This window comes from Lactuca serriola, chromosome 4, assembly GCF_051521515.1.
Source record: "Lactuca serriola cultivar US96UC23 chromosome 4, Lser_US96UC23_V15, whole genome shotgun sequence".
NCBI lineage: Eukaryota > Viridiplantae > Streptophyta > Magnoliopsida > Asterales > Asteraceae > Lactuca > Lactuca serriola.
Genome location: NC_136411.1, coordinates 199548434 through 199620522, shown reverse-complemented (window position 1 = coordinate 199620522; position 72089 = coordinate 199548434). Strand labels below are relative to the sequence as shown.

The 72089-nt window shown below is 34.9% G+C and overlaps 2 protein-coding genes and 1 non-coding gene across 3 annotated transcripts; 1 reads left to right on the top strand and 2 right to left on the bottom strand.

Moving 5' to 3' along the window:
- Nucleotides 1–37112: 37112 nt before the first annotated feature.
- On the bottom strand, nt 37113–37186 carry TRNAI-AAU (transfer RNA isoleucine (anticodon AAU)). The gene has a single exon. It is a non-coding gene; the product is annotated as a tRNA-Ile (tRNA).
- Nucleotides 37187–37287: 101 nt separating this feature from the next.
- Nucleotides 37288–40000, top strand: LOC145103137 (Tetratricopeptide repeat (TPR)-like superfamily protein). The gene has a single exon (XM_079040679.1). The coding sequence runs from the start codon at nt 37434–37436 to the stop codon at nt 39810–39812; it is 2379 nt and encodes a 792-aa protein (XP_078896805.1). The 5' UTR covers nt 37288–37433; the 3' UTR covers nt 39813–40000.
- Nucleotides 40001–48869: 8869 nt separating this feature from the next.
- On the bottom strand, nt 48870–62555 carry LOC145099113 (uncharacterized). The gene is made up of 4 exons (XM_079036699.1): nt 61742–62555; nt 61304–61438; nt 61079–61240; nt 48870–49468 (listed from the first exon to the last, which is right to left on the bottom strand). The coding sequence occupies exons 1-4, from the start codon at nt 62553–62555 to the stop codon at nt 48870–48872; spliced, it is 1710 nt and encodes a 569-aa protein (XP_078892825.1).
- Nucleotides 62556–72089: the final 9534 nt, after the last annotated feature.

Here is a 72089-nt window from a genome sequence, read left to right as displayed (position 1 = left end):
TACTGTTTCACAAGGTCTTTGTGCTGTCAAGTTTTGCTTGTGTGGTATATTGTAGACCTACTCTAAGGTCAAGTTTTCCGAATTTTATGCAACTTCGATACCAACTATTATGACAGACTTCTTGCTTCTTTTAAAGATCATCATTATCAATCCATGCTTTGGACTATGTAAACATTTTGTGTCATAAGCTGTTATAGAAACTCACTACACTGTCCCTATCGATCTAATTTATGGTAGTTTAATGTTATTGAACTCAACAACTCTGGCGAAGTCTTGCCACCATCTCATCTGTAACCCTATAGCTGGGATTGCTTTCTCGCTATTCAAACAGACTCAATCCTTCGATAAATTCAACTTTTCTAACACCTACACCCTTTAGAGAAAGAGACAGTTACCATAGAATAACAAACCTTTACAACTTCAACTAAGGGAAATCAAAACAATGATGGAGACTAAACATGCCTGAGGAAACCACTCGTGAAGCATGCGAGGTGGTAGAGAACCTGATACATCGAACTAATCAGTAATAATTATTATTACCTATTGAGTTGTTAATTATATTACTCACTCTATGAGATAGGTACATCACACCCTTCTTCATAACTCGAGATAGTAAGGAAGATACCCTCTCCCAAAAACCCATGAAACTAGATCGACTTAAGATTTCAACATCCCTACCCTAAATTGCTAGAACTAAGCTTAAATACAATACCTATTTCAACCCTCAATCACAAATACATCATAAGGAATGTAAGTCGAAACATTAGAAACCGAATAACTAAAAAAGGAATTGTCCAAAAGAGAGGAACAACGAAAGCACTTGTGTCCACATAACTCCGACCCGACACATCACTTCCAACACCGATGCTGGTGCAAGCCAAATATGTCATTCATGCGGTGAGGTAGGACATCTCAAGAAGGATTGTCCAATAGCAAAGAACTCTGGCGTAGACGGGAAGATACTAAGGATCACTGCTGCAAGAGAGACTACTCCGGACCCACGTTGAAATGATAGGGCGTGTTGTTATAGTAAACTTATAAACTGTCAAAAACTAGTGCAACTCGAGTTATATCTTTTTGCGAGATCCCGTCAGTCAAGGGACTCTCATGCTGCGTGTACTTGCTTTTTGTAGTATACCTTGTTTGCAACAGTAGTCATGTAGATAAAACTAAAGTACCGAAACCCTATCAAAGTTGCGTCGTTATGTTTTTGTAACACCTTTCTAAACTAGTCTAACGCCTTTTATTCCGAGTAGTCCGACATTATCATTTAACTTGAGTAAATTCGATTCTCACAATGCCAGTTTCGTGCGCAAATTTCTTTTCCTCGTAACCGCCTTCCTAGCGAAGCCGTCATTCCAGAACTCTGAGGTACTCTTGCGTAGAGTATCTTAGGTTTCGGATCCTTCCCGAAGAAACATCGGCAAACCTCCCCGGAATACAACTCGTACAGGACGTCAAGTTCAATCCAAAGACCCATACGGTTAAATCTATCGATGAGGAATGTATACGCAAGGGTGGTGTATAATCAAGGTTCTACAGGCTTAAAATTGATGAGTCCGCTTTAACCTATTTTCCTTGTTTGGATGTGAGCTTAGAGATGAATCATTTATTTGACGCCCTTTTCAATCTTAATTATATACAACTCGTATATGCAAAGCTGTGATTGATGAACCAAATCTGACTTCTAATATGAACTTTAGGACGGAGACTGCTCAAGACTACGAGTGATCACACTACCATGTAAATAAACTTAGGAGCCAAAAAAATTCCTTTCCCACCGATCGGGACAAGAGATACGGATAGAACAGAAGTACCTATCCTTTTTCTTTACTTCATGAGTAGTCATACTTTCTTTTGGATTTTTCCGACATCTTTCCAGAAGAACTTCCAGGATTAGCTCCTCGACGTCAAATTCAAGTTCAGAATCAACTTAATTTCAGGGGCTACCCTAGTAGCCAAATCGCCCTATCATCTAGCACCAGATGATATGCAAGAACTATCTGGTCAACTTAACGAACTGCTCAGCAAGGGCTTTATAAGGCCAATCCTCTCACCATGGGGAGCACCGGTCTTGATCGTCAAGAAGAAAGACGGATCGTTTCGTATGTGCATCGACTACGGGGAGCTCAACAAGCTTACCGTTAAGAATCGTTACACTCTTCCTCGCATAGATGATTTGTTCAACAAACTTCAAGGGGCGTGTTACTTTTCAAAGATAGATCTGAGATCCGGGTATCATCAGTTACGAGTACTAGAAGAGGATGTCCCGAAGGCAGCCTTCCGAAATCGTTACGAACACTACGAATTTGTAGTGATGTCATTCGGATAGACCAATGCGACCGCAGTATTCATGGACTTAACGAATAGGGTATGTCGTCCTTACTAGGATCAGTTCGTCATTGTCTTCATAGATGACATACTTATCTACTCAAATAGTAAGGAAGAACATAGTAATCATCTACGTCAGATCTTGGAACCATTACGATCAGAGAAGCTATACGCGAAGTTCTCTAAATGCGAGTTTTGGATTCGCAGAGTCAAATTCCTGAGTCACTTTGTTAGTGAAGAGGGAATTCATGTGGACCCTTCCAAAATCAAAGCCATTGAGAACTGGTCAGCACCGAAGATGCCTACAGAAATTCGCCAATTTCTAGGCCTTGTTGGCTACTATCGTAGGTTTATTCAGAACTTCTCTTGAATTGCAAAACCTCTTACGACTTTGACCTAGAAAGGCATGGCCCTTGACTGGGAAGAGGAGCAAGAGAAAGTGTTCCAAACACAGAAGCGAGCCTTATGCACCGCACCAATACTATGCCTCCCAGAAGGAATAGAAGACTTTGTGGTCTACTGCGATGTATCCAATCAAGGGCTCGGTTGTATTCTGATGCAACGAGGTCAGGTCATTGCCTATGCCTTCCGTCAACTTAAGACACTCGAAACCAACTATACAACACACGATCTGGAGTTAGGGGCAGTGTAAATAGCTCCAAAGGTCCGGAGATCATTCGGGAAATGACAGAGAAGATCGTTCGGATTCGTGAACGATTGAAAGCCTCTAGAGACCGACAAGAAAAGCCACGATGACAAGAGAAAGAAACCTTTCGAATTCCAGGTGGGAGACCCCGTTCTTTCGAAAGTTTCACCTTGGAAGGGATTGATACGCTTCGGAAAGCGTGGAAAGTTAAATCCAAGGTATATCGGACCATTCGAGATCCTTGCAAGGATCGGCCCGGTAGCATACACACTTCGACTTCCACAGGAACTCAATAACGTACATCCTACCTTTCATATGTCAAACTTGAAGAAATGTTTATCCAATGAGACCCTCGTCGTCCCTCTAGACGAAATCGAAATCAACGAGAGTCTTCACTTTGTAGAGGAACCAATTGAGGTCATGGATAGGGAAATTAAAAGAACAAAACAAAGTCGCATACCCATTGTGAAGGTCCGCTGGAATGCAAAGTGGGGACCTGAATATACTTGGGAGCGCGAAGATCAGATGAAACAAAAGTACCCACATCTCTTTCCCTAATCCACAAATATTTACCTTACATTTAATTACGAGACAAAATTCCCTCTAACAAGGGATGATGTGACAACCCGAAATTTCAAGCCAATGTAACGAATTCCAGTCGAACCTTGTAACCCCTTTTAAGTTAATAAAATATCTTCGAAAATAAAATGTTCAAAAAGTCTCAATTGGGTTGTCTAAATGATAGATATCGTGTCAAGATTTTCAGAGATATCCAGAACACTCGAATCCAAGTTATAACGAAGAAGTTATGACCAACCGAAGATTTGTGTAAAAACTAGTAAAACCCTGCTAAACGTAAAAACACGAAGTTTCAATAAAACACTTTTTAGCCTTAGGTGTCTAAGTGAAAGTTGTAGATAATGTTAGACCATGTACATACATAAAAAGGACGCCCAAATCTGACTTCGTATGAGGAATTTATGATTTTTCTAAGTTCTGAAGTGGCAGCAGACAACTAAAAACTCGAAACAGTGATCTAATGATTTGTAGGCAACACAACCTAAACGAGAATCGAATACCTCGTCAATGGTAGCACAACGGTAAAAAGTCTGACAGAAACGGACATCGGATGAAGAAGTTATGGATTTTAAATGGACTTTTCGTGTCCCGACCTATTAAAAATATATAATTAAAAATAAAGTCAAAATTTGCCGATGAAGTCTAAACGAGAGTTGTATATTATATTCTCACCTATGCATGCGTATAAATAATGTCAAAAACGAAGCTCATATGCGAAAGTTACGGAATTTACAAGTTCGAGGCACACACACCAAGACGATTTACGCCCAACGTACTCGGGTGCTAGACCTCGGTTCGTCCACGTCGCTCCAGGTCCCATCCAATGCTTCGTCCGAGGATGCGGTAAGCCATGACGCATGCGAAGGCCCCGCGTACGCGAGGGTTCCAGCCCCTTAGAAAAGGGATGTGAGGGTTCCAGGCATAATTGCTCATTTTCTCTCCTTCTCTTGCATTTTTACCCCGTTTTGCATGCAAGGAATATCCTGAAGTCTCGGATTTCATACCCAAGTCCCGAAGGAAGTTTTACGCTCCCGAGATTCCCGAGAATCCCGAGAAATCCGCTTTCTCCTGTCAAAGTTCTGCTTGGTTTTCGTCTCACCTTCTTCAATCTATCAAGTGAGTTCATACCCCTATAACTACATTTTCAAATGTTTTGTGAATGATTTTATACACTTTAAAGAGGGGGGAGGGGGAATACAAGTACACACACGGTTATCCTCGTGTGAAAAACATCAATCTTTTGGTATACTTTTGTTATATAAATATTTACCACTTTATTTATATTTTGAGTATAAATGTTTAATAATGTTATTACAAATGTTATACTTTACATACAAAGTCGACACTACACTAGAGTTTCTCATACAAACGAATCACACATTTGGAAAAACGATAATAGGTATAGTTTACTAGATATTCATGAGATTTTACATACTATAAGTACTATATCAAGAAAATACTTTCATATACAAGAATAATTGGACTTTTCATACGTAAATCTATTAAATACTAAGTTTTGTAAGACATTCAACTTCACGTACTTTCAAGTATGTAGTTAAAGTCCTGTATTATATACCATAATCTCTTGTAGGAAGAGCATGATACTTGTGTATAGATCTATACGGGATTGACATTCCCGCACCTAAACTGTTAGCTACAGTTAGACCGGCAGGTCTGGGGTGACAAACGTCATAACATTCCAACGCATGAAGAGCGTTGTTACAAGCAGTCTGGGTCAATAGCATGGTTATAAAACTCACATGGAGTATTAAAAACATGTTAATTTACGGGGTTATCAAATGCCTTAGTGATTTTATACATACATGAATCTACTATTATAGGCATGAAAAACACTATTGCTTTACAGTTTTGAAACTTTTAAACTACCACACACTTATGGAAAAATATTGGATTTCTAGAAGCAAACAATCAAAAACAGACGGGTCTTAGTAGGAGACTACTTTTATATACTAGTAGGAAATATGAGATTTTCTAGGAGTTTTCAAACATCTACAAACAATTTCATTCAAAATTTATACAAACATTGACATTAAATACTTATGAACTCACCAGCTTAAATGTTGATCTACTCTTTGAAATCTACTTGTATTTCTCAAGGATTCAGTAATACAGGTAAACTTCAGCTTTTGGAGAAGTGACGCTAAGGCGTCGGTTTAAACCTCATTTTGTCATCATATTGTAATTTGTTTTGAAACAAGTATCATTCAACAATGTAACTTTTAAATTATATATATATATATATATATATATATATATATATATATATATGATGGTTGTTTTACTTTCTTTACTATGTATTCAACTGTTACGATACTACATGAAGTTATCCGCCCTCGAACGATTTCGTCGTTCTGGTTTGGGGGTGTGACATATATATATATATATATATATATATATATATATATATATATATATATATATATATATATATATATATATATATAGGGTTAGGATTAAATGTGAATGGTATATATTGTGTGAATGTATGACAAGTTTTGGACCATTAGATTAGATTTGTATATGGATAAGATTATATGGTGTACAATAGTTACAATGGAACACAATACATATAAACATTTCCTTTTAATAAAAGAATGTCATAAATAATAATTATAAGGGCATAATTGACATTCTGATTAATTACAGTAATGAAGTTGAGAAAATTATGGAGAACACATATATTTATCTTAATTCAAATCCAAATTAAGAATCACTTGCATCCTATTCTTTGAAAACCACTTCAATTTATGTGTTTCACTCTTCAATACTCAGTTTTAGTTAAACATCTTGTTCTTCAAGAATCAATTTCAATTTTGTATTCCATTGTTATGCATTACATTCAAGAATTAGTTTTCATTATGTTAACGAGTGTTCTGCATAAAAAACAAAAAAGAATCTTTTAAAACAATATTATATCCATCATCAGTAAAAATGTGAAAAATAATATAATAAATTAAACATATTCTACAAGAATGTGATTAAATTCTTTAAGAATAAGATAAAAATACCCAAAAAAAACTTAAATATTAACAGTCAAACATATCGTAACACAAAAAACTAAGGATCAAATAAAATTAAAAAAAAAACATTTATCATCTATGACATTCCTAAATTTTGTCATCCACGTTGAGTTTTTGTCTCTCTTTCTTCTTATTTCTACTTCTTGCATGCGTTTTGTTTTTCTAGTATGGAAAGCTTCCCAAATTCTTGCAATACAATTCTTGAACAATCCCTACACTAAAGAACCTGAAACCATAAGTTCAACAAGTTAGCATACTATAAGAGCGTACAAAAAAGTAAATCAATAAACAACCCAATTCAAATAGAGTATCATGAAGATCAATGAAATGTTATCAAAGTTTAACCAATTTCGGCAAGAATTTAATTAATATTTTACAAAGTTATTAGACTAACAATACATTTCTTCAACAACAGAAACATGCATAACACAATGGCAATAAAATTCTACAAGAAAATGCACAATATATGAACACTGCATGTATTCTTTAATAATTTATAAATAATTGTAACCTAAATCAATGTTATATTAAACAAATTACCCTTATTCTATGATAAATAATCCATGGAAAAATGCCCATAAATTTAACATCTAACAATATTTATAGCATATTCTAATAGGATATAAAAAAAACTTATATAATAAATTTTAGGATTTGAACCTCAAGACAATTGATTTCTTTAAGAAATCAAATTTGGTTTGGGATATACATGGATTTGATGAGCTGTTGCAACTTGTTCATGTTGTTCAAGAATGGTTTCAAAATGAAGGACACAAAAAAAAACATAAAATTGCAATTGTTAAAACAACCCTAAACTAACTTAAGTGAATTTAAAGCTTATGAATTACTAGCATTCTTTCATAATAATTAACAACCGTTAACCAATCTGGTTGCATTTTTGAATACCAAGTAGTAATGTTTTGAAAAACAACAACATTCTTCAAGAATACTTGATATATTATTCAAGATTACTTGCCAAATTTTTAAGAATGTCTCCCGACTTTGAATAGACAGTAGTATTGCTTTGAAAAAAAAAATATTCTTCAAGAATACTTGCGATATTATTCAAGATTACTTGCTAAATTGTTAAGAATGTCTCCTAACTTCAAAACAGACTACACTATTATGAAAGAATATTTGCAATTTTCTTGAAAACTAAAACTAAACTAGAATCAGATTATGTTTTATAAACTAAAATTGAAACTGCACTATGGTGTTCAAGAAAAAAATAGGCAATTCTTAACAAATCTAAATATATAGAAGTCTCATTATTAGCTATCGACTTCAAATATTCACAAAACTTACACACGCTATAAGGAACTCGATTACTAATCTGAAGTGATCAAAATACAAAATAAATAACCACATTCTTCAATTGACTAAGGAATGTAGCATAATCGGTTCAATATAAAGGTCCGAGAAAACCCTAACCTTGTCGTCGTGCAACAAAATCGTCATCGTCATCAAGATTGAGCGAACATTCGATGTGTTCTTCAATTACGGTTTCAAATTTTCTTTCAAGCGGGAGCTTCATCTTCGATTTAGTACAATACACGATCCATAGATGATACACCTTCAATTTGGTACACGAGCCATTAGACATCAAGAATATCTTGATTCTCGATGTCCACGTGTAGAATCAAAAAATGATGATCGATTAGGGTATACGAGGGAATGAAAATTATGAAATCGTAGAGATGATGAAGTCCAAATGGTGAAGGGCAAGTGAGGCGTGATCTTCAAAGTCTTTGGATTTTATGTTTGAATATTCCTTAATTATAGGTTGTTAATTTTGGATAATAATTGCAAAATTCCAAAAGTGCCCTTATAAAATGATTGGACCATATTTGGTCATACAATCACATAATAGTTATGATTTATACATGAACCTAACTCTCTCTCTCTCTCTCTCTCTCTCTCTCTCTCTCTATATATATATATATATATATATATATATATATATATATATATATATATATATATATATATATATATATATAACAATGAACGGGATTTTGACGCACCAATTGAAGTTGCAAAAGAAGTGTCACCAATAGAAGTCGAAACAATAATAATTGAAGATAGTCAAATTCAACAATTTTTTTATTGATATAACGTATTAAATATAAAAAAAACTCATTTTAGCTTATTAAATACATTAGTTGATGAATGATGATAAATTTATTCCAACGTATAAATATGTATTGTTTTTCGTATAAATTCATAATTAATTCAAATTCATTATATACAACCAAATTTTTTTTATAAAATTTTGATATCAAAATTAACAATATTATTGTAATGAGGAGAGTTGGATTATATAGGTTAAAATCTAACTATTTAAATGGCTATATTTGACGGTCCATGTAAGTTATAAAAATTAAATATATTAAAAATATACATGCTTGATGTAAAAATGATAGAATAGTAAAACACTATTTATTCATTTTTGTTTTAGAAAAAGTCATTGGAGATGGTCCAAATTGTTGTTTGATAGCCTTTTGATTTTTCAATTAAGAAACAATCTTTTAATATTTTAGATGTAAAATGATTCAACACATCAAATTCAAAATGTCTAACCAAACAATATCAGAGCCAAATGAAATCAGATCCTGTCAAACATCATTAACTATATTTGGTTTTGTTAAATTTTATCTTTGCTGAGTATGCTATATATGATGCCAAGATGGCGTTTATTAAAAAGTACTATAATTTTATTATTTGTGTTAATTATTTGCACGAAAACAATTTCATGGATATGTCTTTATTTTTTATTAGATTATGACGTAGAGATAGGTGATCTTCGTTTTATTTATAATTACTTACAATTTGATATCCAATAACTATAGTTGTTTGTTACATGTGTATTCAGAGGAAATATACATTTTGTTTATCAACAAAAAATTTGGCATGACATGACTGTGGCATTCATGAATATTTCCTTGTATTATTTAATATAAAGAATTTGGGGGTGATTAAATTATCGAAATGTCCTTTTCATAATAGATTATGTAAAATTTGTAAATGCCTTTGAGTATTTTAATAACCGGATTACATTTAATAACTAGATTACAAAGCAAATTGTAATAAAGTCATTAAATTAACCTAAAATTTTGATATATATATATAATGTGTGAAGTCTACGGACCACCTTTGCAATCCTCTGTAGCAGAAGAGGTGGAACAAACGGCTGCAGCATGTAATAAAAAGTATGTTTGTTTTTTAATGTCTGCATACTGCTGCAGTAAGTTAAACTAAGGCGTGAAGAGGTTTGAAGCAGTTGGTTTAGTGATGCGCCACGCAGCACACGCGCAATAGTTTTTAAGTCAGAAGTCTTCTGAAAAACAAACAGCTATGAAGGGCCAAGTGTTGTGCGTGTGCTGCGCGGCGCAACAATAAGTGGTCTGAAGTGCTTTTTAAAAAAAAACTAACAACACCTTATTTACTATTGTTCGTTTTCGTCATACGCATTCCATGGTTATACGTCACGATGTTCTTCACTCGTGTTCTTGCGTTTTCGTTATCATCTCATTATTCATAATATTCGATTGATATTGTTTGTTAATCTGGAATTGTAAATCGATTTCATAAGAGTTGTTCTATTACAAGTCAATTTTGTTCAAATTGAAGTTGAGAAATCATCAATTGATTTTTTGATTTTGATGAACTTGACCAAGAACAGTTGAAGGAGATGAAGAATAGTGGTATACACACTTTCTGATCTGAAATTTGATGCTTTAATCATCAATTTCATGTTTGTTGACCTTTGATTTCGAAAAGTCAAACTCGATTTTCAAGTGTTGATTCTATGAATTGGAGGTTCAAATTGGTTGGTACAAGTCGTATTTAGGTTATGGATGACGAAATAATGCTTTATTTGGGGTTAATGTCAAAAATTGCTTGAAGTTGGATTCGTGACGTCGAAGGCTATGACCTTGATGTCAAATGAAACTTGGTCAGTTCGATGTTACACAAGTGATTTCTCTTTTGATGCTTTGGTTTAAAGATCGAAGGGTTCGCTATTGGTGATTCACTCGATGTCGAACGAGCCTTCAAATCTGGTTAACTGGATTGGAAATTAAAAACGTTATCATATAAGGTTGCAATTTGGGTATTGGTATTTAACGTAATTGACTGGCTATGGCTTGAGAATGAACGACTTTGTACGTGGTCAACAGAAGTTTTGGAGAATCGAAATCGATTTCAGTTTAGTTGATTGGGTTTGGATTTCGAATGACGTTTGCTATGGGTAAATTGGTTTGACCTTCTCTATGGGTTTATAGATTGCATCTGAGAACGAAGGTTTTGGCTTGAGAACGAAGGTTTGGGTCGACGGTCAAACAAATTTCACTATGGGTTAATAGTTTGGATGTCGAATGACCTTCGCTATGAATAGTTTGAAGACTCCGCTATTGGTGATCCTTTTGGATGTCGAAGGTACCTTCGATATTTGAACAATTTGAATGTGCCTTCGCTATGGGTCGATCGATGTTTGATAGCGAAGGTCTTTGAACATAAGTCGAAGCAAAGTGTTGTGGAGAAGAAACAAAACTTGTCGATTCAAATTCCTAGACTTTCAATGAATTGACATTTTTCACCCACTTTCGACATGGGGTAAAAAACTATGTAGTTTGTATAATTTCATTTTGAATCCCTATAGTTTATGCGAAATGGCATAATTTACCCAGTTTCGAAATTGGGGCAAAAATTCTGAGAAATTGGAATATTTTTGAAACAGGTCCCTGCAGTTAATGCAAATTGACACTTTATGCCAAGTTTCTCAATTGGGGTAAAGTTTCGCATTTGAGGTTGCTTTGGGTGCAACGAGTCACTACAGAATTTCAAAATTGATAGTTTTTACCCAAATTTTTGAAAATTCGTCAAAGGCGGTCTGAGAAGTATCGAATTCGAAAATTGAGATATTTTTGGATTTTCCGGATTTATGAAAAATGTTTATGTCATGTGTTAAGGGAGAGTTTTGTATAGAAAATTCCGAATTGAGCACTTTCTCATTCCTTTTCGTTTTTATAATCATTTTTCGATTATAAAAGAGGGAGAGAATTAAATATGAGAATTCAAAAGTTGAATTTTTCATATTACGTAGACTTGAAGACTGAAGTGACCTTGAGCAATTGAAGTTTATAAAGTGATTCAATTTGAGATTCGGAATTGATTTGGGTTTTTCCGGTTCATGATAGGTTTGGACTTAAAGAAGATTTTCGGGGTGTGCTTTTATGCTCAAATTATTTTTGGGGTGTGCTTTGGTGGAGGTTTGGATACTCCTAATTACCTTTTGATGTTCGGTTTGTACGGTTTCACACTCTAGAACCCATATTGGAAGGTCATTGAAGAATTGAAGATCTAATGTTCATTTATCCATTTGTCACACTTGAGGCTTGGTTCATGAAGTTGCTCATTTTTGGAAGACTGAAGCGGGTCATCCATTCCTAACTTTGAGGGGGAGAATGTTGGGATGCAAAGTTATTCATGAATATTTGTAATGGTTTGACTCTTGTAGACCCACTTGCAGATTGTATTGATGCCTTGTGACATGAGAGATAGAGATAGATAGATAGAGAGAGAGGGGGGACATGTAAGCACCTCTATATATAGTGGGTTGCATACCACTTGTAGATGTGTGCTGGAGAAATGTAGTGCATAGTGACTAGTGAGTGGGATATTTATGGAGAGCTAGTGTAGTTCCTTTTTTGTACTTATTCCTATGATCGAATGCATCTTTTAGCACCCAAATCACCATGTTCTTTGTGTTCTTTTAATTCTGCATGCTAAATCAAATGCTCATAATTCACTTCAGTATGTTTTTAGTATCTCAAAGCTTTATTATGGATATTTACTTATCACTCACTTAACATTATTTTTGTCCCAAATACACTCGTTTACATCTAAAAAATACTACACTTTAACTTAATATCTCTTCGAGCACTGTTGTTTTCCACCCCGGATCTTGGGCACAACCAAGATCTCAGCACATTTCAAGATCTTAAGCACTTTACTTTTACTTACCTTATTTTAAACATAACACCACACTTACTAATTTGGTTACAAAATTAGTTCGTTAATTTTTGACAAAAACATAACCCAAAGTGAATCACATCTTTAAATTGAACTTGTCATAAACCAAAGTTGAGTCGTCATCCATATTTCTCTACATCAAATCGCATGGGATTGTATTTTGACAACATATCTGTATCCCCAAATATATTGTATACAAGAAAAATTCTCCAAGCTTATAAGTATCACACCCAACAAAGGATTCTTAGGAAGGAGAGGCGGTTCATAACGGACACTCTTAAGTACTAAGTCTTTCCTAGCCAGAACGTTCCCCAAATGTTACATATTCTTGACTCGTATATAATTCTATTGTACACAAAACAGTCAACCAAATCCTCATTTTTGATGTGGAAGATCATACCAAGTTGTAACCACGGAGCATAAGAAGAATCTTTAAAGTATCACGATATTTCCAATATAATTAATAGAAATTCCTTATGATTTAGAAGATCAGACCAAGTCGTAACCACAGAGCATACTATGAACTTCTAAAACAGAAACCTCCTCCAAACTCGGAGTTCTGATACCACTTGTTGGGAAAATTGCCTTAATGACCCCTAAAAGTTTTTCCAATAACAATAATAGAGAAAATAACTAGACACAAGAATATATGTGGAAAACTCTAAAACCAGAGAAAAACCATGGGACTTCAGAGAGAAAGATTTACTATATAACAAATTATTACAATCACATATACTAATATCTCAACCCCCCCCCCCCCCCCCCCCCCGCTCCCTCTACAAAGTACACATATTTTTCAAAGTACTGACTAACACTTTCTACACTAAAAATAGGAGGAATACAAAAAAAAAAAGAATAAACACTTCAAGCTTGAAACCAAAGTGTAGTCTTCTTTTATAAGTTGGAACCACCCAAATTCAGTTCCTTGTACCAATATTGTGACAATCCAAGTTGTCCCGTTACATTTCCTCGTTACCGTTAACGAAATATTCCACTGTATAAAAGTTCCGTTAATTAGAGGGCATCAATTTAATAAACATTCCATTTGATTACCTTTAACATGTCGTTAAGTCGTGATAAAAGGAAATAAAAACACAGGACACACATTTTCATTCATTTGGAAAATGTCAAGTTTTATTATTACGACCACTAAATCGGATGCGACCAAAAGCCCCGTTTAATGGCAGTATCGGGTAAAATTCCACTGAGCCCCGACTGTGAAACCTATATATGGGTGAGTGGAGTCAAATGAGAGACTTTTTACACTCTCTCTCTCTATACTCTCTCTAGACCCGTTTTCGCCCCGAATTCGCAACCAAACGCTTCCAAATTGTAAGTCCGCCTACCTTAGCTTATTCTAAACATAGTGATTCATGTTTATAGCCCAAAAATCATCCAAGAAGGCATGGTATAAGGAGTTTACGGCCCAGGAACATTCTAGGGCCGTAAACCCCTAAAAAGGTGCCAAACATGCCTTAAAACTTGTCCATAAGCTTAGAAACTATTAAGGGATTTAGGCTAGGGGTGTTCTAACATAAAAACTCAAGGATTTAGGACACAAGGGAGATTTTACGGCCCAAGCACATGCTTAGGCCGTAAACTCCTCAAAATCATGTCAAAATGTCCCAAATGTGCACCAAACTCATCCTAGGGTTTATTACATAATTTAGGGACTTATTCCTTTGAGTTTAGAACACTTGAACACTCCAAAATGATTTATTAAAGGGATTTTACGGCCCAGACAAGGTTCAAGGCCGTAAACACCCTTAAACATGCCCAAAAGTGTGATTTTTGCCCCCCAAATGGCCTTAGACATTTACCATAATTTACTAGGAAGGATTTAAGGGCTTAAACACAAGAAATGGAAGGATTAAAAGGAGTTTACGGCCCAAGCATTTATCTAGGCCATAAACTCCCCAAAACTCACTCAAATGATAGATTTGATCCTCCAAAATAGCATCACACTTCATTAGAAATCACTAGAAAGGCATTAGGGGCTTGAAACATCACCAAACTCAATGATTTAGAGTTTACGGCCGTAAACTCCTTTAGGAGTTGTTCTTAGGCCGTAAACTCCATTATAAGGCCCTTAGAAACCTCAAACCCACTCATGCCTTTGAGGAAAAGTGCTTAGAATAATTCTATGAACAAGCTAGAAGCATCAAACACCCAAGAAATTGACCTTGGGAGTTTACGGCCGTAAACTCCCTTAGGTTGGGCCGTAAACTCCTTTTTTGGTCCATGTTGGTGTTTTAAATCCATTTACACACTAGATATGTGAGTATAGCAAAGTCCCACAGCTGATAGGAGACCCTTAGCACCCTTAAACGCTACCCGGGACCCCAAACACTCAACCAAAAGTGTTTTCCACTCCTTTGAGTGTGTATAATTGTTTAATTAGTATATTATATGCTAATTGTATGTGAACATATGTTATCATATGTTAAAATAGGTCCTTGTGTGTGTTCAAGTCCTTGCGTGACCCCGAACGCCTAAACGGCACTTCCGTCGGACCTACTTACACCGGGTGAGTTCATACCCCTGAATTAACCTTTTAAAGACTTTTAAATGTTTTATAGGGGGGATTACAAGTTAAACATGCCAGTTATCATATCAATCACATGTGATTGATAACCCGCATACACAAGATTTTACTACTGTACACTGTTTTACCGAGTAGGACACTGTAAATGGTTTTCAAAGGCTTTCATGAATACTTTTAATTGTTAATTACTGCTGCTTCGCTTATACTTATTTTATACTCCTACTCTGTAATGTCACTTATACCTAATGACACTTATACTTATTCACCCTCTTACTTAGTGATACGAGCCTACTTCGCTTATACTTGAGATTGAATTTACTTCACTTATACTTGATACACTCTTACTTCACTTGTGGTCATCTCCACTTCGCGATGCGCTTATACTTATTCGACACTTATACTTCACTTGCGACCGCTCTTACTTCACTTGTTAGACACTCCTACTTCACGAGAATCACTTTTACTTGATACCCACTCAAGCATAGTTAGATGTATGTCTGTGCTTGTGTAAATGCATATAAATAATGGTTGAAGGACTTAGGAAGGTTGTCCGCCCTATTTCCTTTTCTTCGTTGAGATGTGGTCTGGTGGGATCGGATGTCCATCCGAAGGTCATTTGATTCATTAGTTATATACTATGTATACAAGCTTAGGCATACGGGTTACTTCAGTTAGTTCAGTTAAGAGTCTCTACTTCAAGTCTATACTTTCATTAGAAACCCACTATTGGGAAGTCTCTACATCTAGTCCAGCACTTTCATTAGAAACCCACTATTGGGAAGTCTCTACCTCTAGTCCAGCACTTTCATTAGAAACCCACTATTTGGGATGCATCTTCAGGACACGGCCTTCTCCGTCGTCTAGTTGGTAACCAGAGTCTCCTGTAGGGAGAGCGGACATTGTGTGTATAGATCTATACGGGATTGACACCCCCGCACCCTGACTGCTAGCTACAGTCCACGGCTCACCAAGCCAAGGGGTGACAAATGTCATATTATATAGATGCTTGTAGGGTATCTGGAACTCTAGTCAGTATGGTTACAAGTATCCTGGGTTACCTTATAATTCATGGCTTTAAGGTAACGGTATTTCGTTAGCATTTTGCATTGTATGCTGACGTCACTTTTCAGAGTCGTACTGTTTTGACCTCGTTAGCTGTATCTTTCATTTGATACTATCTGGGGTCTCTAGTCCTTGTTTTGACCTTGCTAGCTGTATCTTTCATTTGATACTGTCTGGGGTCTATAGTCTCTGTTTTGACCTTGCCAGTTGTATCTTTCATTTGATATTGTCTGGGGTCTATAGTCTCTGTTTTGACCTCGTTAGCTGTATCTTTCATTTGATACTATCTAGGGTCTGTAGTCCTTGTTTTGACCTTGCTAGCTGTATCTTTCATTTGATACTGTCTGGGGTCTATAGTCTCTGTTTTGACCTTGCTAGCTGTATCTTTCATTTGATACTGTCTGCGGTCTATAGTCTCTGTTTTGACCTTGCTAGCTGTATCTTTCATTTGATACTGTCTGGGGTCTATAGTCTCTGTTTTGACCTCGTTAGCTGTATCTTTCATTTGATACTGTCTGGGGTCTATAGTCTCTGTTTTGACCTCGTTAGCTGTATCTTTCATTTGATACTATCTGGGGTCTGTAGTCCTTGTTTTGACCTTGCTAGCTGTATCTTTCATTTGATACTGTCTGGGGTCTATAGTCTCTGTTTTGACCTTGCTAGCTGTATCTTTCATTTGATACTGTCTGGGGTCTATAGTCTCTGTTTTGACCTCGTTAGCTGTATCTTTCATTTGATACTGTCTGGGGTCTATAGTCTCTGTTTTAGACCTTACTAGCTGTACCGTTCACCTAGTACCTTCTGGGTCTGTGTCTCCCCTTTGTTAGACTGAACCAGGCGTATTATTTGATTGATACCTTCCTGGAGTCTATGGTTCTTGCCTTAGTCAGCAGTCCTCACTGCTGAGGCGTATGATATTCCCTGATGTCGTTTGTTTTCCCCAATATTCAAATTTAGCATTTTGATATTGATAAGCAACTTAGGGAAAACTACTTTTTACCACTCATCACTGACCAGTTTTGGTAGAAGGCTGCTTTACTTAAAGAAAATATAGGATTTTCTGGAAAAGACTCTAATACACTGAAACCTCTTAAACTATTTCTTTATTAAGTTATTTGAATGAAATGTCACTAAATGCTTATGAACTCACCAGCATTTGTAAAAATGCTGATACTCGCTTTTCAAATAACTTGTAATCTCAGGTCAGCAATTAGACAGGTACATCACCGGAGCTGCTGATGAAGATGGTTTAATACCTTGCTGTACTTATTATATTAAATGTATTACTGTGATAATATGTAATGTAACCATGTAAAATTATTACTATTAATTCAATGTTTTTCTGTACTTTGGTTACTATATTCATGTGTTGTGATACTTGACATGACATCATCCACCCCCAGAACGTTTCCGCCGTTCCAGTTTTGGGGTGTGACAAATATAGAATGGAAACACTATTCATTTTTGAACCAAAAACCTCAACAAAAAGTTATCATGTATGTCTTGTGTAAACACACATCATACTCTTCATCATCTTGTTCTTATGTATCACTAAATTCTAACATGTTTCTCATCAAAGTTGCAAAGATTTATCTCAACTTTCAATTTTATAGAAATTATGTTTGAAGGTCTTGGTGTTACTATTGCTCGTAATAAAATTATCAAAGTTAGTATGAGTAACTAAAAGAAAATTTGGACTTAAATTTAGTTTTAGGATATCTCATACTTCTAGTTTGGGAAAATAACTTAAAAAGATAACGAAATTTTCAAAATGTTCAAATAATACCATTGTTGTTTCTTTAGTACAAAAATATCATTAAAGTACACAAAATATCAAAGAAGTGCACATGTGTTCAAATAAAACCTTATGGTAATTGGTTACCTCGGGTAAACGGAAAAATGACCTAAAAGGGTAATAAAATTTCCAAAATGCTAAAAAAATACCATTGTTTTTTTAGTACAAATATTACCATTGAAGTATACCACTTGTTCACAGAATACCAACGAAGTACACATTTTTAGTACAAAAAATACCATTGAAGTTTCCAAAATGTTCAAAAAAATACCATTGTTGTTTTTAGAGCACCTTTTGTTAACTTCGTTGTTTCTGGACTATGTAGAACACAGTCATCGGAGATCATTCATCATCGTACCAGTTCATAACAATTCTGCACTCTCTTTCATTCCCTCACTCAATCAGTTTATATCTAAATACAATCATAGAAAAATACATAACTAAGAATCCATCAATTAGGATGCAAGTCGTTCAAGCACTCCAACACATTATTCTCTCTACTTTGACTACAAATCGTCATCAAATCAGTCACATAACGCTGAGTGTTCCTGATCATTCATCTATCATGACATAACGTGACACTTGTTTCTCATTTGTGTCTCTCTTGTGCTACAACACCAATGAACGATTAACATTGATGTATAATATATGTATCTATATAATGTATACTAGATTATGACCCGCGTTAAACACATAAAGAATATATAATTGTATATAGATATTGCAAAATAATTATAAGAAAATCAAGGTTATTGGTATTATTGAAATGTGTAGAAAATATACTGAAGTTGGTAAATATATATAGTCGTTGAAGGACCTCTTCATAGACAATATTTTTTGTTTTATTAGTTGAACGACAATGTTCATCAAAAAGTACCTTCAAACCTTTTTTTACCTGTGACATGGGAAACAACTATATATAGCTAACCATGCGCAAAAATGGGTCTACGCAAGTATAATCTAACATTGACAATGTACTTTCAAAATACATTGTTATTTCATGGTTATATTGCAAAATAGAATTCTTTATTTCAAAAAATACCAACTTATTTATGTTTATTCGAAAGGAACCACATAAGCCCCCCCCCCCCCCCCCCCCCCGCGCAATATTAAATTAAAGAAACTCTAACAAATAAATATAAAAACAGTTATGTTTGCTCGATTTAGATATTGTCCGTGACTCATTGAAAATGTCAGAATACATAATTGGCACACAACTTACTTGTTATTATGAGATGAATTAAACAATTTAAACTCGTGATGATATCTTTTTTTATTTTATGATAATGATAAACTAATGGAAAAATGAATGTTTACTTCAAGATGTATGCGAACGTTTGAGTAAGGTCGATGGTCTTAACTGCTGAGTATTTATATCTTTTACATATAACTATTAAATGGTTATACAAGATGAATTAAAAGTTCATTGCTATTTCTTACCAATTTAGAAGAATATTTCGATCATTTTTGTATCAGATAAAAAACATATAGGTTCTTTTAGTATTACTACAATCCTACTTTCATATAAAATTACTTTTTTCACATGAAACCAAACTCGGTGTTATTTCTTGTTGTTTTTAGAAATAAGTTCCAGACTACTTTTTTGTATCAGACCAAATTTGAAGGTTATTTTTGCATTATTACCATCGTATATGTTCCATTTCATTTTTACTATTTGAATATAGTTTTTGTAGTTCAAAAATGATTCGAATATAAAAATACTAACTATATATTAACCGACTATCTATAATGTATAATTAAAAATCATGACACCATAATCATAATTTATTGATGTTAGTTAAAATGTAATTTATTTGGGAATGAGATTAGTTTTTGGTTATTTATTTCAAAAATATAATATGTATTCTGCATTAGAAGTGCTTATCTATTAAATTTAACATTTGTTACTTTAGAATTTTATTTTGGCTTGACATAGCCATGATTGTCCCATATTTAAAACTTTGCGCCTTTACTACCTTCTTACTTGGATTCATTAAATCAAGATTTAACATTTAAAAAAAACATAGACAAGAAACTATTGAGTTACTATTAAACTCAATGGATATGCTAAAAGATACATGAGACTTACTTTTTGTGAGATAAATAATACCAAATTGGACAACTTTCTGCAAAATAATTTAAGAACCGAAGAAAACCTGATTGCCCAAATATATAATATCATTATTTAAGTCATAACTTGTTATATGTCGACAAAATTGAAAATTTTAGCCAAAACTATGTTACATGTTATCAAAGATGAAAAAAGATCCTTTAAAGTTAGATGAGGGTATTAATTTAGAAAATCGTCTTTCATTTTTTGTTGGATGTATTTTTTGATGACAGAAACAATTATCAGTCCAAACATAATCTGTAAAAACCATCATAGCCAAATCATAGATCACTTAATCAAGAAAATAGAATACCACAGTAGTAGATGGTAAGCCAGTTAGAATATCTTTTTCTAAAAGATCAAGAAACTGACAATTTATTAGAATCTTATCACGCTGATAAAGTCATAACAAAGTGAAATAAATTGAATCGATAGTTTACAATAATAATAATAATAAAATGAAGCCCTATCAGATTTAGAAAACCCTAAGGATGAGACAAAAAAATTAGGTAACACTACAAAGTTGCAAACATCAAAAACACGTGATGCAAAAAATTTAGAAAAAAAAAAACAAAAAAAATTATACCTAGTTGTGAGGTGAGCGTAGAGAACTTGTGTCAGATTCTTTGACACATTTCGTCAAACACCTAAGGTGCAAGTTCTAATAACCTATCTTTTGAATGTAACATGACAAAAAAATCTAATGTTATAGGAAAGTATATGAAATGAACTAAATTAACATGTATTTAAATTATGCAAATTATTTTGAACAATGTTCCTTCAAAAATATACTTATCGTTGTTTCATACCTACATACAAAGTTTAATAAAAAAAAGTTAATTGTAGTTATGCAATTTGATTCTAACATATAAAAACGACCACATAGAAAAATTAAGAATCAAATAAAAAATTTGTCAATAATACCGTAAATCTTATATTTAAGGAAATAAGATCATTTTTAATTTAGATTCTAACGTCTTAGCCTACTTTTGATATAGTTCATGTATTAATATGTAGGCAAAAATGTTGATATTAAGTGTTGTATATTGTTGTTAACAATAAAAAACTATGTTGTAGTTTAAATTAAAAGTTCTTTTTTCATGATAAGTATGTTGCTATAATTTGTAAAAAAAATAACAGTTATTGTAGTTTATAGAGGTTGTTGAGGATCAAGTACAAGTTATTAGGTTAAGCATTTAATATGAAAAGTTATACATTGTTGTTTTTTTTACTTAATGATGTAATATGTTAAGCCAAAAAAACCTTAAGCGATGTTTTATGAGATTTCAAAAATAGAAACATAATTTTCATAGTCATAGAAAACAATCTTTGAAAAGTTGTATTTACTATACAGAGACACATATAAATTAGAATAATTATAGTTTAACCATTTCTGGATTAAATTGTTTATAAAATCCATCACCTTAATAGTGAATAAAAAATAAATTAAAAGACATTTACAACACGAAAAATCACAACATGTTATTGTTAAAAATATTGTTATAACAATGTACTTTACACGTACATTCCTAAAAATGGATTAATATGAAGTTATTATATTCGACATTAAAGTCGTAAACAGTAACCAAGTTGAGATAGTCAAACAAAAAGAAATAGTAACAACAACCAGTTTGATCCATTTTAAATTAAATTATCGATTTACCCTTCTGATGAACATAGTCTATTCTATATTAATGATTTAGCCTTCGAATAAAAAATGGAAGTATCATGCTAAAAAATTATTTTGGTATACGTGTCATATTAATATCTATTGTTGAATTTCTTTTTCGGCCTAATGTTTTTCTAGTTTCCTAAGTTAAATTACTCTTATGCCCTTATGTTTCCTTACTTAAAGGTTTTCTGCATCTAATTTGTAATCAAATTAAAATAAATCACATAAATTTAGGAGTTTATCGATACCTTCAGAAGGTAAATTCGAATCTTCCTTCTTTATTCTATCACAAAAAATTACCTTTTTGCCCTAAACCTTAAAATCATACTTAACATTTAAAAAAAATCATTAAATAATATCAATAACCTTTAGTTATGATTTCAATTTAAAGTTAGAAATGTTGTAATGCAACCATCATATTATGATATTAATTTACATTCAAACACCAAAAAATATCTCTTTATTCCTATTATACCCTTATCCTCCATTTTCTATTCAGTATTATCATATATTTATCTTAACAAATTATTTAACATTTGTGACAACCCTATATTTTTCCAAAGCAATGTAACACTCAAAAGTCAAATACAACGAAACTATTTGGAATCAACGAAATTAGCCTCAAAAATAAAGTGTTCAAATATCTAAATTGGGATGCCTCAAATGTTAGATATCGTGCCTAGGTTTCCAAAAACATAAAGAACATTCAAAATTGGGTTATAATGAAGAAACTATGACCACTCAACTATTCACGACACACCCGGTAAAACATTATTTAACGTAAAAAGTGAAATTCCAATAAAATGCATTTTAGCCTTAAGTATCTAAACAAAAGTCGTAGAGTTCGTTAAACCGTAAACGTACATAAAAGGACCGCCCAAATTGGACCTCGTATGAAGAAATTACGAATTTTCTAAGTTTCGTAACAGCAGTAGAGAACTAAAAACTCGAATTAAAAATGGAACAATATTTAGCTAACGCAACCTAAACGAGAGTTGAAGGTCTCCACAATAGGAGTAAGATGATAAAAAGACAAACGAAAACAGACGTCGGATAAAGAAGTTATGAATTTTTAACGGACTTTAGCAGTCCCAGACTATTAAAAACATAGTTTTAAAAATAAAGTCAAAACTAGCCGACGGACTCTAAATGGAAGTTGTAGAACATAGTCTCACCTACACGTGGATATAAAGAACGCGAAAAACGGAGCCCGTACGCGAAAGTTACGGAATTTAGAAGATTGAAGCCGGAATTACGCCCAACGTAACTCAAGAGTACGCCCAGCGTACTCAGGTGCAGGGTCGATTCCCATCGGCTGCAAGCTCTACGCCTAGCTAGACCCGAGTCGTAAGCCATGACGCAAAGTTACGCCTAGCGTAACCGAAGTACTCCCAGCGTACTCCGGTGGTATGCCCAGCGTACTCACGCCTTCAACCCTATAAATAGAGGGCATGAACTCCGGATTTTAGCACACTTTTCTCAAACTCTCACTCACTTTCACACACTTGTAAGCACCAGAGGCCACCCCAACACCCTCGGTTCCACGCGGTTCTACGCTACCGAGATCCCCGAGAAGCTCGAAGACGCAAGTTTCCGCAGTTGAAGTTCTGCTCGACTCTAGTCCCACTCTCTTCAAACCGAACAAGTGAGTTCATACCCCTACTTTTCAAGTATTTTCATGTTTTAGGGGGGGGGCGGGAATACAAGTACAATACAAGAAAACGTATCATATAAATATAAATACAACCTCTGTCTTATTATTATTCGATACCAACATCTTACTTTACGTATAAAGTTTAGTATTTTACCAAGTTATTTTCACCAAATGGAACATACTTTCTGAAAACCTATAATGGGTATAGTTTGCGAGTTATTCATACATTCTTACGTATACATCTTGAAAAACGAAATATTTTCATCTAAAGTGAAATAAAGACTTTCTTATCGTAAATCTATTTATACTAAGTGATGTGAGATATTCAACTTCAACGTACTCTTAAGTATGCATTTCAAGTCCTGTATTATAAGCCATAATCTCTTGGAGGGAGAGCATGATACTTGTGTATAGATCTATACGGGATTGACAACCCCGCACCTAAACTGTTAGCTACAGTTAGACCGGCAGGTCTGGGTGACAAATGTCATAACACTACAACACCTGAAGAATGTTGTTACAGACAGTCTTTGTCAATAGTATGGTTATAAGACTCACACAAAAGTATAAAAACAAGCTTGATTTACGAGACTCATATATGCATTCAGTATTTACATTATTTTGAGTACAAAATTCATCTTTATCATTTAAGTACGAAAGGTACTAACGCCCTCCAACTTTGGGAACTCTTCAAACTATATGTGGAAAATATTGGATTTCTGGATACTACGTTCATCTATTTTCTTCCAAAAAGACATACTTTTTCAGTACGAAAACACTTATGAACACACCAACTTTATTGTTGACACTTTTTCGAAACCACTTGTATTTCTCAGGGAATCGGTAATACAGGTAACTACCAGCTTTTGAAGAAGGAACGCTAAGGCGTTTATCATCAAACATTTTAAATCATCATATTGTAATATTCTTTTGGAAACATGTATAACGCAACAATATACGTTTTTATTATATATATGATGGTTGTGTTACTTTCTTTACGATATTCAATTGTTATGGTACTACGTGAAGTCATCCACCCCCGAATGTTTCCGCCATTCTGGTTTGGGGGTGTGACAGATTGGTATCAGAGCATTTTTTATAGTGAATTAAGTATATATCGAACCACATAAGATATACAAACTATTAATGCAAAGGGGACCAAAAACCCTCTGACAAAATGTTTTCATAAATAATATATTTTTCTTTTAAAATATACATTTTTACACGCATGCATCGGTCTCGTATCATAACAAAATTTTCTAAAAAGTATTGAGGCAAGTTGCGACGCTACGATTGGGCCTCGAGGTATGTAATCAAATCGAGAATAAATATAGCCTGATCAACTATATTTATCCTGGATTTAACCAGCGTACGTCGAAGAATGGTCGTAGTGGACAACAAGTCAAAAACTTACCAAATAAAATTTATAGACTTGCAAATTCGAAATACTATAGGAGTATTGTTATAAAATATAAGGACAATGAAAAACCTGCACACCACAAGATATAGTTAAACTTAGGATGCCGTTAAATAGAAATTTCTTTTCTTATAAAATTCTTATACCTCTATCATAGTACAGACAAAATGGCTGAATTCCATATAGTGGGAGATCCCTACTACCCAAACCAAGGTAACGGTGGATGGATAGAAGAAGATCCGGAAGAAGACCCAAAGGAAATTGAAGAGGAAGTCGAAGAGGAATTCGAAGTCGACGAGGAAGTTGAAGAGGAAGAAGAGCCTATAGAAGAGGAGGAGGAAGTTACAGATGGAACAGACTCTGAGCCGGAAGTAATCAACCCTCCCGCTCCTCGTCCCCCCGAAGTTAGAATGGGTTACCAAGGTCTCATTCCCATTTGGGGAAGCCATCTCTACCATTGGAGCCGTCAACTAGGTGTACGCCCTCCCTTCCGCATGTGTCGGGAGTTTTACAATGTCAGTGGGGGAGGCTCAGCCGATCGAGCGCTTCCCATTCTCGTGGGCACAATAGCCACCCAGAACTACCATCCGGACATGCAAGCGGCCAGAATTCGTGAGATCAATCTTGCTACACAAGGTAACGCCGCAGACATCCGCCGTCTAGACGGACTACACGAAGATACCCAACTTCACACAGGGACGCTTCAAAGCCAAATGGAGGCAGCACTTGCATAAATAAGAGAGATGAAGGAACAACAAGCAGTTCTTGAGAGGCGTTTAATGGGAGTCAAACAATTGGATGCCCAGTCTAGCTCCAAACGCACAACACACCGCAAGTAGGACTTGCCCAACTCCAACAATTTTGATATAGAATAGGACCTCGGATAAAGTTTTTCTTACTTTCTTTGAACTTGTAATCGGAGACCTCTAGATAGGTCAAATTTTCCTAAACACGAATCATAATGTAACGCACCGTATGTGTGACATATTTATATATGAAGTATTTCTTTACATACCTCTCGAAACTTATAGGATTATCTAAATTGCTATATCTACTTTGAAACCATTAACTTAAGTCAAAACAAATTACAAGATATAACTAACCCTCTAGTGCACGATTGTCAAGTCATTAGAAACTTATAGTCTTTATTATTATTTCTCTACCAGAACATGCCTCCTCGTAGATCATCACACAGAAACTCAGCTCCAACACCACCTCCACCACCCCCTCCAACTATGGATGCAGCTATGTTCCAAGTCGATGTAACCGCAGCGATGGCACAAATGAGTAACAACGGGTCAGGAGGAGGAATAAACAACTTTACAAATGGCCAAAGCCAAGGCCGTTCCGGGGAATGTACTTACAAAGACTTCAACAACGGCAAACATATTCCCTTTAATGGGACTGAGGGAGTGATGGCTCTATCCCAATGGATAGAGAAAACGGAAGTTGTGTTCGAAATTTATGCGTGCCCCGAAGAAAGCAAAGTGAAATTTGCCGCCTATACTTTCTCCGAACGAGCCCTAACGTGGTGGAACGGCCACGTCAAGGCACTAACCCTAGTAGTGGCGAACTCCATGGATTGGGAAAACCTGAAACGAATGCTCCTACGAGAGTACTGCCCAAGAGGCGAGATTCAGAAGCTCGAACAGGAACTGTGGGGCCTTACGATGGTAGGCTCGGACATCACAGGCTATACCAACAAATTCAGTGACTTGATAATACTTTGCCCAGGAATGATGATCCTGGAAAGCCAAAAGGTGGAAAGGTATATCTGGGGACTATCACCCCAACTTCGAGGGAGTGTGTTAGCCTCCAAACCCACGACGTTTGACAGTGCCAAGGAACTGGCGCAATATCTCGTTGATCATGGTGTCTGTCAAAGTGTCATGACCGTCATCGTTGAACCAACCAAAGAAAGCAACAACAACGACAACAATGCCAACAAGAAGAAGAAGAAGTTCTGGAACAAGAGAAAAGGGCAAACTTCGCAAGAATCTTCAAAGAAACAAATGGTGGTGGTCCATGCCGCTACTGCCCCCACTACAACTCCTGCTACCCCTGCGCCAGCGAAGCAATATGCTGGGAACCTGCCAAAGTGCAACAAATGCAATTACCATCACCACGGTAATTGCCGCGAAATGCACTGTAAAAACTGCGACAGGAAAGGGCACACTGCCCGTTTCTGTAAGGCACCGGCGCAACCAATCACTCAAGTTCCTGGTGCTGGAATAAGCCAGGCATGTTATAGGTGTGGAGAAACTGGGCACTTCAAGAGGGATTTCCCCAAGGAAAAGAATGTTAGCGGTGTTGGGAGAGTGCTGGCGATAGGACAAAATGAAGCAATAGCTGACCCCACGGTGGTTACGGACGTTTCTCCACGACAACATTTATGCATGCATACTCTTTGACTGCGGTGCGGAGAGAAGTTTTGTGAGTCATAAATTCAAACACCTACTTAATCAAAAACCCCAACCACTCAATAAAATATTCACTGTAGAAATGGCAAACGGTAAAACGGAAAGCGCAAGCGATATGTACGTAGGGTGCACATTAAATTTAAACGAGCACTTGTTTCAAATCGATCTTATGCCCATTTCAATAAGAAGTTTTGATGTCATCATCGGTATGGACTGGTTAAGCCTTCACCATGCCGATATACTTTGTCACGAAAGGGTCGTTCGCCACAATCTGCCAAGCGGCGAAACTCTTGTCATTTATGGTGACAAACCTAGTAAAAATTTACAAATCATCTCCTGTGTTAAAGCACAAAAATATCTTCGCAAGGAATATCATGCCTTTCTATCCCATGTAGTAGACAAGAAACAAGAATCTAAGAACATTAAAGACATTCCGGAAGTCTGCAACTTCCCAGACATCTTTCCAGAAGATCTTCCAGGGATTCCACCAGAACGCCAAGTCGAGTTCAGAATCGACTTAATTCCCAGAGCTACTCCAGTAGCAAAATTGCCTTACCGTCTAGCCCCAGCCAAGATGCAGGAACTGTCCAGTCAATTGAACGAGCTGCTGAGCAAAGGCTTTATCAGACCGAGCTTCTCACCATGGGTAGTGGTGGTTGTCGAGGCCAACACAAATAATAACCCTAAATATTACACACTAAAATAGTGTATAGTGGTAAAGGGATTGAATCCACGGAGATTGGTTCAATTTATAACTCTATGAAAAATCTCTTTGTAAAATGACGATAAAAATAAAATGGGGGGTTTTTGGTGTTTTGAAATACTTGAAACAAACTAGAATTAACTATGATTTAAATAGACAAATGCAACAAAAATAAGAGTTTGATATAAAATCAATAAGGGATAGATGGTTGACTTAAAGTTTCCTCACTTTGACTTTTGATGAACATATCATTAGAATCCAATGGTGCAATACTTTGATTTAAGTTCTTAATTTGGCTATAGTAATCCAAGGAGCTTGAGATTACCTAGACTTTTCTTAATTGTTGAAATGGCTAGAGAAGCTCATAACAATTTCCTTAGTCAAAGTCACTAATTCCAAATAGCATGTAATTAGTGAAAGTCAGCTAGCATTAAGAACCAAAAAGTCACCAAATCCAAGAGGGGTCAAATGCTTTCACCACCATGTTGGAGGAAATGTTTTCATGATTGTGTGAAGCAAAAACAACACAAAAATCATTTGTTGCTTGCTAATTTGAGGATCATTTACTTAATCAAGAAATTAGCCAACTAATCACCACAAACACATTTAAACTCATGAATAAAACATACTAGTAGTGATAATATGATAAAACATACAACATTTCCATAAAGATTTAAGAACAAGTTCATGGATTCTTCAACATTCAACAAAAGTTCAAAGGATTCAACAAAAACTCAACCAAGATTAGTTTAGCCAAGCATGGCTAAACTCAAAGAAATAAAGTTAGAGAAGATTGTACCAAACATTTTACAATAATCAAGAGGTGAAATCAAGATGTTCTTGAAGTGTTCTTGGCCTTCAAAAGTACTCCAAACTCCAGAGAGAAAGTGTCAAACTCGGACCTCCAAGATAAGGCTAAAGAGGCACACCAACCTTCCCAATATAGAGCTCTTAACAAAATCCCGAAATTGCCCTTGTCAGGAATCCACGCGGGCCGCGGGTAATCTTACGCGGGCCGCGGGCTCTGACGGGTATTTTTGGGCTTCTTCAAGTTTTGGGCCCCCACAACTAATCCATTGGCCTAGTTCGAATCCAATCAACTCCTAGCCCATTTTTCTTCAATATTTCTTCAATTAAAGCCCAATTTGTCTATCCACATCACTCTAAACTTCCGCTAACTCCCAAATATTGATCTTGCACACTCAAGAATTCTCCCGCGTCTTTCAAATTTAAAGCTCAATTCTTCCAAGCCTTCAAGCAATTGACAAGTCCACCCCATGAGTCACCTTCATAGCCATCAAGCACGAAATCCCCAATTCCCTTCAAGCCCAATCGCCTCCCAAGAGTGTCGCCCCGCTAGTTTTCAAGAAAATCTGCAATAATGCTCAAGAAACTAGAAAGTACTCCGAAATGGTCATAAAAATAACAAAGGGAAAATATGCATGGAAGTTAACTAAAATGCGAATGAAATGTACTAAAATAAACTATAAAAAGAAGTAAATAAAATGAAGCTATCAGGTAGCACCGGTCCTATTCGTGAAAAAGAAGGACGGATCTTTTCGCATGTGCATCGATTACCAGGAGCTGAACAAACTCACGATCAAGAACCGATATCCCCTCCCGCGCATAGATGATTTGTTTGACCAACTACAGGGAGCAAGCTACTTATCAAAGATCGATTAGAGATCTGGTTATCACCAACTGTGAGTGCTGGAAGGAGACGTCCCCAAAATGGCATTCTGAACACGCTATGGTCACTACGAGTTTGTAGTGATGCCCTTTGGATTAACAAATGCACCAGCGGTGTTCATGGACTTGATGAACCGAGTATGTCGTCATTTCCTGGATAAATTCGTGATCGTGTTCATAGATGATATACTCATCTATTCAAGAAGCAAGGAATAACACAACCGACACCTCCGCCAAGTCTTGGAAACATTGAGGGCAGAAAAGCTATACACAAAATTTTCAAAGTGCGAGTTTTGGATTCGGGAAGTAGATTTCCTAGGTCACGTAGTAAGCAAAGAGGGGATACACGTGGATCCTTCCAAGATCAAGGCAATAGATAATTGGACGACTCCAAGAACCCCAACAGAAATCCAACAATTTTTAGGACTCGCCGGGTATTACCGAAGGTTCATACAAAACTTTTCGAAGATTGCTAAGCCACTTACCACCCTAACTCAGAAGAGTGTGACCTTCGACTGGGGCGAAAAACAAGACATCGTGTTTCAAACCCTAAAGCGAGCCTTATGTAGTGCGCCCATCCTAACCTTACCAGAAGGAACGGAGGACTTCGTGGTCTATTGTGATGCGTCAAACCAAGGACTTGGGTGTGTTCTGATGCAACGAGGGAAGGTCATCGCCTACGCCTCAAGACAACTAAAGCGCACGAAGTAAACTACACAACGCACGATCTCGAGCTAGGAGCAGTCATTTTCGCTCTAAAGATATGGAGGCACTATCTCTACGACACACAATGTACAATCTTCACCGATCATAAAAGCCGCCAGCATATTCTCAACCAGAAAGAACTCAACATGAGACAAAGACGGTGGGTAGAACTACTAAACGATTACGAATGCGAAATTCGATACCATCCCGGAAAGGCTAACGTGGTGGCTGATGCACTCAGCCGAAAGGAATACTCGGGCCGCCGAGTGAAGTCTCTAACTATGACAATCCATTCACACCTATCTACGCAAATCAAGGAAACCCAAATAGAAGCCTTTAAATCTGAAAATGTGACAGGGGAAGCCTTAAGGGGAATGGATAAGAAGCTTGTAGTCAAGAATGATGGAGTTTGTTACTTCATGGATCGGATCTGGACACCGAAGTTTGGCGGATTCATAGAAGTCGTCGTGAACGAAGCTCATAAGACACGATACTCCATACATCCCGGCTCCGATAAGATGTATTTGGACCTCAAGAAATTATACTGGTGGCCGAACATGAAAGCCGAAATCGCTACCTACGTGAACAAATGTCTGACGTGTGCTAAAGTCAAGGTGGAATACCAAAAGCCCTCGGGATTGTTACAACAACCAGAAATACCCGAATGGAAGTGGGAGCGGATAACCATGGATTTCATAACCAAATTACCCAAGACGGCAAGTGGACTCGACACCATCTGGGTGATCGTCAACAGGTTAACTAAATCCGCGCACTTTCTACCAATCAAAGAGACAGATAAATTGGAGAAGACTAGAACATACCTCAGAGAGATTATACGGCTGCATGGTGTGCCAATATCCATTATCTCGGATCGAGATAGAAGATTCACCTCAAGGTAAAGATCTCTAGGAACGAGACTAGACATGAGTACTGCGTATCACCCACAAACTGATGGCCAGAGTGAGAGAACCATACAAACCCTAGAAGATATGCTGAGAGCTTGCATAATCGATTTTGGCAAGGCATGGGACACCCATTTACCATTGGTCGAGTTTTCATACAACAATAGCTACCACACTAGCATCAAGGCTGCCCCGTTCGAAGCCCTCTACGGCTGTAAGTGCAGATCACCCCTGTGTTGGGCTGAAGTGGGTGACACACAGCTAGCAAGAGGACAAACAACAGACAACACACTCACTGGGCCATAAATCATAAGGGAAACTACAGAGAAGATTGTTCACATCCGGGAACGACTGAAGGCGTCAAGGGACAGACAAAAGAGTTATGCGGATAAAAGACGGAAACCCTTGGAATTCCAGGTTGGAGACCGTGTCCTACTAAAATTCTCGCCTTGGAAAGGATTAATACGTTTTGGAAAGTGTGGGAAACTGAACCCCAGGTACATTGGACCATTCGAGATCCTTGCCAGGATCGGTCCGGTGCAATACAAACTTCGATTACCTCAGGAACTCCACAACGTACACCCTACCTTTCACGTATCAAACCTAAAGAAGTGCTTGTCCGATGAGACCCTTGTCATCCCTCTGGATGAAATTGAAATAAATGAGAATCTCCAATTCGTAAAAGAACCAGTAGAGATCATGGATCGGGAAATTAAAAGAACTAAACAAAGTCGCATACCTATTGTAAAGGTCCGCTGGAACGCCAAGCGAGGACCTGAATACACCTGGGAACGCGAGGATCAGATGAAACAAAAGTACTCGTATCTCTTTCCTAACCCGTAAACTCTGTCTTAGATTAAATTTCGGGACGAAATTCCTCTAACAGGAGGATGATGTGACAACCCTATATTTTTCCAAAGCAATGTAACACTCAAAAGTCAAATACAACGAAACTATTTGGAATCAACGAAATTAGCCTAAAAAATAAAGTGTTTAAATATCTAAATTGGGATGCCTCAAATGTTAGATATCGTGCCTAGGTTTTCAAAAACATAAAGAACATTCGAAACCGGGTTATAATGAAGAAACTATGACCACTCAACTATTCACGACACACCCGGTAAAACATTATTTAACGTAAAAAGTGAAATTCCAATAAAATGCATTTTAGCCTTAAGTATCTAAACAAAAGTCGTAGAGTTCGTTAAACCGTAAACGTACATAAAAGGACCGCCCAAATTGGACCTCGTATGAAGAAGTTACGAATTTTCTAAGTTTCGTAACAGCAGTAGAGAGCTAAAAACTCGAATTAAAAATCGAACGATATTTAGCTAACGCAACCTAAACGAGAGTTGAAGGTCTCCACAATAGGAGTAAGATGATAAAAAGACAAACGAAAACAGACGTCGGATAAAGAAGTTATGAATTTTTAACGGACTTTAGCAGTCCCGGCCTATTAAAAACATAGTATTAAAAATAAAGTCAAAACTAGCCGACAGAGTCTAAATGGAAGTTGTAGAGCATAGTCTCACCTACGCGCGGATATAAAGAACGCGAAAAACGGAGCCTGTACGTGAAAGTTACTGAATTTAGAAGATTGAATCCGGAATTACGCCCAACGTAATTCAAGAGTACGCCCAGTGTACTCAGGTGCAGGGTCGAGTCCAATCGGCTGCAAGCTCTACGCCTAGCTAGACCCAAGTCGTAAGCCATGACACAAAGTTACGCCCAGCGTACTCACGCCTTCAACCCTATAAATAGAGGGCATGAACTCCGGATTTTGGCACACTTTTCTCAAACTCTCACTCACTTTCACACACTTGTAAGCACCAAAGGCCACCCCGACACCCTGGGTTGCACACCCGAGCCCCCGACGAAGGTTCTACGCTACCGAGATCCCCGAGAAGCTCGAAGACGCAGCTTTCCGCAGTTGAAGTTCTGCTCGACTCTAGTCCCACTCTCTTCAAACCGAACAAGTGAGTTCATACCCCTACTTTTCAAGTATTTTCATGTTTTACGGGGGGGAGGGGGAATACAAGTACAATACAAGAAAACGTATCATATAAATATAAATACAACCTCTATCTTATTATTATTCGATACCAACATCCTACTTTACGTATAAAGTTTAGTATTTTACCAAATTATTTTCACCAAATGGAACATACTTTCTGAAAAACTATAATGGGTATAGTTTGCGAGTTATTCATACATTCTTACGTATACATCTTGAAAAACGAAATACTTTCATCTAAAGTGAAATAAAGACTTTCTTATCGTAAATCTATTTATACTAAGTGATGTGAGATATTCAACTTCAACGTACTCTTAAGTATGCATTTCAAGTCCTGTATTATAAGCCATAATCTCTTGGAAGGAGAGCATGATACTTTTGTATAGATCTATACGGGATTGACAACCCCGCACCTAAATTGTTAGCTACAGTTAGACTGGCATGTCTAGGGTGACAAATGTCATAACACTACAACACCTGAAGAATGTTGTTGCAGACAGTCTGTGTTAATAGTATGGTTATAAGACTCACATGAAAGTATAAAAACAAGATTGATTTACGAGACTCATATATGCATTCAGTATTTACATTATTTTGAGTACAAAATTCATCTTTATCATTTAAGTACGAAAGGTACTAACGCCCTCCAACTTTGGGAACTCTTCAAACTATATGTGGAAAATATTGGATTTCTGGATACTACGTTCATCTATTTTCTTCCAAAAAGGCATACTTTTTCAGTACGAAAACACTTATGAACTCACCAACTTTATTGTTGACACTTTTTCGAAACCACTTGTATTTCTTAGGGAATCAGTAATACAGATAACTACCAACTTTTGAAGAATGAACGCTAAGGCGTTTATCATCAAACATTTTAAATCATCATATTGTAATATTCTTTTGGAAACATGTATAACGCAACAATGTACGTTTTTATTATATATATGATGGTTGTGTTACTTTCTTTACGATATTCAATTGTTATGGTACTACGTGAAGTCATCCACCCCCGAATGTTTCCGCCATTCTGGTTTGGGAGTGTGACAACATCTATATCAAGATTGCAATCCCTGTAATTCAGCCAACAATTTAATATATTATATAAAATCAAAAACAGTAACCAAATTGAGATAATCAAACAAACATAAATAGTACCGGCTCACGATTTGATCAATTTAAATTAAATTAGTAATTTACACTTCTGATGAACATTATACATACCAAATTAATGATTTACCCTTCGGATAAAAAACGGAAGTATCATGCTAAACGAATACACAAAAAATTGATTACCATGCATAGGAAAATGGGTAGGGTGCATTTTTCATTCTATCAAAGTACTTTGCTATATTATGTTTTAACTGATTTCCATCAAAGTACATTATTTTTTTCTGGATTAAAGGTACATAATAGCTTTTCCTAATTATTTGAAAAGTTTCAGAAAAGTTGTTAATCGATTTCATGTAAGTTGTGATAAAGAAAATTGAAATATATGAATACATATATTTGATACAGGAACAAAAAAAATAATAATAAATTATAAAAAAGTGAAAGAAGGTACCGACCATCTAGTGCACAACAACGAAGGTTTAGAAAAGTTGTTAATCGATTTCATGTAAGTTGTGATAAAGAAAATTGAAATATATGAATACATATATTTGATACAGGAACAAAAAAATAATAATAAATTATAAAAAAGTGGAAGAAGGTACCGACCTTCTAGTGCACAACAACGAAGGTTTGAAGCAGAGAATGATGATCAAAGTTATAAGCAATAAGAATGATGTAGTAGGAGAAGGTTTGAAGAAAAACAATGATTGAAAATAAGTGTGAGTCGCGGATTCAAGGATGAATCGTATATGTATGTGATAATTTGAATATGATTTTTTGGTATTAATGGTTTCCTAATAAAAATGGATTTTATATTGATTATTTGCTAATATAAATGGATTTTTATATTAATGGTTGATATTTAATACCTTAATTGAAATGGTTTTTAGTAATATGTTTTTAAAGTTGACCATTTTAAAATCTTTATAACTGGAAATTCAAAATTTAAAATATGAGAAGTTTTTATTAGAATCAAATACATTCAATTTCAATTGATTTAAGTTAATTTTGTTTGATAATTGGAAAGCTTTTATTGGAATTAAATACATTCCATTTGGGAAGATGATGTTAGCAATTTATCTAATGGTGAAAAACATAGGATTGAATTACAATCATTGGCCCAAATTGTTTAAGATGATGTCATAAGATTTTTGTTATAATATATATATATATATATATATATATATATATATATATATATATTAAAGATAACATAATTATTGATATACTTATTTAGTGATCTTTTTAAAAAGAAAAAAACTAAACATGTTTAAATTTTGAAGCCAAAACTATAAATAAGGGAGTTAAACTATGAACAATATTAATTAGGGTTAATGATGGCATATATTTTCAAAAAATGTCTTAAAGGAGATGCTTGCTTTATTTTGTAGAGATTTGTTTGAAGCCAAAACAAAGGTGTGATAATTGGAGATGCAAGGAAGAGGCAACACACAAATTCTAAGAATACATGAGCAAAAAGGAACCATCTTATGGTGCTACATTCTGTTATGAACACACAAAACATCAATTGAAGCACAACAATTGACATGAGGACAAAGAAGATTAGGGAATTTTGGTTTAAGAGAAAAAAAATAAAGGAGAAAAATAGACGGCTATTCTTGTTTTTGGCTAGATTTATGGAGAAATTGATACTTCATATATAAATAGAATGATATGCTTTAATTGATAACATAATTGTTGATTTTAAAGATTCTATAATTAAATGTAATTATGCTCGAATTGTGAAATATATTTTAGAAAGTATGAATCGATTCTATAATTAAAGATTCTATAATTAAATGTAATTGTGTTTGAAATATAATTGCTAAATTTAAAGATTCTATAATTTAATGTTTGAATTTTATTTGGAGAAGATGATGTTATCAATTTGATCTAAGGGTGGAAATCATATGATTGAGATACAATCAAGGGTCCTAATTGTTTCATTGGTGAATTAAGGGTTCTCTTTTAATAATATTTAGAGATATGTTTTAGGTTTGAGGCATATAATGTAATCAAGAAGCAAAAACGTTTAACTAAGGTTATTACCCACTTACTTCTCATCTTAGTGTAAGAACGATCAAGTAAGGGAATGAAAGAGATTGCACAACTATTGTAAACGGATATGACGGTGCATGATCTCTGGTGACTGTGTTCTACATAATCGAACAACAACGAAGTTAACAAAAACTGATGTATTTAATGAACATTTTGGAAACTTCGTTATGCTTTTAAGTCGTTTTTCTATTTACCTGAAATAACTAGTTACCACAATGTTTTATTTGAACACATATATAACTTTAATGGTGTTTTTTGTACTAAAAAAACAACAATAATATTTTTTGAATATTTAATAACCGGATAATTTGATGGTTACCTACAATAACCGATTCAATGATATTTTATACACTAAAAAAACAATGGTATCTTTTATACATTTTGAAAAACTTTATTATCTTTTTATCTCATTTTCCCTATTACTTTTAGTTAACATTTTCAAAGTTAGATTTGTTTTTGGTTTAATATCGTTTAGATCATAATTAAAGAACACAAAATTAATTTTCAAGCTACTGATTTTAAGTACTTTTTGAAGGATAGAATACTTTGATACAAAAGACAAAATAGGTCAAATGTAAAAACTAATTAAAGAGTACAAAATTAACTTTCAAATCTAAAATGAATGGCCCATGCAGGTCTCGAACCTGCGACCTTCGCGTTATTAGCACGACGCTCTAACCAGCTGAGCTAATAGGCCATTTTTGTTATATTGTCGGTTATTTAATTAATCAATTAGTTTATGTCTTTACACACATTTTAATATAACATCGATCTTCGGTTTCCAGATGAAGCTCAGGATTCAACAATGGCTTCCTTCACTAAGGCCGTAAGGCGGTAAGTGATTCTTCAGTTGATTTGTATGATCAAGAAGTTCAGATGCGACGTTTGAAGATGATATGTAAGATTGATTTTTTAATCACAAAACATTGATTAAAACAGCTGCAATGCTCCATGGAAGACGAAGAACAATAGCACATAGCAAACCCCTTTTCCGAAATCCACTTATTCGAAGCAAAACCACAATTATTCAACCCAATACTTCAAAATCAAAACTGGGCACCTTCCTCCTTGTTGCTTCCATCGTAAAATCCCTCTCCGAGCCCGGGTGTACTCGTAACCTTAACAATGAAGAATCGAGTTTGATTTCACTCTCTGAGCCACTCGTTCTTCAAATCCTCAGAAGAAGCTCTCTTGATGTATCCAAAAAGATTGATTTTTTCAAGTGGTGTTCTCTCAGACATAACTACAAACACTCGGCGAGCACTTACTCTCAGGTACTCCAAACCCTCTGTATAAACCCCGTGATACATAAAAATGACATCTTTGAGTTTCTTGCCTCCATGAATCGAGAAGGCGTGGTTCTTGATTCGTCAACTTTCAAATTCCTCCTTGATTCTTTCATAAAGTCTGGTAATTTCGATTCTGCTCTCGAGATACTGGATCATGCGGAGAATATATTGGATAGATTAAACCCCGATGTTTACAACTCTGTTCTCATTGCCCTTATCCGTAGTAATCACCTAACCATGGCTCTATTTACATTCTTTAAGCTCTTGGATTCTATCACAGATGAAAACAAGAGTTCTATGGATGCTGCGACTTGTAATGAGCTGCTTGTAGCCTTAAGAAAGGCGGGTATGAGAGCAGAATTCAGAAATGCTTTCGATAAGTTAAGGGAAAAGAAGAATTTCCCTATGGACGTGAGGGGTTATAATGTATGTATTCATGGGTTTGGTAATTGGGGAGAATTGGAAACTTCATTGAATCTTTTCAAGGAGATGAAACAAAAGAGCTTGTTTGCTCCTGATTTGTGCACTTACAACAGTCTAATTCAAGCTCTTTGCTTCAATGGAAAAGTGAATGATGCTCTTATTGTTTTTCAAGAATTGAAAACCTCTGGACATGAGCCAGATCCCTTCACTTATCGTATAATCATACAAGGCTGCTGCAAATGTTACAAGATAAATGATGCCACAAAGATCTTTATTGAAATGCAGCATAACGGGTTTCTTCCAGATACAATTATATACAACTCTCTCCTTGATGGGTTTCTGAAATCAAGAAAACTTACAGACGCATGCCAACTGTTCGATAAAATGTCTGATGATGGAGTTAGGGCTTCTTCCTCCACATACAATATATTGATCAATGGGTTGTTTAAAAACAGAAGAGGTCAAGCTGCATACGCATTGTTTGGTGATTTAAAGAAGAAAGGTCAATTCGTGGATGGAATCACTTATTCCATTGTTATATTACATATCTGTAAAGAAGGAATGATTGATGAAGCTCTGGAATTGGTGGAAGAGATGGAATCAAGAAACTTTGTTGTCGATTTGGTCACAATAACTCATCTTTTAGTAGCTTTTAACAAAGAAGGAAGAAGGGGTTGTGAAGAAAGACTCATGAAACACATCAAAAACAGTAATCTAATGCCAACTCTTCTTAAATGGAAAGCTAACATGGAATCATCAATGAAAGATCCACAAAGCAGAGAAAAAGATTCCACCTTTATGTTTCCCATGAAAGGAGACTTTAAAGAAATCTTATCTTTAATAACACAAAACACAAATTCTTCAAGAAAAGACACCATTGACATTGACCCATGGTCATCATCTCCATACATGGATCATTTAGCCGATGAAGCAAACTCCAACAAACAAATATTATCATCATCAAAAGGGAAACGAGTTCAAGAAAAGGGTATAAATGTAAATTCATTCGATGTCAACATGATGAATACATACTTATCTATATATCTAACAAAAGGAAAACTCAGTTTAGCCTGCAAATTGTTTGAAATATTTACCGATTTAGGCGTTGATCCTGTTTCCTACACTTATAATTCTTTAATGAGTTCATTGGTGAAAAAAGGGTATTTGAATGAGGCGTATGGGGTTCTTTCAGAAATGGGAAACAAGAAGGATAGTGCTACTGCTGCTGACGTGGCAACCTACAATATGATATTTCAGGGGTTGGGGAAGATGGGGCGTGCTGATCTGGCGAGTGCTGTTTTGAGAAGACTGACAGATGGAGGTTTTGTTGATTTGGTGATGTATAATACTTTGATTAATGTATTGGGAAAGGGTGGAAGGTTTGATGAGGTGAATAGGGTTTTAGAGGAGATGAAGAGAAATGGGATAAACCCTGATGTTGTTACTTATAATACGCTTATTGAGGTTAATAGTAAAGCAGGAAGATTGAAAGAAGCTCATAAGTTCTTGAAGATGATGGTGGATGCAGATTGTGCTCCAAATCATGTTACTGATACAACTTTGGAGTTTTTGGAGAAAGAGTTTGAGAAACAGAAAAAGAAATCAAAGTGAATTTGTTTGATTTGCATTGATTCAAACTTGAATCTTTATTTTTTGGAGTTCTCAATATAATGGTTTATGATAGTGTAGTGTCTATGTGTGAAATTAAAAGTAGATGATAAATTACACTACATAGAAGAAGAATATGAAGTTGCTTAAGGTGAAGGAATTGAAAATAATAAGAGATCTTATTGGTAAAAGTGTACTTATTTATTTACTTGGTGTATATTTTGGATATGAAATTATTTTGAAATTTTTTAAAGTAAATATTATTTTTGAGAATAGTAATATTGGGAAGATTTTGTAAGATATATTTGAATTTTGGTCATCGACTTGTGTAAAATGACTTCAATTATCCTTGTATAATTTGTGACATTTGTCCTATTTTTTTTATAATTATTATCTAATTAATTACAATTATTATTTAATTTGGTTGGACCCACCCCACCAACTTTCTTTTAAGGGAAAATGACTTATTAAGATAATTAACTTTTCGGTATGTTCACATATAAGTAACTATCTTTTTTTTTGTACACATTTAGGTAATAAACTTGTTGGAAATGTTTACATATGACCATTATGATTTGTTATAGCAAATTAAATCCTAGATATGAACATTTTCAAAAAGTTCGTTACCTAAATGTGTATAAAAAAAATAGTTACCCAAATATCAACAAAACGAAAACTAAAAATAAATTACACAAATGGTCTTTATCGTTTGGGAGAATTTATGTTTTTGGTACCTAACTTATTTTTTTTAACTCGGATGGTCCCACTGTTTATTTTTGTTACGCTTTTTGTCTCTGTCTTACCTAAAAAGACTATTATACCCTATTAATTTATTTTTTAATTAATTTTCTTATTTATGTACTTATTTTTTATATATTTAAAAAAATTATTAGACCCCACATATCTGTATCTCTTCATCATAAACCTCAAACCACATTTGAGAAATTTAATTTGGATAGTCCCTACTGTTTATTTTTATTGCATGATTGTTCCATGTCTTACCTAAAAAGACTATTATGCCCTTATTAATTTATTTTTTAATTAATTTTCTTATTCATGTATTTATTTTTTATATATTTAAAAAAATTAATAGACCCTATATATCTATATCTCCTTACCGTAAACCTGAAATCACATTTGAAAATTTTAATTTGGGTCTTACTGGTCACCATCCTATCTTTCATCCTCCCCAACTTCTATTTCTTTTCCATCTTTAGTAACATCGACGTCTTCACCATCCTTCTTTTTTTGATACTTCAACTCTGGCGAACCAACTGTCTCTTCATCTTTAATGGGTTGTGGTGTTGATTCGACGGAGTTGAAAGACCGAAAAAAGAAGGGATGATGAAGACGTCGATATCACTAAAGATGGAAAATAAGTAGAAGTTTAGGAGGATGAGAGATGGGATGGTGAGTAGATACAGATATGTGGAGTCTACTAATTTTTCTTAAATATATAAAAAATAAATACATAAATAAAAAAATAATTAAGAAAAAATTAATAAGGGCACAATAGTCTTTTTAGGTAAGACAAAGACCAAACTCTTAACAAAATTAAATAGTAGGGATCATCCGAGTTAAAAAAATAAATAAATTAAAAAACAAACAGTATGAATTATCCGAGGAGATACAGATATGTGGGTTCTATTAATTTTTTTTAAATATGTAAAAAATAAATACATAAATAAGAAAATTAATTAAAAAATAAATTAATAAGGACACAATAGTCTTTTTAGGTAAGAGAGGGACCAAACTCGCAACAAAAATAAATAGTAGTGACCATCCAAGTTTAAAAAATAAGTTAGGGATCAAAAACACAAATTCCCCCAAACCATAGGGACCATTCGTGTAACTTACTTTTAGTTTTCGTTTTGTTCATATTTAGGTAACTATTTTTTTTTTTGTAAACATATAGGTAACGAACTTGTTGACAACGTTCACAACTAGGATTTAACCTGCTATAGCAGGTCATAATTGTCATATTTGAACACTTCCAACAAGTTTGTTACCTAGATGTGTACAAAAAAAAATAGTTACCCAGATGTGAACATATCGAAAAGTTAATTACCTTAATAAGTAATTTTCTGGTCTTTTAATCTTCATTTTTACTTTTTTTAAGGGATTCTATCTGCATCATAGAATTGTTATTGCCACCTAAAACTTGGGCCAAATTCTAAAAAATCAATACCACCATTTTGTTAGAAACCCAAATTGAAATGACATTCAAACAATATTGAAGTATTAAACTTTATTATATATATATATATATATATATATATATATATATATATATATATATATATATATATATATATATATATATAGGGAAAAGTTCAATAGAGAACCATTATAAATCAAAGAACCAAGGAACCTATCCAAAGCGTCGGAATTTAAAGCGATCAACGGCAAAAAGAAATGTTGTAAATTTTTAAAATGGACGCAAATGTACTAGATTATAACAAAACTCACTTCCTTTTTTTTATTTAAAAAGTTTTTTAGTCCAAGTTTTTTATCGGAAAAAACCGAATATACCGTTCATGATTTTTCGTCATCTTTCCATAGAGATCCATGATGATATATAAAAACGATTTTTTTTCGAAAAAAACACACTTAATTTTCTTAGTTTTTTCAATATTTAAGTTTATTTTTATCAAAAAAAAAAAACTAATTATATCAAAAATATTAATTTTTTGTACTCTATTAATAAACATCAACACAAATTTAAAAAAATAATAATAATAAAAAATCGAACAGTGTAGATTCACACTGTAAATCTAAATTGTAAATATTTCAATTTGTAACATTCACAATGTGAAAAATCTCGAACAATTCAGATTCACATTGAGAATCTGAATTACTATTATGCACACTGTGAATCTGAGAATGTTCAAAAAAAAAAAAAAAAAAAAAAAACTCGATCAGTGTAGATTCACACTGTGAATCTAAACTGTAAATATTTTAAATTGTAATATTCACAATATGAAAAAGCTCCGATCAGTTCAGATTCACACTGTAAATCTGACTTATTATTATGTACATTATGAATCTGAGGAGGTTCACAATGTGAATCTCAAAAGGTTCACAATGTGAATCTGAACTGAAATATTGTTTTTTTTTTTAACATGAATATGAATCTATGTTTAAAAAGTACAAAAAAAAATATGAATTTTGATATATTTATTAATTTTTTCTATAAAAAAATAAACCTTAACTTTTTTTATCAAAAAAAATGAAGTGGGTTTCTTTCGAAAATAAAAAGTTCGTTTTTTTACATATCATCATGGATCTCTATGGAAAAAGGACGAAAAATCGTGAACAACGGTATATTCGGTTTTTTTCGATAAAAAAATGGCCTAAAAGAAATTTTAAACGAAAAAAAGTTGTGGGATTTTTTGTAAAGGTTAGATTTTTTAGTATAATTCGATATGTATGTGTCCAATGTAAAAGTGTACATCTATTTCCTTATCCGTTGATCGTTATGATTTCCGATGCTTACGATTGGTTTCTTGGTTCCTTGGTTAATTATGGTTCTCTATTGAACCTCACTATATATATATATATATATATATATATATATATATATATATATATATATATATATATATATATATACACACACACACACACGGCGAATGACCGCGCGTTGCGTGGGATATAAAAAGATATTTTATATTAAAAATAACCAAATCATTGTTATTAACAGTTAAATAATAATTTCATAAAAAATATAAAAAATGATTTTTAGTATTGTTATTATGTTGTGTTGGATTAGTGTCTAAGTCCATAACTATTTTGGTATGTACTTGACCCGATGGTGCATGGTCCTTTTGGGTTGCCTTCACCAAATCAACTTGATTGGAGAAATAAATAAAGAGAGAGGTTATTATGATTTATTAATATGTTATAAGAATAATATATTAAAGGAGAAATCATATTTGTTTAATTAATATTGGTCAATAATTAATTAAGAATTAATTTTGTGATCAAATGTAATTAATTAAACTAGAGGGGCTGAATTATAATTATGTGATAGTTGCAAAATAGGGCAATGGTTATCCTTGTTAAAGGATGGACGAATTCAAGGATAAGGATATCCTTAGAATCGTCCAAGGTCCAAGAGATAGGGATTTTCAAGGCTTATCTTATGGTTGCTTGATGGGCAAGTAACTAGATAAGGATAAGGACTGAAACCCTAATCCCAACCCTATATAAAGACCCCTAAGGCCTTAGGATTTCGTGCACTTGATCCCTAAAGCATCTAAGGACGAATTTCTACCTCTCTCCTCTCTCTTTATACCTTCTCCACTTGCTTTTGGTGTTTGTAAGTCATTAGAGGAGTGACACTTGTGACTCTAAGCCTTCCAAAGTCAATACAAGGAGATTTGGGATTGTTATTGCTACATAACAATCAAGGTAACATTATAAACCTATTCTCATGTTAATATGATTATTTGAATGCTAGAATTAGGGTTTATAGTCTTGGATAACTTGCATGTACAATAGAGAAACCTAGATCCAAGCATTAGGGTTTGTATGAGCACATATGATGTCTTATGACCAAAACCCATCATGTTGAACTATATTATAAGAGATAAGGTTGGAACTTGAAGTTGTTTTGCATATACAAAATTATATGATTAAAATAGAAAAAAATTAATTTTTGAAAATAAATAAATCGTTATTGTTATCTATTAAATAATAATTTCATATTAAATTAAAACGTTTATATTAAATATTATCATTATGTAGAAAATACGATAATAGAGACATCTTTTTATCTATCTTAAATTTTATCATTGTGTACAACATATAATAATAGAGACAACTTTTTATCTTAAATAGTAAAAAAATGTTTTGTATCATAAATATTACCATAATTATGTAGAATATATGATAATAGTGACGTCTTTTATAAGGTTAAAATTTTAAATTGTATTAGATACAGGGTTGTAAAACTTGGCTAACACAACCAAATACTCAGCATGTTACTTAAACTCGACCTCCAATGGAAGTGAGTTTGTCTAACTCAGCCAGAAGACACTCGGATCCTTATTAAACTCGATCCAAATCTAAAAGATACAGTCCAAAATCATTTTCGAAATTCTGAAATTTAATTGGTCACTTATCGACAAAGACAATCTCACCAAAGAATACACTCAACGTCCTACAAAGTTAGATGCAAGGAATATCTCATGGCTTAGTCCCTTTAAAATATTTCATAATCTTTTCTATTTATAAAGGAGAATGCATTCTCTTGTTTACTCTCACGATCAATGTGGGATGAAAACATTTTAATTAAACTCATTTCTTTGTTTGCCAATAATTTAATTTTGTTAAATAAAATATTAAATAATAAAAATAAAATGTTATTCAACAAATTTATTGTTCAATAGTTCCATTTTTCAGTAATATCGTAAGTTGCTATAAAAAATCAAGTTTTTATTGAATAACTTTTTGTTAAATCCTAAAATCATAAATTCAGTTAGGTACTTAATATAGAAAGTTTGTTTATATGTATTTTCATGATTTAAAATGTCATTATAAAATGAATTCATTGATAAAATATAATTGAGTATATATTTCGTGCTTTTGAATCAAAGTGATTTTTCAAACAATTATAATTTTATGTTTAGGTAGATTTTTTTTTATATTTATATAACATTATGTAACTTATAATATTATTATAAACAATTTGAATAATCATGAGAGTTTTAAATGTATGTGGTGAAAGAAAAATGCTTCATTTATCGGTCCAAATTGATCAAACTCGGACCGATTCAACTAAATATACCAAACTACATATTTTTTTTTCTAGTGAAACCCGGTTCGTATATATTTCGTGTTTTTGAATCAAAGTGATTTTTTCAAACAGTTATAATTTTAGGTTTAGGTAGATGCCTTTTTATATTTATATAAAATTATGTAACTTATTTATAATATTATTAGAAATAATTTGAAAAATCATGGGAATTTCAAATGTTTGTTGTGAAAGGAAAATGATTCCTTTATCGGTCCAAATTGATCCAGCTTCGATTCAACTCTATATACCCAACTACATAATTTTTTTTTCTAACTGAAACATGGTTTAAACCTGAAAAAATTCGGTTCAAAACCAATTTTGGAATTCTAAAAGTTAACTGGACACTTGCCAATATAGACAATCTCACCAAATAATACCTTCAAAATCCTACAAAGGTAGGCATGAGGAAGTTCTCATGGTTTGGTCCCTTTGAAACATTTCACAACCTTTCCTATTTATAGAAGATGAAACATTCTCTTGTTTACTCTCACTATCGATGCGGGATGAAGACATTGTAATAAAAACACCCTTTCTTGTTTATAGAACATTACTTAACTTATTTATAATATTATTGTAAAGAAATTGAAAAGTCATGGGAGTTTCAAATGAATGTGGTGAAAGGAAGTTAAAAAAAGGGTGTTTCAAATGCATGAGATGCAAGAAAAAATGCTAGCTTTATAAGTATGTATGATATATATATATATATATATATATATATATATATATATATATATATATATATATATATATATATAATCTTTTGAGTATAAAGAAGGAAATATGCTATTTTTTGTAATTACATATTTATAATTTGGCAAATTTGATGAGTTTTAAATAAGTATATAAAAAATAACTTATTAAATAGTTTTAAGTTTTTTTAGACTGGAAAACATATACATACATTTTAACATTTTGTATAAACATATATTTTTTTTGTTTATGTTCGTTCGTTAAGAAACTTAGTGTGTTTATGTCCGTTATGTTCGTTCGTTTAGTGGATAAATGAACATAAATAAACATAAACGAACACAAATGAATATAAATGAACACAAACACAAACGAAAGAGGGGAACAAAAATTGTTGGTGTCACGTCTGTTTTAAGCCTGAAATCCTGACTGTTTTGACCTGTAGTGGGTGCAGCTTGCTATTATTGGGTGGGACCCGTGAGCAAGACTCGTTTATATGTTTATTGGGCGAGTCCCTCTATGGTATGTGGTATATGGGGAACTCACTAACCTTTATGTTTACGGTTTTAAGTTTAAATGTTGTAGGTCTTTTTGGTAGTACAGGGAAGACAACGACGTGATTGCATCGAATTTGTTGTGATGATTATGAGATGTTCCACACTATTGATTTTATTAATACTCTGATTTATGTTTTGAAACAATCGAATGTTTCTTTGATGAATGAATGACACGGTTTCTTTTGATTTTAAAATAAAAAATTTGAGTTGAAATTTTTGGAACGTTATATAGTTAGGTACCGGTGAGACGACCATATGTCATCTAAGGACTAATCAGAAATCAATACGAGCCTAATCAAACATAGCAAATAAAGACAAAAGTTATTAATACGATCCTAAACATAAATAAAAGACAGATTATGATTGTTTTAATACAATATTAATCAAATATAAATAAAAGACAAAAATTATGATAGTTTTAAAAAATATATTTTTTATTATAAAAAAAATTCAATTTAAAGATTATAACTTCAATAAGTAAAAAATGTATAGAGACTTATTAGAAACTAAAGTTATATAATTATAAATATTGACATAAAAATAATTAGTCTAAATTAAAAAATGAAAATAAAATTTTTTATCGTCTTAAATAAAAGAAAAGAAAATTTGAGGTTCACCTATTAGGAGTTAGGACCATATCATTATCGTTAGTTAAATATGATTTTTTAATAGCATCTTTTTTGTTTGATTAGACCAAGTGGTTTTGACTATTTTGAATGGTTTTACTAAGGTCTAGGTAGAATTCGGCGGTTTTAAAGGCACCTTAAATTGCCTGAAAGTAAAGCTTTGACAAAATTGCAAAAATAGTCATTGTTGTTGGCAAATTTATGCGACTTTGGTATAAAACGATACCTTGGTGCACCACTGGTCCAAAATTGGATATTTCTATTGATTTTGGTCCCTCACACTAACTTCCATCCATTTGTGCCGTTAGCTGCAATAAAGACGAGGGTATTTTCGTCCTTCCACCTATAGAGACCTTTTTTGCAACTTTATTCAAAATAAAAGCAGGAGCTACATCAATCTTCCATCTTCAACCTTCACGAGCTTCATATTCTTCCTACTCTATGTTCACAACTTCTTAGACATCAAAAATTCAAATGGTGATGTGTTTTTGTGGTAGGGAAGCGGTGATTCGCACCTCCTAGACATCAGCAAACCCTGGTCGGAGGTTTCTTTCTTGCCCTCAACAGGTAAGTGTTCAATTTTGTTATTTTAACCTCATTTTGGAAAATCACCCTCATGTTTAGGAGTTTTTTTACGTGAAGGGTTCCAGATGCAGATTCTTAGGATGGATTGATCCTCCAATGTGTGCAAGATCTATGTTAATAATACATGGATTATTGAGGAATATCAACAATGCAAACTATCAAGTGGCAAGATTGAAGAGGTGTTTGTTTGCAAGTTGGTTACTATTTGTGGTGGTTTGGGTGTTTTTCATTTAGGATTAAGGAATTAGGGACCCCTGTAGTTGCATGTAATTTTGGGTGTTTTTTGTCTTATGAAATTGTAACGGGGGAATGTGGTAGTTTTTTGCTATTTGATATTGTAATATCAATTTAGGGTTATTTTGGTCCAACTTCAAAAATGGGTACCCTTTTCATGGTTATAATGACAATGTAATGCAGTTATCACCTAATGTTAATGTTTATTTGTTGTTTCAGAACAAAGTTGTTATAACCATAAATGTGTTCCATAAACATGACAACAAAGTTGTTATAAACCATAAACATAATTCTTTAATAATCACAAAGTTGTTATAAACCATAAACATAATTCTTTAATAATCACAAAGTTGTTATAAACCATAAACATCATTCTTTAACAATCACAAAAGGTTGACAATAGTTTCTTGACCAAAAGGGCTAAAAGACCAAAATAAAACCATGACAACAAACTACTTCTAAACCATTACATCCAAAAACACATAAGTGGTGCTAAACCAAAAGATAAATTTTTAAACAAAATACACTAATTCCTGTATCAACTGCCACCTCCATTCCCTCCTTGACTGCTTCATGCATTCCCTCCTTGACTGCTTCCTGCATTCCCTCCTTGATTGCTTCCTGCATTCCTTCCTTCACCCTTGCAAGTCCTGGAGTTATGACCCCTATTGTTGCATTTCCCACACTTGACACTAACTAACTTTCTGGTGAGTTTTTCAGGTTCACTTCCACCATGCTTATGCATCTGATTATCATATTTTTCATTTGCACTTCTCTTTCTCTTGGTCTTTGGCCTTCCAGGTTGAATGTGATATGGTGGTGGTGTTAATTGAAATGGACAGGTACTTTTTGGCCACATGGCTCTACCCTTTATAGGGTCCACAGTGTAAGAGTAAGCCTCATTCCAAGTTTGAAGCCAATACACTTTGTTGACATAAGTGTAAAGCTCCCCAACTTTGTCTCCACTATCAGCCATTTCATGTATTGTAGCTATGGCATGTCTGCATGGAATCCCATTCAACTCCCACCTTTTGCATGTACATGACATATTTGTCATGTCAACCACATGCTGGTCATGCCAAGGACCATAAACTTCATACTTTGCAGTCCCATTCCATCTAGCCCTATATTGGACTGAAGCTTCCCCATTTCTCTCAAGTAACTTTGATGCTGTTTGTGACAACTCGAAATTTCTAACTTATACATTCTTCATTTTTTTTTATCAAAGTTAGCCTCGTTTTGCTGTTTTATAATGAAGTTTTGGGTCTATAGGAGTGCTTGAGACTTAGTATAATCAATATATGAGTCGTAGAATGGGTTAGTATGTGTGTAGCATCAAAAAATCGGGCAAAACACACCAAACAAGGTGTGTGCGGCCACACACCCATCCCCATCCACACACTCTCCCATATATATATATATATATATATATATATATATATATATATATATATATACTACACTTGTCATTTTTGAACACTGTTTCACTTCTTCAAAGCTAGAACACGTTTTCTCTCAAGTACCATCCAAAGTTTCACGCCAAACTCCAATCAAGTGAGTGATTCATTATTTGTTTAGTTAGTATGTGACCTTAACTAGCCTTTCCCCTTGCCTTGATCCATGAAAACATCCATTTTTAGTCAAGAACACCAAGAACACGAAGAACACCAAGAACACACACTAGTTTTGGACCTTAATCACCCTTTCAAGCCTCTATAAGCCTCTATAACATGTATACACTTATCATAACTTGTTATATGCTAAGAACACTTGATGATATGCTAGAAAAACATGATTTTATCATGTTCATAAAGGGTGTGCAGCCGCACACATCATGTTGGCCGCACACACCCTTTTTAGGTCCAAAAGTGGTAATAAACTTCATATAAGGCTAAAGCATGAAGTAAGAAACCTTCCTAGATGAGTCCTAAAGCCTTAAAATACATTTTGGCACATTCCATAGGGAGTAGGCGGCCGCACACATCCCCTCGCCGCACACCCTGGCCGCACACACACAAATGGTGTGTATTTTGACCATACACTCCCTTGTATAGCCATATACCACTTATATACAATCATATATGGTTGTAACACTTCAAAATAAGTATTTACTAGCCTCTAAGGTAGCTTCAATTCAATAATTAGGTGTTATAAGCACTAATTATATTCATATATGTATCATTATATGTTAAATAGGATCCGCGTGTGTGCTCAAGTCTTCACTTGACACTTAGCATCCTATACAATCCGTTCATCCAAACCACTCACTACAGGTGAGTTCATACCCCTTAATTAACCTTTTAAATGTTTTTAAATGCTTTTAGGGGGGGGGGATACAAGTTGAACAATTATAGTTATTATATCAATCACATGTGATTAATAACTACCAAACAAGTGGTCTTCTTGCTTTTCAAACTGTGTTATCAAATTGTTTTACAAACTCTTTTACATATAAAATGCTCTTATCAACTCTTTCACATGCCAATTACTGTTTCTTAAACTCTTTTAAACTTATATTCTGTTAAAATGTATATCTATATAGATATAGTTATATAAATAGGATTGAAAGGACTTAGGACTGATAGCTCACCTTACTTCTTGTTCCTTGTTTGGTTGTGTACTTAAGGTATCAGGGTTATCTTGTCCGAGGGTCGTTTGAATCCTAGTTATATATTATGTATATGTATATAGATATAAAAGGTTACTTCATTCAGTACAATACCTTTGGGTAGCAAGGGTATACAAACAAGCTCATATACACAAACAATATTACTAGTAAACTATAATAGGTTTAGTTTAGAGATATACTAATACTATTACTAGAACAATGAAACATACAAAGAGTCAGTTCATACATGAGTCAATAACAAACAATAGATACTATGATGAGAAACTAACATACATGCTAGACAGAGAAAGAACACACAATACAACTAGCACATACATTAAATATACATTAATACAGTTATGTGAGCCATTAAACGGGGCCTGGCACTACCTGCCATGACCGTTTTTGTATCTATAATCTCCTTAATTGGGGATCGTATGAGTTTGCATATAGATCTATACTGGATTGACTATCCTACACCTTGTTGCTCGCTACAGTGGGACTTGCAAGTCTACGGGTGCCAAATGTCATTTCTTACGGCGTCTTACATCGTCGTTTTACTATTGAGTTGGTAGCAGGGTACAGGCCGATCACATGGTACTTTAAATAACAATTGGTTTAAGGTAGTTAGTACAACAATAATTACTTAATACAACACTACAGTACTATATTATTTTCCCATTACATTCACTTCGTGAACATGCACACGATGCACAGTAATGTAAAAACTATATTTTTGGTTAATGATAGTCGGATTTGGGAAAATACACACTCTTACAAGAGACACACACACAGATACTAGATGCTTTGGTAGAAGGCTACTTTTAGTAGGAAACATAGGGTTTTCTAGGAGTGTTCAAACAAATACAAACTTTACAAAACTTATACATTACATCTTACAAACATCTTACAAATGCTTTCATACAAACACAGACACTAATATACTTATTATCTCACCAGCTTTAAAATTGATAAACTCTTTCAAAATAACTTGTATTCTCAGGTCACCAGTAGAGAGGTACTGGTGCCAGGTTTTTGAGAAGACGGAGCTCGTTTAAGACTCCTCTTTTATTTTGATATATATTTTTGGTGTCTATATAACTTGACAGAACACACTTGTATGAAATTATATTATTAATGCAATGGATGATGTTGTTGCTTGTTTACTACTTTGCATTGTTGTGATACTGTACATGATGTCCTCCACCGCCGAACGTTTCCGCCGTTCCGGTTTTGGGGTGTGACAGATTGGTATCAGAGCTTTGTTTATAGTGAATCGAGTGTATCAACCCATAAAAGATATACGAACTATAAACACAAGCGGGATTAAAGTAATCTGATAAAGAGTTTATACTTTTAAATAATAAAATATTTAACCAAGTATACATACATGCATTCATACTAAAATCAGTGTCACTAGGACAGAACAAAAGTATTACGATTGTTGGGTAGCACAAGTAGACTTAGAGACATATGGTCAACCCTGGGAAGATGTAGCTTGATCAACTACATTATCCGAGGAGTGATTTGCATGTGCCTAAGTATGGTTGTGAGGTTGCAACAAGTCTAAAAACTTACAAACACTACTACAATGAGAACACTAGAACATAACATTAGACTTAAAATACTATAGGAGTATTTTATGTTACTAGAATTACTTATCTGAGAACTAAAGGTCTTTATTAGTATGCGAATAGTTATTTACTGGATACGCTAAGGTTATATGTAACTAGGATGTCATAGACTTAGAATCTGCGATATTTGCTTTACTTCCTGTTCCTTGTTTGGTTGTGGACTTAGAGTTAGGATCACTTATTCGAATGTCTATCATGTCCCAGAATACATATAACTGGTATGCTCTAGACAAATATTGGAGTAACTGATAAAGATCATCTTATAATTATCTAATTAGATCGTCTACTTAGTTATATCTTATACCTCTTTTCTCGCGTAGATTTAATGGCTGGATTCCATCTTCCTAGGGAACCGTACTACCCCAACCACGGCAATGCAGGATGGCTGGAAGAAGAACCAGAAGATGATCACCCAATCCCTTTGGATGATCATGAAGCTGAAGGCTTTTCTGATGGTTCTGAATCAGAGTCAGAAGTCAACAACCAACCCTCAACTGTTCAAAACCCAAACCCTCGTCCAGCATTTCAAGGACCCACACCCCTATGGGCCACAAACTTGAATAGATGGAGTCAGGAACAAGGTAAACCCATTCCCTACAACGGAGATAGAAGCTTCTACAACCTCACTGAGGGAGGTTCCGCTGACAGAGTCCTACCCATCATAGTTCGTAGGATTGCTCGGAACACAGAGCAGGGACAAGCAGCTATCGGCCGAGTCGTGGAGATTGACGCCAACACTGGCGTTAACACAGTCCGGATTCGCCAGCTAGAGTCTGCTCATGAAAGGACTTTGGTCCACAATGCAGCTCTGCAGAGAGAACTTGCTGAAACCCAAGCTGAAGTAAGGGAACTTCAAGCTCAGCAAGCAAGATCTGATAGGTGCGTGAGGGACATAGAATGTCTTCTGTCGGAGTCAAGAACTCACTCTGGTAGTTCTCGTTGCCGATAGATTCTCATCAACTTCTCTTTTGGATATAACTTAGTTGTGTAAAAACTCTAGACTAATTTCCTATCCTTGTAAATCCTAGACCTGTTAAGGTCTTGATCGAGTCATAGTTATGTCGAAATTTTCCCATCTTGGTTGATGTAAGACCTCTTTCTAGGTCATTTTTCCCGAACTCGTTACATCTGAAATTCCAGCATTATCGACAGATATCTAAATCTCATGGAAATTATATCCAAATGCTTTCATTTACAATTAATTGTGTTATTTATTTGTACTGTTGGACTATGGCGAGATAGTCCATGAGTCATATTCATCAAATCTTCTATTAAATTCTTATCAATGTCTTCACCTTCATAAACTTATAGTTCAAAGATGCCTCCACGTAAATCACCAAGACGCAATCCTCCCGCACCAACACCACCTACTCCTCAGTTCGACACGACGACTCTAAATGCTGCTGTAGCTGCAACTGTGGCTACAGCCATGGCTCAATATCATACATCCGGTTCCACTGGAGGAGGAACCCCTGTCCTATCTACTCATGTTGAAATCCATGTGCTCTTGAAAGAGTTCTCCTACAAGGACTTCACCATTTGCAAGCCATTGTCCTTCAAAGGAATGGCGGAGTCATTGCCCTCTCGCAATGGTTCGAGAAAACCGAATCGGTTTTCGAAATTTGCTCCTATCCAGAGGAGAGCAAGGTCAAGTTTGCTGCTTGTACCTTTGAAACAAAAGCCCTAACATGGTGGAATAGCCATGTTAAGTCACTATCTCTCATGGTGGCTAATGCTATGGGCTGGGAAACTTTGAAAGACCTCATGATTGAGGAGTACTGCCCGAGGGGTGAGATCTAGAAACTAGAGGAAGAACTGTGGAGCCTAACCATGAAGGGCTCCAACGTAGTCGCCTACACCGCCAGATTCTGTGAACTGGTGGCCCTCTGTCCCAACATGGTTCATACTGAGGGAAAGAAAATCGAGAGATATATATATGGGGGCTGATGCCACCATACCAGGGAAATGTTTTGGCATCACACCCCACTACATTTAATAGTTCCAAACGATTGACACAGCGGCTCACAGACCATGGGGTTCGTACCCCAGCTGCAACAACAACCCTGGCCATCTCAGAACCTTCTAAAACCGCTGACCCCAAGCGGAAGTTCTGGGAGGACAAAAAGAAGACGAAGGCTGCCAAAAAGCAGCAGGTCGTAGCAGTTCATGTTGCGTTACCACCTGCCGCAGCTGCTCCGGTAATGCAGTATGGAAGTTTGCCCAAGTGCAACAAATGCAACCTCCATCACGTCGGTGCCTGCCGGGAAATGCAGTGTTTGAACTGCAACAGGAAGGGGCACACTGCCCGTTTCTGCAAAGTTCCGGCGAGGCCAATCACCCAAGTCCTTGGCGCTGTTGTGGGCCAGGATTGCTATGGATGTAGTGAGGCGGGCCACTTCAAAAGGAACTGCCCGAAGGCAGGGTTTGCCAGTGGAGTGGCAAGAGTTCTGGCCATAGGCCATGAGGAGGCGGTTGCTGACCCCACAGTGGTCACTGGTACGTTCCTCCTCGATAACTCTTATGCATGCATTCTATTTGATAGTGGAGCGGAGAGGAGTTTCGTGAATCAAAAATTTGCTCATTTACTTAAGTAAAAATCACGAGCACTTAAGGAACCATTCACAGTAGAAATGGCTAATGGCAAGACAGAGAGCACTAACAGTATATTCATAGGGTGTACCCTAACTTTAGATAGCCATTCATTTTCGATCGATCTCATGCCGGTCTCAATTAAAAGTTTCGACGTCATTATCGACATGGATTGGTTGAGTTTACATTGTGCCGATATCATGTGTTACGAAAAGGCTATTCGCCTTAATCTGTCGTCTAGTGAAACCCTAGTAGTTTATGGCGACAAACCTGGCACGAACCTTCGTATCATCTCGAGCATTCAAGCTCAGAAATTCTTGCGAAAGGAATGTCGAGCATTCCTTGCTCATGTGGTCGATGTGAGCCAAGAAGCGAAGGACATTCAGAACATTACAGTAGTACGCGACTTTCCCGACATCTTTCCAGAAGAACTCCCAGGATTACCTCCGCAACGTCAAGTCGAGTTCAGAATCGACTTAGTACCAGGGGCTACTCCCGTAGCCAAATCGCCCTATCATCTAGCACCTGCAGAGATGCAAGAACTGTCCTGTCAACTTAACGAACTGCTCATCAATGGCTTTATAAGACCAAGCTTCTCACCTTGGGGAGCTCTAGTCTTGTTCGTCAAGAAGAAAGACAGATCGTTTCGTATGTGCATCGACTACATGGAGCTCAACAAACTGACCGTCAAAAATCGTTATCCGTTGCCTCGTATCGACGATTTATTTGACCAACTTCAAGGGGCGAACTTCTTTTCAAAAATCGACTTGAGATCCGGATATCACCAACTACGAGTGCTAGGAGAGGATGTTCCGAAGACAGCCTTCCGAACTCGTTATGGGCACTACGAATTCGTAGTGATGCCGTTCGGATTAACAAACGCGCCCTCTGTATTCATGGACTTAATGAATAGGGTGTGTCGTCCTTACTTGGATCAGTTCGTCATCGTATTTATCGATGACATACTTATCTACTCTCGTAGTAAGGAGGAGCATAGCCAACATCTGCGACAAGTCCTAAAAACATTACGTTCGGAGAAGCTCTATGCAAAGTTCTCGAAATGCGAATATTGGATCCGAAGAGTTGAATTCTTAGGGCACGTGGTTAGCGAAGAAGGAATACACGTGGACCCTTCCAAAATCAAAGCTATTGAGAACTGGTCAGCACCGAAGACGCCTACAGAAATTCGTCAATTTCTAGGCCTCGCTAGCTACTATCGCAGGTTCATTCAGAACTTCTCCCGCATTGAAAAACCTCTTACAACACTGAACCAGAAGGGTATGGCCTTTGACTGGGAAGAGAAGCAGAAAGGGTGTTCCAAACGCTCAAACGAGCCTTGTGCACCACACCAATACTATCCCTCCCCGAAGGGATAGAAGACTTCGTTGTCTATTGCGATGCGTCAAATCAAGGGCTCGGATGTGTTCTGATGCAGCGAGGTAAGGTCATCGCATATGCCTCGAGACAGTTGAAGACACATGAGGTCAACTACACGACCCACGATATTGAACTGGGAGCAGTTGTGTTTGCTCTGAAGATCTGGAGACACTACCTGTACAGTACGAAAAGCACTATCTTTACAGACCACAGCCTACAACACATATTCGACTAGAAGGAGCTCAAGATGAGACAACGACGGTGGGTCGAGCTACTCAGTGATTACGAATGCGAAATTCGTTATCATCCGGGTAAAGCCAATGTAGTAGCTGACGCCCTCAGTTGGAAATAATATTATGGTCGTAAAGTCAAATCATTGAATATGACTATCCATTCACACTTACCCACGCAAATTAAGGAGGCTCAGCTCGATGCTTGGAAACCTGAAAACGTGGCGGGTGAATCCCTGAGAGGGATGGAGAAGAATTTGGAAGTAAAGGGTGGCGGAGCCTTATACCTCATGGATCGGATTTAGACACCGAAACACGGTGGCTTCAGAGACTTGGTCATGACAGAGGCACACAACACTCATTATTATGTGCACCCGGGTTCAGATAAGATGTATTTGGATCTTAAAAAGTTATACTGGTGGCCTAACATGAAATCAGAGATTGCTACCTTTATGAGTAAATGCCTTACTTGCGCAAAGGTCAAGGTCGAATACTAGAAACCCTCCAGTTTACTACAACAACCGGAAATACCAGAATAGAAGTGGGAGCGGATCACTATGGACTTTATAACCAAGTTGCCCAAGACAACGGGTGGACTTGATACCATATGGGTCATTGTCAATAGATTGACCAAGTCTGCACACTTCCTGCCGATCAAAGAAACAGACAAGATGGAGAAGCTTAGAAGAACTTACATACGGGAGATTGTACGACTACACGGTGTTCCCATATCCATTATCTCGGACAGAGATAGCAGGTTCACTTCGAGGTTCTGGCAGTCGCTACAAAGTTCCTTAGGAACGAGGCTGGACATGAGTACAACCTACCATCCACAGACCGACGGACAAAGTGAGAGAACTATCCAAACCTTGGAAGATATGTTGCGAGCCTGTGTGATCGACTTTGGGAAATCATGGGATACTCATTTACCCCTTGTCGAATTTTCCTACAGCAACAGTTATCATACGAGCATAAAGGCTGCTCCATTCGAGGCCCTCTATGGCCGAAAGTGCAGATCCCCTCTGTGTTGTGCTGAGGTGGATGATACCCAGTTAGCTAAACGACGGGTTCCTGATAGCACTCTCACAGGTCCGGAGATCATACGGGAAATGTCACAGAAGATCGTTCAGATTCGTGAACGATTGAAAGCCTCTAGAGACCGACAGAAAAGCTACACTGATAAGCGAAGGAAACCATTGGAATTCCAGGTGGGCGACCGCGTCCTATTGAAGGTATCACCCTGGAAGGGCTTGATACGCTTCGGAAAGTGTGGAAAGCTAAATCAAGGTATATAGGGCCTTTTGAGATTCTCGCAAGAATCGGCCCTGTAGCTTACAAACTTAACTTACCACGCGAACTCAGTAACGTACATTCTACCTTCCACGTCTCGAACTTGAAAAAGTGTCTGTCCGACGAGACTCTTGTTATCCTACTCGACGAGATCGAGATCAGCGCGAGCCTCAACTTCGTGGAAGAACCTGTAGAGATCTTGGACTGGGAGGTCAAGCAAACGAAGCAAAGCCGTATCCCGATAGTAAAGATTCGCTGGAACGCCAAGAGAGGACCGGAATTCAGTTGGGAGAGAGAGGATCCGATGAAACTGAAATACCCTCGTCTTTTTACTTAGTTATTTGTAACTACTTAATTGATTAAACTCTAATTTCGGGACGAAATTCTCTCTAACGGGGGGATGATGTGACAACCCAAAATTTCTAACTTATACATTCTTCATTTTTATCAAAGTTAGCCTCGTTTTGCTGTTTTATAATGAAGTTTTGGGTCTATAGGAGTGCTTGAGATTTAGTATAATCAAGATATGAGTCGTAGAATGCGTTAGTATGTGTGTAGCATCACAAAATCGGGCCAAACACACCAAACAAGGTGTGTGCAGCCGCACACCCATCCCCAGCCGCACACTCTCCCATATATATATACTACACTTGTCATTTTTGAACACTGTTTCACTTCTTCAAAGCTAGAACACGTTTTCTCTCAAGTACCATCCAGAGTTTCACGCCAAACGTCAATCAAGTGAGTGATTCATCATTTGTTTAATTAGTATGTGACCTTAACTAGCCTTTCCCCTTGCCTTGATCCATGAAAACATCCATTTTTAGTCAAGAACACCAATAACACCAAGAACACACACTAGTTTTGGACCTTAATCACCCTTTCAAGCCTCTATAAGCCTCTGTAACGTGTATACACTTATCATAACTTGTTATATGCTAAGAACACTTGATTATATGCTAGAAAAACATGATTTTATCATGTTCATAAAGGGTGTGCAGCCGCACACATCATGTTGGCCGCACACACCCTTTTTAGGTCCAAAAGTGGTAATAAACTTCATATAAGGCTAAAGCATGAAGTAAGAAACCTTCCTAGATGAGTCCTAAAGCCTTAAAATACATTTTGGCACATTCCATAGGGAGTAGGCGGCCGCACACATCCCCTCGCCGCACACCCTGGCCGCACACACACAAATGGTGTGTATTTTGACCATACACTCCCTTGTATAGCCATATACCACTTATATACAATCATATATGGTTGTAACACTTCAAAATAAGTATTTACTAGCCTCTAAGGTAGCTTCAATTCAATAATTAGGTGTTATAAGCACTAATTATATTCATATATGTATCATTATATGTTAAATAGGATCCGCGTGTGTGCTCAAGTCTTCACTTGACACTTAGCATCCTATACAATCCGTTCATCCAAACCACTCACTACAGGTGAGTTCATACCCCTTAATTAACCTTTTAAATGTTTTTAAATGCTTTTAGGGGGGGGGGATACAAGTTGAACAATTATAGTTATTATATCAATCACATGTGATTAATAACTACCAAACAAGTGGTCTTCTTGCTTTTCAAACTGTGTTATCAAATTGTTTTACAAACTCTTTTACATATAAAATGCTCTTATAAACTCTTTCACATGCCAATTACTGTTTCTTAAACTCTTTTAAACTTATATTCTGTTAAAATGTATATCTATATAGATATAGTTATATAAATAGGATTGAAAGGACTTAGGACTGATAGCTCACCTTACTTCTTGTTCCTTGTTTGGTTGTGTACTTAAGGTATCAGGGTTATCTTGTCCGAGGGTCGTTTGAATCCTAGTTATATATTATGTATATGTATATAGATATAAAAGGTTACTTCATTCAGTACAATACCTTTGGGTAGCAAGGGTATACAAACAAGCTCATATACACTAACAACATTACTAGTAAACTATAATAGGTTTAGTTTAGAGATATACTAATACTATTACTAGAACAATGAAACATACAAAGAGTCAGTTCATACATGAGTCAATAACAAACAATAGATACTATGATGAGAAATTAACATACATGCTAGACAGAGAAAGAACACACAATACAGCTAGCACATACATTAAATATACATTAATACAGTTATGTGAGCCATTAAACGGGGCATGGCACTACCTACCATGACCGTTTTTGTATCTATAATCTCCTTAATTGGGGATCGTATGAGTTTGCATATAGATCTATACTGGATTGACTATCCTACACCTTGTTGCTCGCTACAGTGGGACTTGCAAGTCTACGGGTGCCAAATGTCATTTCTTACGGCGTCTTACATCGTCGTTTTACTATTGAGTTGGTAGCAGGGTACAGGCCGATCACATGGTACTTTAAATAACAATTGGTTTAAGGTAGTTAGTACAACAATAATTACTTAATACAACACTACAGTACTATATTATTTTCCCATTACATTCACTTCGTGAACATGCACACAATGCATAGTAATGTAAAAACTATATTTTTGGTTAATGATAGTCGGATTTGGGAAAATACACACTCTTACAAGAGACACACACACAGATACTAGATGCTTTGGTAGAAGGCTACTTTTAGTAGGAAACATAGGGTTTTCTAGGAGTGTTCAAACAAATACAAACTTTACAAAACTTATACATTACATCTTACAAACATCTTACAAATGCTTTCATACAAACACAGACACTAATATACTTATTATCTCACCAGCTTTAAAATTGATAAACTCTTTCAAAATAACTTGTATTCTCAGGTCACCAGTAGACAGGTACCGGTGCCAGGTTTTTGAGAAGATGGAGGTCGTTCAAGACTCCTCTTTTATTTTGATATATATATTTTTGGTGTCTATATAACTTGACATAACACACTTGTATGAAATTATATTATTAATGCAATGGATGATGTTGTTGCTTGTTTACTACTTTGCATTGTTGTGATACTGTACATGACGTCCTCCACCCCCGAACGTTTCCGACGTTCCAGTTTTCGGGTGTGACACTGTTAGAGTGAGTGGACCTGGAGCTTTAGACATCACTTTCTTCACATTGCAGATCCTCTTCATAAGGTACTGCCTGATGTACTCAAGACAACTTATGATGGGCTTATTCCTACCGTGAATAAGCTTATTGTTGAAAACCTCACACAAATTGTTGAGCAATATATCTGATCCTGCTCTTCCTGTAATAAATAAGAACATTATATCAAATAAGTCAAATACAATGAGCACTAGTAAAGCTTCACCTAAGGTAGGGAATATAACCTGAAAAGTGGCTTCTGGCCCAATGGTGAGGGGGATTTTCTTCAACCACTCAAAAGCATCCTTATCAAACTTGCCAAGTTCATTCATGTAGTGTTCAAATTCTGGTACTGTGGTTGCTGTTGCACATTTCCATAAGTGATCTTTATACTCTTTTGTTTTCCATTTTTCCTCATGTTTTCATAAATATGCCTTAGAAAGAAATGATGCTCAGCTTGTGGGTATAGTTGTGCAATAGCAGGTAAGAGTCCTTGTAAAAGATTATCCCACATAATCATTCCAACATTGATATACAAATGAACTATTAGTTATACAAAAAGAAGAAAATAGTACCTTTTGTCTATCACTCATGAAAGTAAAGTTAGAATTTGAGTACAACTCTAAGTCATATCTTAAGCATTCTAGAAACCATTTCCAGCTACTCATATTTTCAGTCTCAACAATGGCATATGCAAGTAGGTATATGCCATTGTTTGAATCCAATCCAACTGCAGTGAGTACTTGGCCTGGAAATGGTCCTTTCATAAAAACACCATCTAGTCCGAGAATATCTCTTAAGCCTGCTTTAAACCCTTTATTTAATGCCCCTAAGCAAATATACACCCTTTTAAACTGCCTTGTTTCTCTAGCATTGTTAGGCTCATTAACAACCCCAAGCTTCACAGTTTTATCCACATTAGTTGCTTGTAGTTCCATAAGATAATCTCTTAACACCTCGTATTGCTTTGTGTAGTCACCAGTCACTTGCTTTGTAGCTGCTGCTTTTGCCCTCTGTACTTTGTGTATGGACACACCAACTTGAAGCCTTTTTTGAACTTGGTCGTGAATGCTTCGAAGGGGTACAGTAGGGTTAGACTCGACCATGTTTAACATTTCTATGGATATATACTTCACAGTGCAAGCCCTAAGTTTTCTAGTTTGAACACAAGTATGTTTGTCCAGTAAAGTTTTCACATACCAATAATCACTATCTTTTGACCTTGAAGTCTGTATTGACCAATAGCAATTCACTTTATTACCCTTACCTACCCCACTTGCATTTACATTAGGTACATTACCTTTACACACAACCTTAAGCCTTGTTTTGTCGTTTTTCTTGAACCCAAGATTCCTTCTAGTCTCAATGGCAAGTTTGTTGACTTTGTCCTTAATTTCCTTTTTACTTTTATACTTTTGACCCACTTGAAAAGTAACTGCATGGACTTTACCAAGAGAGCACTTCTTCTCCTTCACCATCTGTTTTAATATTTCTTTCCTCCTCTCATCATCAGTATAAGGGTTGACTAAAAAGACATTTCATTTTATCATATAGACATCCTAATTAAATTTTGATATTTTTATTGGTTGAAATTACATTGTTTTCCCAAAAAAAACTAATTATAAGTAGTTAATTACAGATTGACTTTTTATAAAAGGGTCACTAGCATGTCTAAGGGTGTCTTATTAGCATCACCCAATTGATTCTTCTATTTACTTATTTACCCCTCAAAGTAAATCAAGCTTTTAATTTTAAACATTTATATTTTATAGTTTCTATGATTAAACTTTATCATTACTATATTAATTTTATTTATTACAAGCTCAACAATTAACAATTTTGTATTATCCAAAGGATTTTTATTTAATTAAAAATAAAATATTTTGTAGTATCTAACAAATTTTTAATTAATATATCATTTAATATTTTTATTTTTAAATTTAGCGTTATTTGTCAAAATGTAAAATAAACAAAAAGAACACATATCCATCCAAGTTATATTATTATAATATAATGAATATTTTCTTCGGTACCATGTCAAATCTAAAAGCATGACGACGTACCAACTCACATATCCATCTCTTTTTTGGAGACTAAGTTGACTATCGAAACGTAGCTCCAGAACACCCTCGTAGAGCACGACTAACGATTAATTTTTAATACATCTTTGAAGTTAATTGTTGTTTTTTGTTTTTGTTTTATTAGTTTTTTAACTTTTAAATTAAATATTTGATTTTTAATTTTTATAAAAACTTGGAATGTTTGAAACAAACCGTAAGTACCTAAACAACAACAATTTTAATTTATTTTTCACAAACTCACTAAAATAGTAAAATGAAAAAGTCATTCATCTGTTTTTTTTCTTAATTTGGATGAAAAAATATTCGTTATATTTTATGATTTTATAAAAACTAATATTTATTAAAGTTCAAATATAAAAACTTCAAAAAGCTATTTTAAAAAATTCTTTAAATAAAGTCACTAATATAATGAATACAAGTATCATTTTCGTTTTTCTGATTTTATAAAAAAAAAAAAAAAAATTCACAAATTTACGTGTTTATGCTCATTTTATAGATGATTAAATGTTAAAAAAGTTTGATTTTTTTAGATTTTTTTCTTACAAGAAAAAATTATGACCGAAATATGAATGTTATAATTTATTTAATCATAATATACTGAAAAAAAAAGCATATATATATATATATATATATATATATATATATATATATATAACACAAAGGATTTTAAATGAAATATTTTAAAATTAAAAAACTTTTTTTTTAAACGGCAAATATACTAAAATACACATAATTTATTCCATTTATGTCCACCGCGTGACTTGAACCCTCAACCTCAAGAAAGGAGGGCAACACCAGATACTGCTAGGCTAGAAGCCATTTGGTAATTAAAAAGGATTAATACAAAAAAACCTTGAGGAACGTTTCATGTCTCTCAGCTGCGGAAGTGTTTGGTGGATGATTCCGCAGTTGTACAATTGGAGGATATTCAGGTGGATAACCTCATGAATTATATTGAGAGACCAGTGGCAATTTTAGATCAGAAGACGAAAACCTTGAGGAACAAGGTGGTGGGGCTTGTGAAGGTGCAGTGGCTGCACCACAAGGGGTCGGAATGGACTTGGGAGCCCGAGGAGGAGATGAGGAAGCATTATCTAGGATTGTTCGAGACGGCAGACTTCGAGGACAAAGTCTGATTCAAGTGGGGGGGGGGGGGGGGGGAGAATTGTAACGCCTAGTTCTCGGTATGAATTTATATTGCAATTGTTATATTTTTCCTTGGAGTACTCGGCGAGTTGGAAGCCTAAACTTGTCGAGTAGAAGTTGTCTTGGCCGCGGGGTTTCATGAGGCAACTCAAATACCGCTCAGGAGGAAACCCTAATTTTAGGGTTTTACACCCTATTTAAACACCTTAAGTCCCAGGTGTTAAACTCATTTCCTGCCTCCATAGTCCCTAACCCTAATCTCGAAACCCTAAAGCCCTTTTTGAGTGTAGTGCGCTCTTTGTGAATGTGTTTTAGTGTGTTTGAAGCCCTTGGAAGAAAGAGAAGCTTGCTACAAGGTGGTGATTCAAGTGGGAGCCTTCAAGATCTCGATTCTTTACACCATTTCCAACATATTTTGGGTATAAAGTTCTAACCTTGCTTAATATTCCTTTAGATCTCTTTTTGGGGTTATTCTTTCAGATCCATAATCTTCATGAGCTCTTTTGGCATAAAGGTGCCAACTTTATGGTCTTAAGAGCTCCATGCATCCATTAAGTCCTTATTATGGCTTCTTTTGAGCATTTGGGCTTCTCCTAGCCATGCATGAGAGTAAAGTTGGAAACTTTACGTGTCCTTGCAGCCTTTAAGGACCAGATTTGTATTTTTGGGGTTTGTCTTGATGAATAAGTGTTTATTGTTTAAGCCTTAAGCTTTTAAGCTTAAGGTTTGGGCTCTAAACCCATTAGGATCCTCTTAGACGTTATATCAGTTAAGATGTGAGTGGTGAACCTTTTAGTTTTGAGAATGATAACTTAATAGATTAAGAGGTGTGTTTCCTGAAGAACTCGGCGAGTTTATGGGTGAACTCGACAAGTTGGATCGATTTTCCCGATTATGCTGACTAAAGGGGAAACTCGGCAAGTTCATGGGTGAACTCGACGAGTTGGATCGACTTTTAGCGACTTTGTTGATTTAGCGGGGAACTCGGCGAGTTGAGTCAACTCGGAACTTTGACTTTGACTTTGATCAAGGTTGACCTTTAACGGGTTTTGAATTATTGGTCGGTATCTAAGGGATTGTATCTTTTTAGGGGTTGAGTGGAGCTGATTTCCGGGGCCGGGATTTATCCAGTTATCATTCCGCATTCGAGGTGAGTTTCCTTACCGGGTTTAGCGGGTCGAAGGCACCAATTTCGGCCCATGTTTATGTTATGTTTATAGAATGCTAGCTGTCTTTGTGACTCTTGAATGTACCCGTGTTTATACGCTTTTGGACTAAGGTCCAATGTCGGGCGGAGCCCGATGACTATTTGTATGTTGTGTATATATGTGTTATATGCTTTCCGAGCTCAGCTCGATGACTGGGCAGGGGACGATGACTGGGCGGGGCCCACTATATGTTTGGTATGTGGTATTTTGGGGAACTCATTAAGCTTTGTCCTTACAATTTTTAGTTTATGTTTTAGGTACTTTCGGTTCCAAAGGGAAGATCTCGGGATGATTGCATCGCACACACGATTGGGATTTCGCACATGATGTTTTACTCTGATTGTAGGACAATTGATACATTGGTTTTTATTAGAGATGATTGGATGCTACTGAAATCACTATTTCATCTATTATTAAAAATCAAAATTTTTGGGACATTATTTTTGGATGTTACAATATTTCCAAATATAAAATTAATATCAATTTACCCAAAATACCCTTTCGTTAAAATTTGTCAAACTTAACAAACAAGTCGAGTCAACCCAGCCGCATACGCTTGACCGATGAGTCGGTACGTAAACCGCGTACGTGCAACGTACCATCTGGTACACCCAGTGTGTGTGTGTCTATATATATATATATATATATATATATATATATATATATATATATGTTTGTGTGTGTGTGTGCGCGTGTATGTGAAAATGGAAAGGAAAAAGAGAACGTAAAATAAAAGATATTTTATTCAAATAATATATAAAATAATTATATATATATATATATATATATATATATATATATATATATATATATTGTCATTTCAGTTTGGGTTTTTACCAAGCAGTGGTTTTGACGTTAAGAAGTGGTAGTTGTGACCTTTAAACAAGGTGTCGATAACAACACCCAAAATTCCTATGATTTTGCATGACCGATCTTGGAAGCCAAATCGTAAACTGAAACACATGTTTGTTTCTGAAGACGAATAATCATGGATGTACAAACTAGCAAATGCAACATGGGTTTGTGTTTGAAGTCACTTATGATGTAGTTTATATATTTTGTTTATATTAAAACGTATTGGGCTTCATAAATAATCCAGAGAATCTTGGTGCTTCGAATAATCCAAAGTAAGAAAACAATGATAAGAAAGGAAAGGTCGTTCGCTGAAATATGTGATATTCGTAATGTTTCTCTTTTCTTCACTTTTTTCATTTTAAAGAGAAAAAATAAGAGATGGTGAGAGCGACAATGAGGATAAAGATGAATAGTGATGGTGCGGGCAATGTTGGGGATAGACATGGAGGGAAGTAGGTTGTGTGAGTGACGGGAATGGAAGGTGCAAGAGAGAGTAGGAGGTCGTTGGATTTTATTCGACGATGGAGGTGGTATATAGAGAAGAATAGAGAAAAAGAAAGAAAAATGGGTGGGATAGGTTAGTTGAGGTGGGGTGGTGATCCTTTTTTAATTAAATATTTCCATGAATTAAAAAATCAATGCAAATAAAAGATACAAGATATCAGTAAGGGTAAAATAAAGGTACGGTAGTCATTTTACATGAGACAATGACCAAAATCATAAAAAAATGATACCATAAGGACGTGTAATGTTAAAGTTTGAAACTTAAACGGAAATTTCAAATTTGACTAAACCATATGGATCATTTCGGTAATATAGTTTGTAAATTATAATGTTGAAATAAGACAGATCTTTATAAGAGTGTATTTCAATCATATAGTGAAAATTATGTAACTAGTTTAAGATAGGAAAAAAAATACAAAACCTTTAAAAAGGGATAGTAATACGTCCATATCAAACTTTAATACAATATTTATGAAGAGAATCCTACATACATATGTAATATTTTGGTCAACTTATTATAACATGATCATTTAGTGTAACTGGAATTTATCTGACTGTCAAAAAGTAATCAGACTATGATATTGTGCATACATATATCGAATGGATTTGATCTCGAAGAATAGCATGTTGAGGGGTCACACGCTCTTGTAGGGTGAAAAACAGATTTCCAATCTCTTAGTGTAGTGGAAAATATAGATAAAATAAGGAAAAGTGAGCTTATTAGGACCAGATAGAGTCGGGTCCTGCAATTTGTTAGCTTCGCTATCGGACAACCACATTGCCACGAACAACCCACGTTGCCATGGACAGCCCAATTTTTATAGACATCACATTTTGTCAAATTTAGAGTTACTTTTCCGGCAGCCTGTTTTGAGACTGTTATTTTGTCATTCTTATCTATGTTTTAGAAAATATATATTTTCATTTACTCTATTTTGTTGAAGTCCCAGTAAAGACAAACAATCCTCACATTTATCTAGTTTGTTTGTAAGATCCCAAAAATAAGAGTAAACTTTTCATTTTTCAAAAACAACCCAAATGTAACACTCATAAAAATCATGCCAAATTTAAACTTTTTGAAACATTTCAAAACCCATGATTATTACAAAACTTGTTTTCAAAATAGTATAACGTCAGAGTATCCCAGAATTAGATCATAAAATCATAATATATGAGAAGTTGTACGATCACGCCTTTGCCTTCCCGTGATCATTAGAAGTACCTGAAACAATAATCGATAAATGTAAGTTTGAAGGCTTAGTGAGTTACCCCCAAAATACTCTTGGATCAAACTTTGTCAAATCCTGGTCAAAGTCAAAAGTCAACCGAGTCAACTCTGATGATTACCCCCAGCGTACTCAACTTGTACGCACGACGTACTAGGACCTTGACCAAAAACGGGGATTTTGACATCGTACGTACACCGTACCAACAAGTACGCCCAATGTACGCATTTACCACTTTTTCCTTCTATTAAGAGCTTAATCCCTTACGCTCTTTCGTCCAAAATCTAGATATAGTCCTCAAATGATATCCTTAATCATAAAGTTTCCAACTTTATGATATTAAGTGACTATTAAGCGCTCAATACCAAAAACCCAAACTTTTTAACTCATTAAGACATCCTATTCCATGCATGGAAGGAAAACTAAGGACCAAGATTACATTTTTATGATTCTAAACACTTCAAAACGTCTGAAAAAACAGCTCATATGAATTAGTGTAATCCATACTCATAAGACCAAGCTTATGGGGCCAAAATGAACACAAATCCATGGCTAATTACGATCTAAGCAAAACTTCATCAAGATCAGAGCTTTTTGCCTCCAAGTGGTGCCAAATTATGATGTGCTTTTGGATCCTAAGTGATCCACTCTTTTAAGATGGTTTCCCCTTCCTTCTTCCTCCTTCAAGATCACCAAAGAGCACACTCAAGGTCAAGATTGCTTCACACAAGAGATTATGGTTAGTTATAGTGGAGTAGAGAGATGGAGACTGATGAAAGAAAGGATGTTGGGGCTATAGATGTGTTTAAATAGTGCACAAACCCTAAATATTAGGGTTTTTGTCCAGGCCACATACGTCCAGTGTACGCTATGAAACATGTGTTTCTCTAAAATGCTACAAGGGACCAATTTTGCAACCAGTTCTCATGTCAATGATTAAAAATGTAAATACCTGAATGTACGGATGTTACATTGTTGTTTTCCTTTTTGTGCCTAAAAATGATTCATGTTCTTATGGATTATCATACATTGAAATTCCCAGATATAGGGTAGAATTATCAATTAAAGAAAGTAAACCTTAAATGATACACCAAGATATCAAGTTATATTTGATTATAATAACTACCTTGTCTATCCTCTCATAAAGATTAACATCATATTGATGTTAAAAGATGAAAGTACACCTAATTCAAACCTTACGACCCAAATTTTCAAAAAGGATTTACATATGTTTAGACCTATCAAGATTGAACAGGGATACATGATATATTAGGGTTGTAAACATAGAAATAAATATATTAATTAAAGATTCGCCCCATTAAAGGTCTAAACATGTGGAATAAAATTGAATTTCCAAATTCACTTATTTCACCTTATAATCTCAAACATGTTGGAAGGAAAGAAAACAAGAAACTTAGTAAGGGACTTAAGATTGCCGCTTATTTAAAGTGCAAAGTGAAACACCAAATCACATTACAAAATAGTTTCACCTATTCAACTAACATTACATAAAATTCATCTAAGAAATTGCATAACAAAGTACTCATGGCATCTTTTAGGTCAAATTGAACATCATTTTGAAAACCAAGATAAATGCCTAAGTGTTTTCTATACCAACAAATCTAAACTACTCCTAATTATATCTTATGTGACAGACGGGATGTGAACCCTCGAACTCTAGAAAAAAGGTCAACGCCTGATATCGTTCAGCTAGAATCCCTTTGGTAAATGCCAAAATGTTATTTATGTATCACTTCATTCACTGATTTTTCATTGGAAGCATATTATATTCAACTTCAGTCTTATCCATCACAAGCAACAAGCATGGAATAATATCCATAGCCCTAGAATACATGTAATGATCAACACACAGACACAAACTCACATTTTTCTCCATGTTAGAAAAAAGATATTAGTAGTTGATAAGTTGAGTTTTTTTATTTAAAAGCTAAAATGTAACACTTGACTGCGAAAAATATAAGTGATAGCCAATGTTGTTTTATGTCCACAACATGCAGATTATTACTGATCATACAAATACACAAAAAGTCATTGAGATGCATAAAAAACACAAGGACTATGGGGAAAATGGAGAAATAAGATAAATTTTAAAAACACACATTATGTCACTTTAATGAATGGAGATGAAAGATATGAAGTAATGGAAAATTGATCCATTAATTCTAGTACCAAAAGGGGATTAATCCTAATTGGCGAGAATTCCAAATTTTATGGGTAATAGAGTGGGGATGGGGATTAAACTTCATACCTTATGTGGGTATTTAGTATACGGATTATAGTAAAAAAAATCTGAAAAGCCTCAGCTATGATGATTTGTTTTTATAGAATATAATCATTTTAATTTCAACAAACATTGGCCCATGTCAATCATCATACTATACTTATAAAGGAGACATTTTTCTATCACCACAATCATTTGAAACTTCCATTTCTTTTCATATTTCCTTATAATAATGATTCCATAATATCTGTTTAAACTGATATAACTTTTCACTAGCATCTAATTAACAGCTACCACTCAATAGTTTTTAACTTATGATACTTAATGAAACAAATTGATTAACATTGCTATATATAGTTCACAATGGTAGATTTTTATTAGAATGGTTTAAAGATTTGGGTGGGTGGTTGAGAGGTGGATTAGAAACTCCATACCAAAAGACTGTCGATGGAGAGCATAAATAATAATAAAGAGGAAGATGACAATGAGAAGAAAATATGAAAGTTTTTGGTAAGAAATATTGCTTCATTTTCTTCTTTCTTATTATCCAAATTTATATTGTATAATTATGATTTTAGTTGAAATGAAAAATATTATATATGAAGATGCTCTAATCATTGCCTCTGGATTCACATGAGCAACAATACTACTTCACAACAATACAAAACAAGAATGGATACAATTAGTGTATTTCATGCTTCTTGATTTTAAAATTTTAGTGGTTCAATTTATTTTAAAGTTCTGCATTTTCATTTCATGAAATTTATAATCATGTCTAGCGGGGTCCCAAAAGAAGTTATGCAACTAACCGTCTAAAGTCTAAACCCAACGGTCCATGTCCTATAAATTATAATGGAGTTTGCAAGACGGTGCATGTTAATGTTCATTCAATTTCAAATTGTATAACTAGACTTTTAAAAAGATTCCTTTGGTGTAATTTCTAGGATGATGTAATGGAGTGGATGATGGCGTTTAATTTTATAGGTCTTCATGTTGTGTTGGATATTGACAATTGCTTACATGGAAATGGTCTTATAGATAACAATTATGTAGTTAATAAACTTATTAAAATTGATTTTGTTATATTCCATAAAAATTGTAAATTTGAGTTGTTTATATATCATTACAAGCTATTATTTGATTATAAATCGTTTAATCATTCATGATATTTTTAAACCAGACGTTTATGATTTAACCGTAAGGTAATTAAAGTGAAATAAGATTTTGTCATTGCAATTTGCACCTTTAAATTTATGTTATGCTAATGAAAAGCATAATGGCATGAGACTCTCATAAAATACAAATCGTTTAATTGTTTTATAACTTATGTTTTCTAATAACATATGAGGGCTAAAATGCATTTTAGGTTTTACAATGATTACTAGTTTGGTTAGAATCTATTACAAAATATTTTGACATTAATTATAAAGATATTTTATTTATAATTTTAACTTTTCCAATAATTGATTGTATTTACGTTATCAATAATTTATATGGTTAATTATTTTTTTCATATGTTGTAATAGTCAATTAATTTATTACATAATAAAAAATTAGAACCCCAATATCGACAATTTGAGGAGAAGTTTTGAAATATTAAAAACTGACGTAACATGTTCCAAGATCAGTTCTAATATTCTAGGGTCGTAAGTTTCAATTTTAATAGGCCTATATAAAAAATGACCAAAAACCATAGATAAAACTATAAATTTCAACATATTTTAACCATATATTTGTTTTACTGCGCAAC

Excerpts from the sequence above, each read along its gene's own strand:
- LOC145103137 (XM_079040679.1), top strand. The coding sequence starts at position 37,434 with ATGCTCCATGGAAGACGAAGAACAATAGCACATAGCAAACCCCTTTTC.
- LOC145099113 (XM_079036699.1), bottom strand. The coding sequence starts at position 62,555 with ATGGTGAAGGAGAAGAAGTGCTCTCTTGGTAAAGTCCATGCAGTTACT. Across the intron at positions 61,241-61,303 it reads GGTTATATTCCCTACCTTAG|GAAGAGCAGGATCAGATATA; the intron begins GTGAAGCTTTAC and ends TATTTATTACAG. Across the intron at positions 49,469-61,078 it reads AGTGATGTCTAAAGCTCCAG|CATCAAAGTTACTTGAGAGA; the intron begins GTCCACTCACTC and ends TGTCACAAACAG.